General features: G+C 42.8%; 1 protein-coding gene across 5 annotated transcripts; it reads right to left on the bottom strand.

Moving 5' to 3' along the window:
* Positions 1 to 19,530: 19,530 nt before the first annotated feature.
* Positions 19,531 to 46,015, bottom strand: taf1a (TATA-box binding protein associated factor, RNA polymerase I subunit A). Of its 5 annotated transcripts, XM_033025283.1 has the most exons (12): positions 45,956 to 46,015; positions 45,655 to 45,804; positions 39,398 to 39,576; positions 35,612 to 35,781; positions 34,367 to 34,480; positions 32,785 to 32,983; positions 30,848 to 30,975; positions 28,844 to 29,002; positions 26,441 to 26,507; positions 26,177 to 26,300; positions 23,716 to 23,870; positions 19,531 to 20,503 (listed from the first exon to the last, which is right to left on the bottom strand). In XM_033025283.1, exons 3-12 carry the CDS (start codon positions 39,522 to 39,524, stop codon positions 20,388 to 20,390), a joined length of 1,359 nt encoding a protein of 452 aa, XP_032881174.1. In that variant the 5' UTR covers positions 39,525 to 39,576; positions 45,655 to 45,804; positions 45,956 to 46,015; the 3' UTR covers positions 19,531 to 20,387. The 5 variants fall into 5 exon arrangements, with proteins under 5 accessions (XP_032881174.1, XP_032881175.1, XP_032881176.1 ...); XM_033025284.1 differs by lacking the exon at positions 45,956 to 46,015 and having other exon boundaries at positions 45,631 to 45,926; XM_033025285.1 differs by lacking the exon at positions 45,956 to 46,015 and having other exon boundaries at positions 39,398 to 39,558; positions 45,631 to 45,926.
* Between the last annotated feature and the right edge of the window lie 26,074 nt (positions 46,016 to 72,089).

Below are 72,089 nucleotides of genomic sequence, written 5' to 3'. Positions count from 1 at the left end.
AACAGCACCTCATATTCCGCCTGGGTTGATTGCGTCCGGATGGCATGAACGTTGAATTCTCCCAGTTTTGCTAGCCCTTGCTGTCTCCTCCCCTTCCTTAACCCTCGAGCTGTCTCCTCCCATCCCCCCGCCCGCGGGCGCCTCCTCCTCCTCCCTTTTTCCTTCCTTCTCCCCCCCCCCACCCCCCATCAGTCTGAAGAAGGGTTTCGGCCCGAAACGTCGCCTATTTCCTTCGCTCCATAGATGCTGCTGCACCCGCTGAGTTTCTCCAGCATTTTTGTGTACCTTTGCCTACTTTCAATGACTGGTGTACCATGACACCCAGGTCTCGCTGCATCTCCCCTTTTCCTAATCGGCCACCATTTAGATAATAGTCTGCTTTCCTGTTTTTGCCACCAAAATGGATAACCTCACATTTATCCACATTATACTGCATCTGCCAAACATTTGCCCACTCACCCAGCCTGTCCAAGTCACCTTGCAGTCTCCTAGCATCCTCCTCACAGCTAACACTGCCCCCCAGCTTAGTGTCATCCGCAAACTTGGACATATTGCCTTCAATTCCCTCATCCAGATCATTAATATATATTGTAAATAGCTGGGGTCCCAGCATTGAGCCTTGCGGTACCCCACTAGTCACTGCCCGCCATTGTGAAAAGGACCCGTTTACTCCTACTCTTTGCTTCCTGTTTGTCAGCCAGTTCTCTATCCACATCAATACTGAACCCCCAATGCTGAACACCACATCCACTGGTTCTCCCCTATCCACGCTACTAGTTACATCCTCGAAAAATTCTATAAGATTCGTCAGACATGATTTACCTTTTGTAAATCCATGCTGACTTTGTCCAATGATTTCACCACTTTCCAAATGTGCTGCTATCTAATCTTTAATAACTGACTCTAGCAGTTTCCCCACTACCGATGTTAGACTAACTGGTCTGTAATTCCCCATTTTCTCTCTCACTCCCTTCTTAAAAAGTGGGGTTACGTTTGCTACCCGCCAATCCTCAGGAACTACTCCAGAATCTAAAGAGTTTTGAAGGATTATTACTAATGCATCCACTATTTCTGGAGCTACTTCCTTAAGTACTCTGGGATGCAGCCTATCTGGCCCTGGGGATTTATCGGCCTTTAATCCATTCAATTTACCCAACACCACTTCCCGACTAACCTGGATTTCACTCAATTCCTCCAACTCATTTGACCCGCGGTCCCCTGCTATTTCAGGCAGATTATTTATGTCTTCCTTAGTGAAGACGGAACCAAAGTAGTTATTCAATTGGTCCGCCATATCCTTGTTCCCCATGATCAACTCACCTGTTTCTGACTGCAAGGGACCTACATTTGTTTTAACTAATCTCTTTCTTTTCACATATCTATAAAAACTTTTGAAGTCAGTTTTTATGTTCCCTGCCAGTTTTCTTTCATAATCTATTTTCCCTTTCCTAATAAAGCCCTTTGTCCTCCTCTGCTGGTCTCTGAATTTCTCCCAGTCCTCTGGTATGCTGCTTTTTCTGGCTAATTTGTACGCATCATCCTTCGCTTTGATACTATCCCTGATTTCCCTTGTTATCCACGGATGCACTACCTTCCCTGATTTATTCTTTTGCCAAACTGGGATGAACAATTTTTGTAGTTCATCCAAGCAGTCTTTAAATGTCTTCCATTGCATATCCACCGTCAACCCTTTTAGAATTAATTGCCAGTCAATCTTGGCCAATTCACGTCTCATACCCTCAAAGTTACCTTTCTTTAAGTTCAGAATCATTGTTTCTGAATTAACAATGTCACTCTCCATCCTAATGAAGAACTCAACCATATTATGGCCACTCCTGCCCAAGGGGACACGTGTGACAAGACTGCTAACTAACCCTTCCTCATTACTCAATACCCAGTCTAAAATAGCCTGCTCTCTCGTTGGTTCCTCTACATGTTGATTTAGATAACTATCCCGCATACATTCCAAGAAATCCTCTTCCTCAGCACCCCTGCCAATTTGATTCATCCAATCTATATGTAGATTGAAGTCACCCATTATAACTGTTTTGCCTTTGTCGCACGCATTTCTAATTTCCTGTTTGATACCATCTCCAACTTCACTACTACTGTTAGGTGGCCTGTACACAACACCCACCAGCGTTTTCTGCCCCTTAGTGTTTCGCAGCTCTACCCATACCGATTCCACATCCTCCAAACTAATGTCCTTCCTTTCCATTGCGTTAATCTTCTCTCTAACCAGCAACACTACCCCATCTCCTTTTCCTTTCTCTCTATCCCTCCTGAATATTGAATATCCCTGGATGTTCAGCTCCCAGCCTTGGTCACCCTGGAGCCATGTCTCCGTGATCCCAACTATATCATAATCATTAATGGCTATCTGCACGTTCAACTCATCCACCTTATTACGAATACTCCTTGCATTGAGACACAAAGCCTTCAGGCTTGTTTTTACAACGCTCTTACCCCTTATACAATTATTTTGAAAAGTGGCCCTTTTTGATTTTTGCCCTGGTTTTGTCTGCCTGCCACTTTTACTTTTCACCTTGCTACCTATTGCTTCTACCCTCATTTTACACCCCCCTGCCTCTCTGCTCTTGTACCCATCCCCCTGCCACATTAGTTTAAATCCTCCCCGACAGCACTAGCAAACACTCCCCCAAGGACATTGGTTCCATTCCAGCCCAGGTGCAGACCGTCCTGTTTGTACTGGTCCCACCTCCCCCAGAACTGGTTCCAATGTCCTAAAAATTTGAATCCCTCCCCCTTGCACCATTTTTCAAGCCACGTATTCATCTGCAATATCCTCCTATTTCTACTCTGACTGGCCCGTGGTACTGGTAGTAATCCAGAGATAATTACCTTTGAGGTCCTACTTTTAAGTTGATCTCTCCCTAAATTCATCTTGTAGGACCTCATCCCCTTTTTTACCTATATCGTTGGTGCCAATATGCACCACGACAACTGGCTGTTCACCCTCCCCCTCCAGAATGTTCTGCAGCCGTTCAGTGACATCCCTGACCCTTGCACCAGGGAGGCAACATACCATCCTGGAGTCACGTTTGCGGCCGCAGAAACGCCTATCTATTCCCCTGACAATTGAATCCCCTATTACTTTTGCCCTTCCACTCTTATTCCCCCCCTCATGTGCCGCAGAGCCACCCATGGTGCCATGAACTTGGCTGCTGCTGCATTCCCCTGATGAGCCATCTCCCTCAACAGTATCCAAAATGGTATACCTGTTTAGGAGGGAGATGACCGCAGGGGACTCCTGCACTACCTGCCTACTGCTTTGCTGGCTATTGGCTACCCGTTCCCTTTCTGTCCTCTTACCTTTTACCTGCGGTGTGACCAACTCGCTGTACGTGCTATCCACGACTTTCTCAGCATCGTGGATGCTCCAGTATGAATCCAGCCGCAGTTCCAATCGTTCAATGCGGTCTGCCAGGAGCTGCAGCTGTACACACTTCCTGCAAACGTAGTCACCAGGGACACCGACCATATCCCTGATCTCCCACATGTGCAGGCTGAGCAAACCACGGGGCCAATCTCCACTGACATACCTTACTCCCAAATTAACTCTCATATCTCTGCGTCCCTAGACCTGGGAGGTTTTAAGTTGATGATACCCTTCATAATCTACATGTCAGAGGGTGAGACCAGACAGAGTGGTTTATGTTCACCGCAACCAAATGATGAGGAGGTATTTCAGGCGCAGTAAATGGAATATTAACTTAATGTTATAATCCCATAAAACTGAATTTCAAGATGTCAGTCATCCGTGCCGAGTTAAACGTAAAGAAGCATAAACAATACTTCCCATCTCCTATGAGGAATGCTGCTATTTGATGCTATTCCTGCAATCTGCAGTGAGCACTCCCAATGCTTTAGGTTTGACAACCCGAGCCGCAGGAACGGTCTCTCAGAGTCTGTAAGTCAATGAATTGATTATATCATGCAGAGGATGGTTTCAACATCACAACTGAACCAGCATCTTTGTGCCCAGAAATAACCATGTAAGGTTTTATGCTCATTCCCCACATTAGCGGGAACCATGGGTAAATCACCCAGGCAGGCACTATGAAAAGCCGGAAGCGGGAATTTTGCATGACCCGTCCTGTGAGGCAAAATGGAGGAAGACATAAAAGACCATTCCTCCCTTGTGTAGCGAGAATGCACCCTTCGCCACTGATATGCCTCGTATTTTTGCAACTGGTGATTGAGCCTGGATGCAAGCATCTCGATCGTTAGTGTTCCATCGATTCACAATGTCATTAAATACCTTGTGATCGCACATTCATTCTGTGTTGTCATTGATTTGCATGATAATACACCAGTGCTAAATGCGGTTAGGTAAAACTATCACCGGATACTTTGATTTGATTGTACCTTAGTGATTAACATATTCCACCACCAAAGTGTATCACCTAGGACTTGTGCATGCAGTTTATGCATATTCACACACCCTTTAATGCACAGAACACACCTGGTGTCCATTGGCAGTTGATACCATGACTGAACAATTGATAACTCGTGCTAATCCCATCTGCCTCCGTAACTAGAGATGGTATTAGTAAATTCCCCATCTTTGAGCAATAGCATCAGTTTGTGAATGACTGAAGATTTACGGTTGAGAGGTTTAGTGGGGCAACGCGGAATACTGTTCGTCCACCATTGTGACTTTGATAGTTTCAGCTGCGAATAGCAGATGTCTAATCTTTTGTCTCAGAGCCGAATCCCAGACAAATAAATGGATTGATTGTATTCCAATAATCAATAGTTTCAGTTGGTATCAGCTTGATTAAAATTTAACTGGACGGGTTAGAACCCCAATTTATCAAATATAGCTATTTGGCTGATAGGCTAATTTAGTAAAATTCAGTATGTTCAATATCATCCAGATTGGCCATAACACTTATTTGTTAGCTCTGTGCAGTCAAAGCACTGATTGTAGTGATTTGGTAAATAATCTGGACACTGGTTAGCCCATTTTGCAACGCTTCTGAGTGTCTCATTGCCTCATCCAGTTAAATTTCAATTATCTCCGAACCCTGTGAGCAGAAATGATCACATGGAAGTTATTCAGAAATGTCTATACTGCACTTGCGGTTTGAGGCTGTTGACAATGATCAGTCCACATCTCCATAATTGTGAGCCTGCCTTGAAAGGCTACTCCAACCATACCTGTTGTGCAGTATAAACTAATCTTATGTTATCCCAAACCAGGCTAAATATTCAAACCAGTGTAAATATTACCAACTTGTATCCGTGACAGGAGACATCATGATGTGGCTCCCTACCTTCACACCGCCGGATGGGGAACTTCCAGGAGTTGCCTCAATCAGCTTCATCTTTCCACATCCGAATGGGAGGACTTATGCAACCTGACCCAGGAGCTGCCTCAACCATGTGTGCATGATTTTGCACTTCTGCTCCTGGGAGGTAGAGGAGCTCGCGTACGGGGTTGGCGCATCTTCCAGGAAGGCCGTTCTGGGCTGTGACCTAAAAAAACCTTTGTCCTGGTTGTACGGCCTTCAAGCTTTCACCAGCTTCAGTGTATCGTGGTTTGCTGGTGGGTGCGTAGGGGTGCTGCTGCTGGAGATGTGAGGTCTTGCGTGATGACGTGGCTTTCATGAGCCCAACGACCCTTGTCGAGCTTCTTGCCTTGTTTCATCAGGTTGCCCAAATGGCAGTATCCCCCTGATAGCTGTTCACCGCAGGGACACTGAGCGAAATACAGTTCCCTGGTGCTGGGTATTTGGTAGTTGTTATTCACAGCCTTCTCCTACTGCTGGTTGTGTTGTTCCTGCACCCCGAGCTCACTTGTGGTATCTTCAGCCACACCCCTGTCTTCAGAGTCATCCCAGAAGTGACTCCTAATGCTCCCCTCTGTCGAGGGAGATGCATTATGCAGCCCTCGATAAGGTGCTGCCATGGGCGTCCTAGGACCCCATGGTGACTAGAACTCCATATACTGGAGCATGTCACATTGGAGCATCAGCTCCATCAACCGCTCCATGCGGGATATGCGATCATAGTCACTCCCGCCGGCAGTGAGTCTTCACAGCCCGACTCGTCCGAGTCTTCGGGCCTGTTCGACTTCTGCTTGGCCTCCCCGCCAGTCTGTGGCTTCGATTCCGACTGTGCAGGTGCCAGGTCGGAGACTGCTAATCTATAGCGATCCAGGTGCAGCCTACCGCTGCTGACTGCCCGCAATTCCGCGGTCCTCGTCAGTCAGTCTGGATGCGGTCCATTCCTGTAACATTCTCATAAAATAGCACAAAACAACCTTTGAGTTAGGATTTTACCTGCATTTCCTGTTTTAAACCTTCTGCTGCAGGGGCAACGCTCCTCCCGAGCCTGGTCTCTTGGTCTTAGTTGTTGCAGCTGGGGTTCCCTCTGTGGTCCTTGTAGAAAGGTTTCCATGTCCGGTATTTCTCCCCCGGGCCTTACCTCCGCGGTCCCTATAGCAGGGCTTCTCCGCGATGTTTTCCAGTCGGTGTTTTCCAGTCGGCTCGAAAGGCGAATCCACCTCGCTCGCTACCCGCATTCTGCGGTCTCTCGAGCGACTTGGTCCGTGGGCAGGCATCCCCGTGACCGGGGTTCCCTGGAAGTTCATGACTGGGATTCCCCCTAGTCCCGACTTTGCCCTGGACTTTTACATAGAAACATAGAAATTAGGTGCAGGAGTAGGCCATTCGGCCCTTCGAGCCTGCACCGCCATTCAATATGATCATGGCTGATCATCCAACTCAGTATCCCGTACCTGCCTTCTCTCCATACCCTCTGATCCCCTTAGCCACAAGGGCCACATCTAACTCCCTCTTAAATATAGCCAATGAACTGGCCTCGACTACCCTCTGTGGCAGGGAGTTCCAGAGATTCACCACTCTCTGTGTGAAAAAAGTTCTTCTCATCTCGGTTTTAAAGGATTTCCCACTTATCCTTAAGCTGTGACCCCTTGTCCTGGACTTCCCCAACATCGGGAGCAATCTTCCTGCATCTAGCCTGTCCAACCCCTTAAGAATTTTGTAAGTTTCTATAAGATCCCCTCTCAATCTCCTAAATTCTAGAGAGTATAAACCAAGTCTATCCAGTCTTTCTTCATAAGACAGTCCTGACATCCCAGGAATCAGTCTGGTGAACATTCTCTGCACTCCCTCTATGGCAATAATGTCCTTCCTCAGATTTGGAGACCAAAACTGTACGCAATACTCCAGGTGTGGTCTCACCAAGACCCTGTACAACTGCAGTAGAACCTCCCTGCTCCTATACTCAAATCCTTTTGCTATGAAAGCTAACATACCATTCGCTTTCTTCACTGCCTGCTGCACCTGCATGCCCACTTTCAATGACTGGTGTACCATGACACCAAGGTCTCGCTGCATCTCCCCTTTTCCTAGTCGGCCACCATTTAGATAATAGTCTGCTTTCCTGTTTTTGCCACCAAAATGGATAACCTCACATTTATCCACATTATACTGCATCTGCCAAACATTTGCCCACTCACCCAGCCTATCCAAGTCACCTTGCAGTCTCCTAGCATCCTCCTCACAGTTAACACTGCCCCCCAGCTTAGTGTCATCCGCAAACTTGGAGATATTGCCTTCAATTCCCTCATCCAGATCATTAATATATATTGTAAATAGCTGGGGTCCCAGCACTGAGCCTTGCGGTACCCCACTAGTCACTGCCTGCCATTGTGAAAAGGACCCGTTTACTCCTACTCTTTGCTTCCTGTTTGCCAGCCAGTTCTCTATCCACATCAATACTGAACCCCCAATGCCGTGTGCTTTAAGTTTGTAAACTAATCTCTTATGTGGGACCTTGTCGAAAGCCTTCTGGAAGTCCAGATACACCACATCCACTGGTTCTCCCCTATCCACGCTACTAGTTACATCCTCGAAAAATTCTATAAGATTCGTCAGACATGATTTACCTTTTGTAAATCCATGCTGACTTTGTCCAATGATTTCACCACTTTCCAAATGTGCTGCTATCCCATCTTTAATAACTGACTCTAGCAGTTTCCCCACTACCGATGTTAGACTAACTGGTCTGTAATTCCCCGTTTTCTCTCTCCCTCCCTTCTTAAAAAGTGGGGTTACGTTTGCTACCCGCCAATCCTCAGGAACTACTCCAGAATCTAAAGAGTTTTGAAAGATTATTACTAATGCATCCACTATTTCTGGAGCTACTTCCTTAAGTACTCTGGGATGCAGCCTATCTGGCCCTGGGGATTTATCGGCCTTTAATCCATTTAATTTACCCAACACCACTTCCCGGCTAACCTGGATTTCACTCAATTCCTCCAACTCCTTTGACCCGCGGTCCCCTGCTATTTCCGGCAGATTATTTATGTCTTCCTTAGTGAAGACGGAACCAAAGTAGTTATTCAATTGGTCCGCCATATCCTTGTTCCCCATGATCAACTCACCCGTTTCTGACTGCAAGGGACCTACATTTGTTTTAACTAATCTCTTTCTTTTCACATATCTATAAAAACTTTTGCAGTCAGTTTTTATGTTTCCTGCCAGTTTTCTTTCATAATCTACTTTTCCTTTCCTAATTAAGCCCTTTGTCCTCCTCTGCTGGTCTCTGAATTTCTCCCAGTCCTCCGGTATGCTGCTTTTTCTGGCTAATTTGTACGCATCATCCTTCGCTTTGATACTATCCCTGATTTCCCTTGTTATCCACGGATGCACTACCTTCCCTGATTTATTCTTTTGCCAAACTGGGATGAACAATTTTTGTAGTTCATCCATGCAGTCTTTAAATATCTTCCATTGCATATCCACCGTCAACGCTTTTAGAATTAATTGCCAGTCAATCTTGGCCAATTCACGTCTCATACCCTCAAAGTTACCTTTCTTTAAGTTCAGAACCATTGTTTCTGAATTAACAATGTCACTCTCCATCCTAATGAAGAACTCAACCATATTATGGTCACTCTTGCCCAAGGGGGCACGTACAACAAGACTGCTAACTAACCCTTCCTCATTACTCAATACCCAGTCTAAAATAGCCTGCTCTCTCGTTGGTTCCTCTACATGTTGATTTAGATAACTATCCCGCATACATTCCAAAAAATCCTCTTCCTCAGCACCCCTGCCAATTTGATTCACCCAATCTATATGTAGATTGAAGTCACCCATTATAACGGTTTTGCCTTTGTCGCACGCATTTCTAATTTCCTGTTTGATACCATCTCCAACTTCACTACTACTGTTAGGTGGCCTGTACACAACACCCACCAGCGTTTTCTGCCCCTTAGTGTTTCGCAGCTCTACCCATACCGATTCCACATCCTGCAAACTAATGTCCTTCCTTTCCATTGCGTTAATCTCCTCTCTAATCAGCAACGCTACCCCACCTCCTTTTCCTTTCTCTCTATCCCTCCTGAATATTGAATATCCCTGGATGTTCAGCTCCCAGCCTTGGTCACCCTGGAGCCATGTCTCCGTGATCCCAACTATATCATAGTCATTAATAGCTATCTGCACATTCAACTCATCCACCTTATTACGAATGCTCCTTGCATTGAGACACAAAGCCTTCAGGCTTGTTTTTACAACACTCTTACCCCTTATACAATTTTGTTGAAAAGTGGCCCTTTTTGATTTTTGCCCTGGATTTTCCGGCCTGCCACTTTTACTTTTCACCTTGCTACCTATTGCTTCTACCCTCATTTTACACCCCTCTGTCTCTACGCTCACACATTTAAGAAACCCTTTCCCTTTAACTCCATCCTCCACTATCCCATTCGACACCCCACCCCCCTTATTCAGTTTAAAACCACCCGTGTAGCAGTGGCAAACCTGCCTGCCAGAATGGTGGTCCCACACCTGTTAAGATACAATCCGTCCCTTTTGTACAGTTCCACCTTACCCCAAAACAGATCCCAGTGATCTAAGAATCTAAATCCCTGCCCCGTGCACCATTCCTCAGCCACACGTTCAGGTCCCGTATCTCCCTGTTCCTGCTCTCGCCAGCACGAGGAACTGGAAGCAACCCGGAGATAACCACCCTGGAGGTCCTGCTTTTCTGCATTTTTCCGAGCTCTCTAAAGTCGCGCTGCAGAATATTCATCCCCTTCTTTCCGACATCGTTTGTGCCGACATGCACTACCACTTCCGGATGTTCACCTTCGCCCTTGAGGATTTTCTGCACTCTGTCCGTGACATCCTGGATCCTGGCACCAGGAAGGCAGCACACCATCCTCGCATCCCGTCTGTTGCCGCAGAAACCCCTGTCCGTACCTCTCACAATGGAGTCTCCTACTACAATGGCGTTGCCTGCCTTAGGCCTTTTTGGTTTTGGCTCAACAGCCCTATTCGCATCACAAGCCAGTCCGCCGCCCAGTGTAAACACCTCTTCTGTCCCGACAGCTTCTAAGTGGGTGAACCTGTTCACAAGAGGTACAACCCCCGGGGACGTTGGCATTCCATGCTTCCCTCCCGTTCTCACTGTCTCCCACCTTCTCTCTTCCAGTACCTTAGGTGTAACAATCGTACTGTAGGACTTGTCGAGGAACGACTCCGTTTCTCGGACGAACCGGAGGTCATCCACTTGCTTCTCCAGTTCCCCAACACGGCCCTTCAGGAGCTCTACCTGGATGCACTTTTCGCATTTGTAGCAGCCAGAGGCACCAGCGGTGTCCTTGACCTCCCACATACTGCAAGCATCACACTGAATCAGCTTGCCTGACATCTCCTTCTTTCGTCTCTCCCTCTGCAGTGTTTTGCGTAGTCTCCTCTCCGAAGACTCTCGAGCCAAAGACTCGCACTTCACTCACAAGGCCGCTCACTCACTGCCGCTCCCTAAGAGCAGTCTTACTTAAATTGACTGATAAATTGCCTGATTTACCAATTTACAAACCAAATTCCTCAGTTTTCAGCTGTTTTCCCAGCACTGACTCACTTCTCTCCTCCCACTTGGGCTAGAGCCAATCAGTCGTATCTCTTGCTAATCTCCTCCTTCTGCTGCTGTTGTTGCTCCCAAAGCTACAGCAGTTCTGAGTTTTAGCAGGACCTCTAAGTGGCGTTTTCCTGCAAGAAGCTAAAAAACCTGAAAAAGTTTTTTAAAAACTTACTTCAGGTCTGTTGCTGGCAGGAGAATCACGTCTATCCTGCCAGTCGTCACGCAATGCGATAGACGATATGATATTCATGCGTACTGGCGGGGGTCTTCACGTAGTCACTCACGTGACTCTGAAGTAAAATATGAGCCCTGTGCTGCATTAGTTTCCTGAATGATCATAACTGAGATGTCTGCACATTAAACTTCCAATGTGGAAAGTTGGTAAAACAGATAAGGAGGGGGAAAAAGAATAATATTATTCTCAGATTTGCTGATAATTTGGCTTTTTAATTCATCAGATTCATTATTTGCTGTCATAAGTGATAGTAGTAGAATTAGGCCATTCGGCCCAAGTCTACTCCACCATTCAATCATTCTATCTCTCCCACCTAACCCCATTCTCCTGCCTTCTCCCGATAAACTCTGACACTCATACTAATCAAGAATCTATCTATCTATCTCTGCCTTAAATATATCCACTGACTTTGCCTCCACAGCCTTCTGTGGCAAAGAATTCCCCAGATTCACCATCCTCTGACTAAAGAAATTTCTTCTCAACTGCTTCCTGAAAGAACGTCCTTTAATCGTTTAATTGTCTTTCAATTTGTGTGAGCAATTACAGTTGGCGTAGAATTGAACTCTCGATTTTGTGAGATTAATTGTGTTTTGCAACGAGCTTAATTCCCAACTCATGGGATTAATTATGCCCTGGAAAGAGCAGGGCTGTTCTCAGCTGTTGTGATTCACTGCCACTCAGTTCCAGCTCATGGGACTCTTTTATCTGAGGAGTTGGCAGTTTGTAGCTGCTGAGGCAGTGTACACAATTGTTATCTGTAATATCTTTAAAGATGGTCTGTAACTGGTGGCAGGCAAATTTTGACTGGAGAAGTCAAGGGGCGGCATGGTGGCGCAGCAGTAGAGTTGGTGCTCACAGTGCCAGAGACCCGGGTTTGATCCTGACCTCGGGTGCTGTCTGTACGGAGTTTGCACGTTCTCCATGACCACGTGGGTTTTCTCCGGGTCCTCCGGTTTCCTCCCACACTCCAAAGACGTGTGGGTTTGTAAGTTAATTGGCTTCTGAAAATTGTTCCTCATGCAAAAGATAGAACCAGTGTATGGGTGATCGCTGGTCGGCGTGGACTCGGTGGGCTGAAGGGCTTATTTCCGCACTGTATCTCTAAACTAAATTAAACTAAACTAGGTCTCAGGAAGACTCCAGAGTTTCAACAAATCTACATAATTTCTCACAAACCAACTTCAACACGTGTCCTTATGCCTTTCATGTGTTGATATCATAAGGCCAATGCGCTGGCACACCAGCCAGTTTTCCTCTTTGAAAACAAATAATGAAATATTTTATTAGAGGTTCAGTCGGTTCAAAAGTATTAGAGGTTCATTCTGTTAGCCGACTTTTTCAGACCCCATTTACATGTTAACAGTGTTTAAATGTGTAATATCATAGTTATTTCTGGATCTGCAGGACATGCCACATCTTGACACAATTAATTGTTGACTTGTGCCTCATTTGTACTTGGTTTAATGTCAACTTACAGGATGAAATCATGGTTACATATTTCTTCACTGTGTTTGTGAATGCCTTTCACTGCAGTTAACTGGTCAACCTGACCTTGCATCAAATCCATATCAAAAATTGTGCTGGATCAAAGACTCATTTTATCTCATCAATATTTGCATTTGTGTGCACTTGGACATAGACCCAAAGTCTGATTTTTTAAACTTTGTCTGAATTGCTTATAATTGGAGCTTGTCATGAGCTTTGGTTATCAAACACCATCTGCCCACTCACTAAACACTCCATTCCAATGTCAAATGTGCTCAGAAACTCTGCCACATGGAATCGCTGCTGAGCTGAAAGTAAGGGTCGAACATGCACTAATTAAAAAATTTTTTTGATTCATTGTCAAAACAGATTGACCTCGGAAAATCTGCAGAGTGTAGAGGCTACAGATGAGGAAGTTGCCAAGACTGGAAAATTGAAGCCATGATGATGCAAGATTAGATAGGCTGGACTTAGAACTCATTGAACAGAGGAAGCTTGTGGAAAAATGAATTGAGGGGTGTAAAATTGTGAGAGCCTTAGAGAAACTAAGGAAGAACTATTTCCATGAATAATAGAGGACATTGAGTAATTGGTAGAAGCATTTGAGGGAAGAGAAAAGTTGGTAATGGTTGGGCCTAATTAGTGTAAGAATGATGGAAGCTTAAACGCATTGGATTTAAAAACTCCTTTGATGAGTACCTGAAGGATCATGACCTGCAGATAGTGAATTTAAAATTGCGATTAGGTTGAAGAGGTCATTTTTGACATGCATATGTTGAGTCAAAAGGCTTTACTTTACTATATCAAAGAATTTGCATCATTTTATGCAATGTGATGTTTCTCATGTCTAACAGCGTGGTATAGATGTTTGACATTCAAGCTGCCAAAAAATGTGGTCTTCATAGCAGTGTCTACAATGTTCCCTATCTGAAGAAGTGTCTCAACCCGAAATGTCACCCATTCCTTCTCTCCAGAGATGCTGCCTGTCCCGCTGGATGATGGTGTGGTAAATTGGATTAGTAAGTATGCAGATGATACTAAGATAGGTGGTGTTGTGGATAATGAAGTAGATTTTCAAATTCTACAGAGAGATTTAGGCCATTTGGAAGAGTGGGCTGAAATATGGCAGATGGAGTTTAATGCTGATAAGTGTGAGGTGCTACATCTTGGCAGGACAAATCAAAATAGGACGTACATGGTAAATGGTAGCGAATTGAGGAATGCAGTTGAACAGAGGGATCTAGGAATAATTGTGCATAGTTCCCTGAAGGTGGAATCTCATGTAGATAGGGTGGAAAAGAAAGCTTTTGGTGTGCTGGCCTTTATAAATCAGAACATTGAGTATAGAAGTTGGGATGTAATGTTTAAATTGTATAAGGCATTGGTGAGGCCAATTCTGGAATATGGTGTACAATTTTGGTCGCCAATTATAGGAAAGATGTCAACAAAATAGAGAGAGTACAGAGGAGATTTACTAGAATGTTGCCTGGGTTTCAGCACCTAAGTTACAGAGAAAGGTTGAACAAGATAGGTCTTTATTCTTTGGAGCGCAGAAGGTTAAGGGGGGACTTGATAGAGGTCTTTAAAATTATGAGAGGGATAGACAGAGTTGACGTGGATAAGCTTTTTCCATTGAGAGTAGGGAAGATTCAAACAAGAGGACATGATTTGAGAATTAAGGGACAAAAGTTTAGGGGTAACATGAGGGGGAACTTCTTTACTCAGAGTGGTAGCTGTGTGGAATGAGCTTCCAGTGGAAGTGGTGGAGGCAGGTTCGATTTTATCATTTAAAAATAAATTGGATAGGTATATAGACGGGAAAGGAATGGAGAGTTATGGTCTGAGTGCAGGTAGATGGGACTAGGTGAGAGTAAGTGTTCGGCACGGACTAGAAGGTCCGAGATGGCCTGTTTCCGTGCTGTAATTGTTAAAAGATATAAAAAATTCCCCTCCAGAAGTTTTGTAATTTTGTGCAGGAAACAAAAGAATGGGTTATAGTCGCTTCTTGGAGGAGACATTTATCACAGATAGGAGACATTTGGGAAGATCTTGTTCAATTTAGACTTTGAATAATGGAGTCTATGCAGTATTTTAAATTGTATTAGGGAATGCCTAACATTAAGAGAACAGTCATGTATATATAAAAGACTTTCCTCACAACTATCCTTTGAAATTGTTAAACCCAATTCGTCTTCCCATGCTCGCCTAATTATTTCTGACAATGGGATATGTACATTTAAAAGGGTATTGTAGAAATAGGATATTAACTTATTTGTATCTGCTTTTCTGTTCATGCATTCGTCTAATATATCTGGGCCCATAGTGACAATCTTGCGTGTGTATTTTCACATAGTCTCGTATTTGAAGATATCTGAAGAAATGACTACCTTTCAAATGATATTTCACCTGTAATTCTTGAAACGAGAAGAAGGTCCCCTTCTCATAAAGATCTCCCAGCTTTTTAATTCCTAGGCTTTCCCATTGTACAAACGCCTTGTCTAAAGTTTAAACAAGGAATTATTGGCGATTGGTAAGAAGAGAGAGAAATTTCTCAATTTAAGGGTTGATTTCAACTGTTTCCAAATTCGTACGGTGCTATGGATTATCGGGTTTTTCTCAAACATTGATTTCTTCAGATGTATTGTCCCACTTTTTAAGAAAGGCGGCAGAGAGAAAACAGGGAATTATAGACCAATTAGCCTGACATCGGTGGTGGGGAAATTTGGAGTCAATCATAAAAGATGAAATAGCGGCACATTTAGATAGCAGTAACTGGATCGGTCCGAGTCAGCGCGGATTTATGAAAGGGAAATCATGCTTGACACATCTTCTGGAATTTTTTGAGGATGTAACTAGAAAAATGGACAAGGGAGAGCCAGTGGATGTAGTGCACTTGGACTTTCAGAAAGCATTTGATAAGGTCCCACGTAGATTAGTCTGCAAAATTAGAGCACATGATATTGGGGGTCGAGTGCTGACATGGATAGAAAATTGGTTGGCAGACAGGAAACAAAGAATAGGGATTAACGGGTCCCTTTCAGAATGGCTGGCAGTGACTAGTGAGGTACCGCAAGGCTCGGTGCTGGGACCGCAGCTATTTACAATATATATTAATGATTTAGAAGAAGGGATTATAAGTAACATTAGCAAATTTGCAGATGACACAAAGCTGGGTGACAGTGTGAACTGTGAGGAGGATGCTATGAGAATGCAGGGTGACGGACAGGTTGGGTGTGTGGGCAGATGTATGGCAGATGCAGTTTAATGTGGATCAATGTGAGATTATCCACTTTGGCAGCATAAACAGGAAGGCAGATTATTATCTAAATGGTGTGAAGTTGGGAAAAGGGGAAGTACAACGGGATCTGGGGGTCCTTGTTCAGCAGTCACCAGCAGGTACAGCAGGCAGTGAAGAAAGTGAATGGCATGTTGGCCTTCATAACAAGAGGTGTTGAGTATAGGAGCAAAGAGGTCCTGCTGCAGTTGTACAGGGCCCTAGTGAGACCACACCTGGCATATTGTGTGCAGTTTTGGTCCCCAATTTGAGGAAGGACATTCTTGCTATTGAGGGAGTGCAGAGTAGGTTACAAGGTTAATTCCCGTGATGGCAGGGACTGTCATATGCTGAGAGAATGGAGCGGCTGGGCTTGTATACTCTGGAATTTAGAAGGATGAGAGGGAATCTTATTGAAACATATAAGATTATTAAGGGTTTGGACATGCTAGAGGCAGGAAACATGTTCCCGATGTTGGGGGAGTCCAGAACCAGGGGCCACAGTTTAAGAATAAGGGGTAAGCCATTTAGAACGAGACGAGGAAACACTTTTCACACAGAGTTGTGAGTCTGTGGAATTCTCTGCCTCAGAGGGCGATGGAGGCCAGTTCTCTGGATACTTTCAAAAGAGAGCTAGATAGGGCTCTTATAGATAGCGGAGTCAGGGGATATGGGGAGAAGACAGGAACGGGGTACCGATTGTGGATGATCAGCCATGATCACATTGAATGACGGTGCTGGCTCGAAGGGCTGAATGGCCTACTCTTGCACCTATTGTCTATTATCTCTGGTGAAGGAATGGGTGACGTTTTGGGTCGAGATCCTTCTTCGGACTGAGAGTCATGGGGAAAGGGAAACAAGACATATAGATGGTGATGTATAAAGATATACTGTGGAACAAATGAAAGAAATGCAAACAAATAACAATGACAAAGGAAACAGGCCATTGTTAGCTGTGTCCTAGGTGAGAACAAGTAGACAATGACACTCAACAAGACAACTTTGAAGCTGGTACGACTTGGGTGGGGGAGGGATAGAGAGGTCAACGTTCTTATAATGCAGGGTGCTAGAATCTTGAGCAAAAAATGTACTCAGTGGGTCAGGAAATGGGCAGATGTATTGGGTCAGAAGCCTTCAGACTGAAGTAGGGGGAGAAAGCTGGAAAAGTGGGTGAGGTTGTGAAAAGCCTAGGAAATGAAGGGCGAGTACAGGTGAGGGGTTGGGGTGATTGATAGATGAGTGGAGTAAGTGACAAAGGCTAGAGGTGAAAAGCTGAATGTGTCAGAAGGATTGTGGAATGTAAAGCCAGAGGGAGATATATGGGTGTAATGGGACAGGGGGTAATTCTGCTCCTCTCCCCTCTGAACACTCACCTCCCATCCCCCGTGCCATATTTCCCTCTCCCTTCCACCCATATCCCTCCTCTGGCTCTGCATTTCATAAGGTCATAAGGAATGGTAGAATTCGGCCATTTGGCCCATCAAGTCTGCTCCGCCATTCCAATCATGGCTGATCTATCTCTCCCTCCTAACCCCATTCTCCTGCCTTCTCCCCATAACCTCTGACTCCTGTACTAATCAAGTATCTATTTATCTCTGCCTTAAAAATATCCACTGATATATTTCAATGCTCTTCCAAATATGTCATTTGTCTCTTTTCAGCTCTAGCATCTATGCCTGCCCATACCTCTCCAGACACTTCCTAACCATAAGTCTCTCTTAAATCTCCCCTCTTTCATCTTAAACAGATACTTCAGTTTTAGAAATGAATGCATTTCTTAATAATTTGATATTGGTGCCTGCCCAAGTTGTAGTGAAAATGTATACACAAGGAACTGCAGATGCTGGTTTACAAAAGACCACAAAACACTGGAGTAACTGAGCAGGTAAGGCAGCATCCCCGAAAACCTGGATTAGTGACGTTTACATCAACAACACTTCTCACCTATGTTCACTTATATTACCTGCCATGCTTTGTCCTCCCTTCTTGATTTATTCCCTCCCCCCACCACAATCAGTCCGAAGAAGGGTCCCGACCCGAAATTTCACCAATCTATGTTCTCCAGGGATGCTGCCTGGTCTCTTAGATACTCCAGCACTTGGTATATATATTTTTTAACTTGTAGTGAATTATTTTCCGTAAATGAAAGGTCTTGTACCCCGGACTATATGGACCAATTCAGATGCAGTTCAATTAAATACGATTATGGCTTATTGCAAATAACTTGATCATTTTCCGGAATTCTAATTTTTAATGTTAATAATCAATGTTTTTAAAAGTTAGAGATAAGTGAGTGACCAGAAAAACTCACTTTTGAAATCAACTAGTAAGGGTTGAATCAAGTGATGCTCTAATTAGGTATGTTACAATACTTACCTTCAGAGGCGCTGCAATTCTGCCACTGGCCGTGTGCGCGATTTTGGCGCCTTTGAGAGGGGGCGGGGTTAAAACGCGTTTTTTTCCTACCTTGTCCTGGATTATATTTGGTTGGAGTGCAAGCTTTTGCTGAAGAATCGTTCCAATGGCCGTTCTGTGTCTTTTTTAGTCTGATTTTAATCGCCCGACTCGTTCAGCGCTGGAGTCATTTTAAAATCAGCTTCTAAAGCCGTCAACGCCGACAACGGGGACGGATTTCATGTAGGTGACAGGTAAAAGAAAGCTGTTTATTTTTATGTATAAAAGTGGTCCTTACGATGCCTTTAGTTCACATTTTAAGTTGCGAAACGGTGATTTAGTCCCCGTACCAACCAGCAGTGTTTTCCATGCCGATATGGGGGTCTAAATCACTGCAAACCGCAACGTTCCAAATGGTCGCGTTCCAGAAAAACCCACTCGCAAGATTGATTTAAATGGCCATTAATTTACAGGTGTTAAACATTAAATTCCTTCCATTTGGCCTATAAATCCATGACAATGAGATTTAAAAATTATGTTATATTGTGAATTCTTGTGTGAATGTTATTTGGACACTTAGGCTATTTAAAAATGTTAATCTATTCTTAAGAAATTGATAGATGTTTAGATCTAGTAATTGAATTTTGTAATTAGCTACAATTAAGTAACTAACTAATGATATGCTTTAATTTCAAATCATCTAAGTAAGATTGTTTCATATTTGTTTCAGAATGCTTCAATCTATAATAACTGAACATTTCTTTTAGTTCTCTTAATTTTTAAGAAAGTTATGGCCATTTGACTGTCCTCAATCACAGCTTTTGTGTTAAGTCAATGGAAAAGCAATAGGGAACAAGATGCTAATTTCCGAGTATGAAAATGGCCATAACATTTTTAATACTGAAGATATGAAAGTGAATTAGGTGACAAATTAAACTTCTTTTTATGCTTTATCTGATGGGATAAATTGCAGACTTGATTTTTTAAATCTCAAAATTTTGTAACATTGCTACTCTTTCAATGTGACTCCAGGCTTCCACTGGCCCTCACTATATAAAGGAATCATTTATTGAAATCATATTCTATGTCGCTCTTCCAGGGAGATGCTAACTGCATTTCATTGTCTCTGTACTGTACACTGACAATGACAATTAAAGTTGAATCTGAATCCGAATCTGAATCTGAAAAGCAGGCATTTGGTGGGAATGAAGACTGCTCTTTTCAGACAAGCAGTTTTATTAATGATTTTTCTCTCCCAGAGATTCAGTGACAATATTATACAATTTAAGGAGAAATTACAGTACAAATATTTAAATTCCACGACACATTTAATTCTTTCAAATACGTAAAACACAATATTTCCACATATTTAGACCGTTAATATTTGTATACAACGCTGGCACCTTGAAAAATATTGTTCAAAGTTTGTCTCAATGAGTGCCTCAAGTCAGTGCGAAACTTCTCAACGTTCCCGCAGTTGTTAGCTTGTCTTCACCCTTTCTGCACCATCTCACCATGTGTACAAAATCATAAGGAATAGATCAGGTTGATGTACAGAGTCTCTTGCCCAGAGTACGGGCATCGAGGACTAGAGGACATAGCTTCAAGGTGAAGGGAAAAAGATTTAATAGGAATCCGAGTGATAACTTTTTCACACAAAGGGTGGTGGGTGTATGGAACAAGCTGCCAGAGGGGGTAGTTGTGGCTGGGACTAGCCCAACGTTTAAGAGATAGCTAGACAGGTGCATGGATAGGACAGGTTTGGAGTGCAGGCAAGTGGGACTAGTGTAGCTGGGACATTGTTGGCCGGTGTGGGCAAGTTGGGCCATAAACCCGTTTCCACACTGTATCACTCTGTGACTTATTGTCGTCTTTTTCCTCCGATCCTAACTCGGAAAAGAACCTCGGAAAATTGCCCTGAGTCAGTTCCAAGTTTTCTCTTTTTGGCAAAATATGTTGAGCTTTGTTGAAGCTGGATTAAAATGAAATGTACTCTCACGTCTGTCCTTAAATTCACAGAGGCATTGCACAAGTTAGAAAATTATTAGCATTTGCTCAACACACACAGACTTCTTCAGGTCAACATCTGCTCAGCTGCAGTAGGCTGTGATCCTTTACATATTGCCTCATTTTCTTCAGTTTTACTTTCTGAACTTTACGTCCCAGTTGGTAAATGGTGATGAAATATTTGCAGCCTTAATGGGGAGACAAAAAACAGCAGCAAAGCTTAGAAACATTGGGCTGAGTTTAGCCAGTGCTCTTGAAATGTTAGCATGTACTTACTTAGGAATTCAGTGCATGCTCAGATAAATGAGAGGGTACTGCAGTTGCTGACATGCTGCAGCTGCCAGAATGTTTTAATGTTAGACATCGCACTGAGCTCAAAGGCATAGCATGAGCAGGCTGAGATTCCCCACACTTTTGGTAGAGTAGTCTGATTTAATACGTTAGACTTTAGTGACACTGCGCGGAAACAGGATCTTCGGCCAACCGAGTACGCAGCGAACAGCGATCACCCCGTACGCTAGCACTATCCTACACACTAGGGACAAATTACAAATTTTACCAAAGCCAATTAACCTAAAAACCTATACGTCTTTGGAATGTGGGAGGAAACTGGAGCACCCGGCAAAAACTCACGTGGTCACAGGGAGAATGTACAAACTCTGTAGAGACCAACTGTAGTCAGTTTACGTTGCGAATTACCTGGCTTTTGACCCCAAGGACATATAATCGATTGTCACCAGAGTAGGAAAATTTAGGTTGCCTGAAATTTTTTACTGCGTAGCTAAGGGCAATGCCTGTTTTTTCTTTTGGGCTGGCTTCGTACACACAACACCCAGTCAGGATCAAACCCGGGTCTCTGACGTTGTAAGGCTAAAACTCTACCACAGCGCCACAGTACCTGACATATCAGAGGACACTGTTGGAAGATAAACAATAAATTGCAGGAGTCCTGACTGAGATATACAAATCATTGGGTGAGGTACCGCATGATTGGAGGTGTCCAATAATGTGCCTCTATTTAAGAAGGGCTGCAAGGAAAAGCCTGGGAAATATAGACCAGCAATCACCCATACAATAGTTCCATCCAATATGCTAGGGTCAATTTACAGAAGCCAATTAACCTACAAACTTGCATATTTTTGGAATATGGGAAGTAACCGAAGTAAACTTTTTTTTCTAGAATGACATTTGAATACAGTAATTCGTCGTTATAACTGTCCTGGGGGAATGAAGTCATTTTTACCAATTGGCCATGCTAACTATGTAAGGGATTATCATTGTACAAGTAGGAAAAACAAGTAACTGCAGTTGTTGGGTAATACACAAAAGGACACAAAGATCTGGAGTGACGCAGCAGGTCAGGCAGCATCTCTGGACAACATGGATGGGTGGTATTTTGGGTCAAGACCCTTGCTCAGACTCTCGGTCTGGAACTGGGCCTAGAATCCAGGGATATTGAGGCGAGGACGGTCGGTGTCATTGGTCGTGGCCCATGGGGGAGGCTCGAGTACAGGTAAGAGTCGGCGCCTTGAAGCGACCGAGGACACTGTGTGGACGGGCGGTGGTGGGGAATGTCAGTAAGTCCAGCCAGGAAGCAGCCGGGGAGGCGGTGTGGGCCGGGGTTGGCCTGGCGGTGAAGGCCGGTATGTCCGTCACTATAACCAAACTCAGTTATAAAGAGTTCCATAAAAACAAGGGTTTACTGGACTTCTGAAATATCAGGGGATTCAAAATCTTTCCAAAAGCTTCACTGTTGGTGGCTTTTCCATGTGTCAGCGATTACCTAGACCATTTCATTGGCAGGGCTTGTGGGAATGTACTTTCTGGAACGCCTGAGGCTGAGGTGGAGACCAGATAGATATTTATAAAACTATGAAGCATGGATAGGGTAGACAGTCGGAATCCTTTTCCTCGGGCGGAAGAGTCAAGAACTGGAGGCTGGAGGAGGAAAGTTTAAAAGTAATTAGTGGGGCAATTTTTTTTTTTATTACACGGAGTTGTAGGTGCCTGCAAGGCAGTGTCAGGGATGGAGGTAGATACAGATGTGATAATGCCATGAGTTGATAGAAACATTAAGCAGCAGAATAGCATTCATGGAAACTATTTATCTTTCCATGCATGTTGCCCAAGTATTTGTTTGCTTTCTACCTCAGTTACTACCAAATTCCTATTTTGTCCATGCCACTTGCAAAATAAAACCCGGTGTATGTACAAAAACCAACTCTTGCACACCAGAAAGAATATTGTAACCATGGGCTTGGTGATATTTGTCACATGCCGAACCAAAGGGAGGAGAAATGGATAAAACTGGCATCGGATCCAAGACAACAATGATTTCAGTGGGAATACAAGGCAGAATGAGATTAAGCATTCATTAATTTTCCTGTTCAGATATTTTTTAAATTATATCACTGCATTCAAATCTTGTAATAAATATTAATAGTTAAAAAATCTCTCTGCCTGCCAGTGATGTTAAAATACCTAAAATCACACAGCGTTTTCAGCTGGTAACGTTGGAGGCAGTTTCAGGGGCTGTCAACTTTCAAAGGCATTTGAGGGAGTGGGGCCTTCTCAATGCACAGCCAAGAACATGCTGCCAGTCAGTGCCCGACCCCGAATGCTTTAGGCCAGAACGATAAATCCTCTGTAACCAGACTTGGTGAGCACAGATAGAGGGGCTGAATTCTGCAAAACCTGGCCTACTTGATTATTTCTCCTCATCTGCCATTAACCCAATAAATCATACTAAAAACATACTTAAAAGTGAAAACAAAGTGAATTTTTATTAATAAAGCTAGAGGAGGATTTATTGCAAAAGAAAATAGGTGCAAGGGTTCAGTCCAGCTCCGATGAGTTACATCAAACCTTTTGCTACTTTCACTGGAGTACAGTAATCAACTTTAAAAGAAATCATGTTTTTTTTTAATATCTAAAATTTAAACTAGTCTTTAGCTTTCGCTTCATGTTAGGCTGATTAGTTCTCATTCGAGGTGCAGAATTCAGAACTAATCAAGTGGGAAGAAAATCCTGGAGAATTAGTACAATTCGCTTTCACACGTAACACTTTTAAACGTCAAATTAAACAAACTATATACCTAGACGGTAAATGCTGAACAATTTAAAAAAATACCTTCATACCTTGTTGTATTGTTCAAAGTTTCCAATTGTTTGAAGCAGCCCTTTAAAAGCCCACTTGGCTCTGTCAAGCTCTGACTTAAAGGCAGACTTTGAGACAGAGATAGATAGATTCTTGATTAGTACAGGTGTCAGTGGTTATGGGGAGAAGGCAGGAGAATGTGGTTAGGAGGGAGAGATAGATCACCCATGATTGAATGGAGGAGTAGTCTTGATGGGCCAAATGGCCCATTCTGCTCCTATCACTTATGACCTTATGACTTACCTTTGCCCATTAGGATTCCTGCAATCGTTGCTTTCCTGTAAGCATAGTTTTCAGTTTCGTCAAAATCCTTAAGTGCACGATACTTGCTGAAATGAAAGGCAGGCCACCAATCTTGTCGCGGCTCCCACTGCTCCTTGATCCAGTCTGAGTGACCCCTAAAAAGAAATGGGAAAAGGATATAGCCATATTTGAATGTGGTCAACCATTAGAACACAACTTCAGAAAATTTCAGAGATTTTATTCAATAATAGTGAATTGAATAAAGTGAATTGATGGCAACCTCCAGGGTAAACAACAATTGGTTTAAATTACCCTTCGGTAAGCAAACTAATGACTGCAGGTAGATTAAAAAACAGGTACATTGTTATTCTGAAGATTGTTGCCTTATAGCTACAGCGAAGCATGAAGCATACAGGTCTCGAGCTATGAAACACACTTGTCTCAGGTGTTGGTTTGGCTCAGCAGTAGTTTTGTTGCTGACAAAATCAGAAAGACACTTTCACGCCAACCTAGATCCGAGCAGTTGTGAATGAGAACTAGGCATAACTCACGAAAATCTTTTTTTTTGTCAGTAAGAAGCACGGCATAAACAAGATTAACTACCATTTATGTAAATTTGTGTACAATATCGCAAAGCCTTTCATATTGATACATTAACAGGAAAGATTCATTTGATTTTCAATGGTTGGCAGATTCCACTTCTGTACTAAAAGTGCACTTGGCTGAAGTTGCAGCAGCACCAGTCATCTCAAATGTGCAATTTCATTACCCTAAACTAATAAAAATGGCCACAATCATGCTCTTACTTATCCGGTCACATTTAAAACAACTAATTTATTTCCCAGAAACAAGAGGTCTTTCAGATTGAATGGTTGTGTAGTTCATTTAAAATTCCTAATGACATTATTTATTTCCCGTCATCATCAACAATTGTTAAAAGCCAAAGACTACAGCAGCAAATTTCACAAGGATTTCAATATCAGATTATAAAGATACCTTTACCTCCAAAATGGGGTGGGAGATTGCAACCTTCACGTGGTCCGCCCTGTTTCGACAAATGCAATCAACCCGGCGTGCACAATCAAATAAGATCAAATAGAACAAGTTGTCCGACAACTTTAGGCTGTGCACGCCATACGCAAGAAGATCTCCAAAATTATTTCCCTGTATCCAATTCTAGGCCCATGTACATGTTGCCTCTAATACTCCATTTCACCCATTTTAGATATCACAGAGATATCTAATCAACAACATCCAACGATGAAACAGAAACCTACATGTCCAGGTATGCAAGTTTTTTTAAATATAGATCTCAGTGAGAACATGGAATGGGCGATATTGTTACTGTATCACGAAGATAAGAAATAGTAGGATCAGAAGCCAAGGAAGATATGAATATTTTATAGACACTTCTTCATATTATTGCCCAGAAGACAGAACTTGCTCAGCAGGATTTGGTTCAAAGCATTCATGAACTATCTTCAATGTTGCAGCATTTCGCATCATTTAGTATATTAGAAACAAGGCTCTATGTAGCAACTGGAAAGTTTCAGATTTCCATTGAAAGCATAAAATAGTCTTTCAACTGTCTGCCACGCCAGCCGCTCACAGCTTTCAAGGGAAATAACTAAAACGTGAACTTTCATTTGGTAATACATTTATGCTTATGATGAGCGTATGATCTAACATATGGTGAGCGTTTGACGGCACTGGGCCTGTACTCGCTGGAATTTAGAAGAATGAGGGGGATCTCATTGAAACGTACAGAATAGTGAAAGGCTTGGATAGAGTGGGTGTGGAGAGGATGTTTCCACTAGTAGAAGAATCTGGGACCAGAGGTCACAGCCCCAGAATTAAAGGACGTTCCTTTAGGAAGGAGATGAGGAGGAATATCTTTAGTCAGAAGGTGGTGAATCTGTGGAATTCTTTGCCACAGAAGGCAGGGGAAGCTATCAGTGGATATTTTTTAAGGCGGAGATAGATTCTTGATTAGCACGATGTCAGGGGCAAAGGAGAGAAGGCAGGAGAATGGCGTTAGGAAGGAGAGATAGATCAGTCAGAATGTCAGAGTAGAATGGATGGCAGAGTAGACTGGATGGGCCGAATGGCCTAATTCTGCTCCCCACTAATGACCTTAAAATTCAGTAATAATGGTGTTAGAGACTGTAGTAAGATAATGGAAAGAGTGGTTACATACACTCCTTTAAAAAACTCTTGCCTGCAGCTTAAAAAAAGAAATCGAAATGAAGAGTACCAGAGAGAGCTCAGCATTGGTATGGATATCCTGATGACATTTTAGCCAATACTCATACATCAAGGTTTTTACTAAGGTGTACCCCCCCTCCCCCCCCCCCCCCTTCTATCTCTGCAGCAATTTGACAGATCTGACAATACAGTGATTGCATAATAGAAAAATTACAATATAATAGAAAAATGCACAATGTTTTGCAAGGTTACATACTGGGCTATAGCTTTCTTCACTTGCTTATGTAAATGTTTCCATGTGCTACGGTCTCCTTTCCAAGTGGGGAAATCCAGCAAGCAGAAGAGAACACTCAGTGCTTCATTATGGTGACGATTTCTTTCTGAAAAGGACCAATATTTCAAGAAATAGCCTTGACTTTACCGATGTTAACCCAATTATATGCAACATGAAACATCACTGCAGTCTGTAAAAGAACACACACTCTCAGCCACTAAGCGAGTATAAATGGCATCCACTTACTTGACTTCAGGAGCAGCGAAATAAATTCTAACATCAGTTCATGAGAAGGAACCAGATGATATAATATCTGCAAAGGCAACAGCAACATTTAGCAAACCAACCGCAAGTTGGTAACAGGTCACAACAGAACCCAACATGGGGCACGCAATATTCCTCTAATTTTCACTTCTACAATCCATTTTGAAGTTAACCAAAGCTTCTTCAGACACAAAAAGTTAACCCTTCTTCAGACACAAAAATTGAGTTTGAAGAAGTCTCGACCGGAAAGGTCACCCATTCCTTCTCTCCAGAGATGCTGACTATCCCGCTGAGTTACTCCAGCATTTTGTGTCCATCTTCCACACAAAAATGAATGTTATTATTAGAAACAGTCGCAGGTAATCTAGAACGCATGTTTCCACAATGCAAGTTGGATTTAATCCGATCGAAGAAATAGGGAACACCATTTGCATTACGCTGGCACAATTGGTTCTAATTCAATTTTTATCAGGAACTAGAGAACGACATACAAGTTACTTTGAAAACTGACAGAAAAAAAGTTGTCGGAAAAAAAATGTTTCCATGTAGCTTCCCTGTGGTAATCAAACAACATTGCCCCTTAAATAACAGCTATTTTCACCACAGGTGGCCATTGGAATTAATTGCTTCAATTTACACTATATGTGCAGTATTACTCTATTAAATAATATAACATACAGCTTTTAGCATTTTTAGCTTGTGGTAACAAAAGTAAACCTGGCTTGAACTGCTAGCCTTCGAGCACAAGCAGATACAATAGTCAACCTCCAAAACAGACCAAAAAGAAACACAAAGTACTGTAGTAACTCAGTGGGTCAGGCAGCATCTCTGAAGGACATGGTTAGGCGACGTTTTGGGTCAGGACCATTCTTCAGATCTGAAAAGGGAACCCAACCAAAACACAGCCTATCCATGACCTCCAGAGATGCCGTGTGAGTTCCTCCAGCACTTTTGTGGGGTTTTTTTGTAAACCAGAATCTGCAGTTCCTGATGTTTCCAAAAGAGTTCAGAGGAACTATTAAAAATAATCCTAATTGTTGAAATAAAGATTGACAAATAATGCACTGGTATTCTCACACAATGTTTGCAGTCAAGATTGGTCTAGGGTTGACCTAAATCATCAAGTGAAGACCATGCCAATTCACAATCTGAGCAAAATAACCAATATAAACAGTAAGGAACTATAAGTAAATCCCGGTCCTATCTGGCCATTCCCTCGTGGGACATCAGGGGTGGAAGATAGATCAGTCTACACCCCTCCTCATAGATGTTAAGCTTGCTCCTGTTGTCCATTATTAATAGACTTGAGACAGAACACTCCGAAGCCCTGGTGGTCGCAGTTGGAGACTTCAATCAAGCCAACCTCAGGGTCATGCTACCAAAGTACTACCAGCATGTCTCTTGTCCCACCAGGAGGCCAGAGCACCCTCAACCACTGCTACACATCAATAAAAAATACCTACTGTTCAAGAATGTGATCACCTAGCTGTGCTTCTGCTCCCTGCCTACAAACAAAACTTGAAGCAGGAGGAGGCACCAGAGCCCAGTGCTGAACTACTATCTACCTCTTTAGTGACCCTCGCACTATCCTCGATTGGACTTTGCTGGCTTTACCTTGCACTAAACTTTATTCCCTTACCATGTATACACTGTAAATGGCTCGATTGCAATCATATATTGTCTTTCTGTTGACTGGACAGCACGCAACATAAAACTCGATACCTGTTACAATAAACTAAATTAAACCAGAGAGAAATATATAAAATTCTGAGAGGCATGGATAAGGCATCAGAACTTTACCCCAGGGTGGCAATGAGAGGATTTGAGGGCATAATTTTTAAGGTGAGAGGGACAAAGGTTAAAGAAGATGTGCGGGACAAGTTTTGTTTCACATATTGAGTGCTGGGTGTCTGGAATGTGCTGCTGGGAGTGGCCGGGGAGTCAGGTACGATAATGAGGTTTACATGGCTTTTAGGTAGGGGTGGGAATGTGCAAGGAATGGAGGGGTATGAATCATATGCAAGCAGAGATTAGTTTAATTCGGCATCATGTTTAGCAAGGACAATGTGTACCGAAGGACCTATTCCTGTACCGTATTAATCTATGTTCCAGTGGTCAGTAGCTTCGACTGCAAGCAGGACAGGATGGCTATTGCATGGAAGCAAGCTAAAATCAATGTTCAAAAGTTTACAGATAAATGCTACTCATAGACAAGCAGGAGAGAGCAAAAGGTCAGCAAGAATGCACTTGTACACTCAACACAAAGCCTGTGAAAAAAGTAAAACATTGCTTTTGTACCAAAAGAAAACTAGACATAGATGAAATGAATCAGGCCCTGCTGCTACTAATGGAGTGCATTGAAGCACTTGGATACATGAATCTTACCCTCAGTACTTTCATCAGCTTCTTAGGTGGGCTGCCGTGTCTCTTCAGGAATTCATACAAGTACACATGAGCGTTTGGATTTGGAGGGAATCTGCTATCGTAAGCATAATCATTCAGCACCTTCAGAGCTTCCTCAAAACCATCATAGAAGTCAAGCAGCTGAAATAAAAAGTAACACGTTACTGACTGCTGAAAATAATTTAGTTTAGTTTAGAGATACAGCGCGGAAACAGGCCCTGCGGCCCACCGAGTCCGCGCCAGTGCCCGACCAGTGATCGCCGCACATTAACACTATCTTACACACACTAGGGACAATTTACAATTTTACTAAGCCAATTAACCTACAAACCTGTATGTCTTTGGAGTGTGGGGGCGAAACCGGAATTCCCGGAGAAAACCCACCGCGGGTTACAGGGAGAACGTACAAACTATGTACAGACCCATAATCAGGATCAAACCCGGGTCTCCAGCGCTGCAAGGCAGCAACTCTACCATTACGCCACTGTGCCATCACTTACCAATTTTGTAATGTTTACAAAATTGGGCTCATTACCAGAATAATGTACTCTTTCATAAGGGCATAAGTGATAGGAGTAGAATTAGGCCATTTTGATTAAGTAGGTGAGGCAATACTGCTTGATCTTTGTGTCATCAGCATATTAAAATCTAAACATTTGTTTTCCCCATGATCTATTTTGCTAGGTTGTCATTGAGTCCACCAGGAGTCGAATACTGCACAAATGCACTAGTAACCAAAATAAATAAAGCATTTTAAAAAAAGGACTATACTGGATTTTATCTTGCACAAAATGTATTCCCTTTAAATCTTACTATGGTAGACAAACTACATTAATATCATAGACACAGAATGCTGGAGTACCTCAGTGGAGACAAGCAGCATCTTAGCAAAAAAGGAATAGGTGAAGTTTTGGGTCAAGACCATTCTGAAGAATCCATCTCGACCCGAAACATCACCCATTCCTTTTCTCCAGAGATGTTGCCTGACCCAGTGAGTTACTCCAGCATTATGTGTCTATCTTCGCTTTAAACCAGCATCTGCAGTTCCTTCCTACACATAAAAAAAAAACATACGTTGGAAATCTAAAATTAAAACTCTCAGCAGATCTGACAGCCTCTTTAGAAAAAGAGTTCATGTTTCAGGAACAAGTCCGTTCATCAGAAAATCATCATGCGTTGAAACTTATCAGATTGCTTATGTTTTAATGTACCTCAGGAGCACCATCTAGTGGACACATACACACAAAACAAGCGTTTAAAAATTCAGAGCACTTGAGGCAAAAGTTCCCCTCGTCAATTTAACCAGGATTTCCTTTAGGCTGATTTGATAAAAATGCACAAAATTGATATAACAGTAACTTTCTGAAACAGCAGATTTCTCAAGCACTCGGTAAGCCCATTATTATATGGTTGAACTAAGGAACATGCTGGATTTAATGTTTAAGAAGGAACTGCAGATGCTGGAAAATTGAAGGTAGACAAAAATGCTGGAGAAACTCAGCGGGTGCAGCAGCATCTATGGAGCGAAGGAAATAGGCGACGTTTCGGGCTGAAACCCTTAATGCAGTTTTTGAGAATCCAGGTCAGCCCAAATCATCTCACTCGTTACGACCTTCCCTTCAAAATGTCGTCACTATTGTGACCTAGGGAAAGGCAACAGTAAATCTGCACCCAAAGCACCCAGAGTTTACTGTCCTAATACAGAACAATTTACTAATCACATCATTTCAATGTGTAGGAAGCAACTGCAGATGCTGGTTTTCACTGAAGATAGACACAAAATGTTGGAGAAAACTCAGCGGAACAGGCAACATCTCTGGAGAGAAGGAATGAGTGCCGTTTCAGGTCGAGACCCTTCTTCAGACATCATTTCAATGGTTCTATTTAACCCTGATAGAGAGTAACACTGAGAAAACATTTAAATATTTTCATACACCTATTAATTAACAAGATGATTTTTTGAGCCGCAAACATGCTGAAACTTACATTGACGTAGCTGAGTATAAAGGGGTCCCACACGCCAGCATTTTGAACAGCCCCACGCAGACCAAAAGAGGCTTGTCGGAAATACTTGTGCATTTCTTGCTCTGTAGTTGAATCGACTGCGTCATTAGCTTGATTTAGAGCAGAAACAATTATTTCTTGGGGAACAACAAAAGTAGGCAACTCGGAATTACGCTGCAGTGTTAAAACACAAATATCATTCCCCCTATGATCAGACAAAATTCCACGCCAACATTTCACACAGGAAAAGCACGTTGTTATGGAGCGTGGGGAAAATAGTTAACAATGATTATTTATGGAACTACAGTGACAATGGGACAAAGTTGGGAAAAGAAGATATTAGTACAGATAGAAAAAATACAGAGTTGTACAATGGTGACACAGCAGGAAAGCATGGTCAATGTGTTAGGAAGTGGAAAAAATCAGTTAGGACAAGTAAGAAGATATTGAATTGTCCTTGCCATGGTGGATAGCACCCCCACCAACCAAAGTATCTACATGAAGCACTGCCTAAAGTGATGGCATTTATAATTGAGGATCCCCACCATCCAGGCGATGCCCTCATCTCAAGGCAAGACGCACAAAGGTCTGAATTCCTGCACCACCTGGTTCAGGAACAGCTGCTATTCTATATCTATCAGGTTCTTGAACCAACCTGCACAACCCTAATGCTATCCTGGTAAAATAACTCTACAGATCATCTTTTGCACGATTGTGGACTTTTTCCAATTGTATAGGTTTGCATAAAGTCTGGGGTTTTTTTTTGGACTGTTCTTGTAGAATGTGTGTAATGAACGTATAATTTAGGCCTGATTTATTCTTTCGTGCGCTGTCTGAGTCGATGTACCTGCGACGCTGCTGCCAGCAACATTTTCATTGTAGCTGCACCTCACGTACTTGTGAATAAGATGAACTCTACTTGACCTGGTCTGTAACATTGAACAGGATTGGCGCAGTACACTAACACGGCTAATAACCTCCAAACATGGGGTCAGTTCAGTTCCAGTCAGCAATATAAACTATTTACACGAAGAAACATATTAGCGGAAAAGAAAGGTCCTGTTTTGGGAAGGATGTTAAAAATGTAAAATTCTCATTAGACACTCTCACCACATCAGGTGGTAACTAGATCAGCTTTTAAACAATCATTACAGTGTCCATATTTGCCCTCAGATTTGCTTTCCTTGCCAGCAGGTAAGCAAGGACTGCTGACTGCTACATGCATCAGTTTTGTCAGCACCATTCCTGCACCCAAGGAAATAGGACCACTCCTACCTCTAGCTACTTAAGCAATTCCTACCACCAGCGGACTTCATCAGCATTTCCAGGCTTTCCAAACCAAGTCTCATCTCTCCCTCCCCAATCCTACCCCTCCTTGCCTTTACACATTGATGAAAGCCTGGCAGACTGCCAGCAGTCAAACGGGTTACCTGCAGTAACCAAACACGGTTTAGTTTAGAGATACAGCATGGATATGGGTCCTTTGGCCCACCATGTCCATGCCGGCCAACAATCACCCGTACACTAGTTCTATCCTACACACTAGGGACAATTTACAGAAGCCAATTAACCTACAAACTTGCACATCTTTGAGATGTGGGAGGAAACGAGCGCACCCAGGGAAAATCCACGCGGTCACAGAGAGAACATACAAACTCTGCCCAGATAGCACCCGTAGTTAGGATCGAGCTCTGGTGCAGCAGGGCAGCGACTCTACTACTGCGCCCCTGTGCCACCGCAGACACAATGTAATTCAAGCCCTGACATTAAATACAGTTAGATCATATCACAATTTGCTCCACTACCTGGAAAACTTCATGCATTTGGTGCTAATGCAAACTCCAACTACAGGATCCCCTGCGATTCTCATCCGAAACAGAAGAAAGCACAACACTTATGCCCCCATAAATGTCACCTACCCCTTTCATGAAGAGCACGATTCTTTTTAGCCCATGTGTAATAATCGAGCAATGCCCTGTAGCCCTGGATAAGTTTAAGCACATCTTGCTGAGCTGCTGTTTTTGCTCCATATCGCCAAGTTTCAGCTAGTGACAGTTCCCTGTAGGCTTCATCCATCTTGCCACTACACAGCAGGTGGATCGCATGCTCCAAACAAGCCTACGGAACAGAATCAACAGGAGAAATTACGTTGATTTTATGCAGCAGGGTGGGCTCATCGCCCAGCTATGCACCAATTCACTGGATGTCTTAGCGACTCAAAACAGCCACTAAGGTCGGTGCCTTCCAGATCAACACAAGTTCAGTCAATGCTCATGTTACTGGTTACTGCCATTAGGTAAATAAACTTTCAACATAAGTTGAGTGCAGGAGCTAGAGACCAATCATAGACATCTTCTGTGATGGTGGAATTTATGATGAAAAAATGGATCGACCGAGCTTATATTCACTGTAATTTAGAAGGATGAGAGGGTATATTATTGTAACATATAAAATTCATAAGGGATTGGACATGCTAGATGCAGGAAAAATGTTCCCCATGTTGGGGGAGTCCAGAAACAGGGGTCACAGTTTAAGAATAAGGGGTAGGCCATTTAGGACTGAGATGAGGAAAACTACGAACGCACTATGGAACTTCACTCGCCCCCCTGCAGGCTATACATCAGGAGGTGCAACTCCAGAGCCAATAAAATCATGGGAGACCCCTTCCACCCCTGCAACGGACTGTTCCAGCTGCTACGGTCAGGCAAACGCCTCCGTTGCCATGCTGTGAGAACAGAGAGGTTGAGAAGGAGTTTCTTCCCAGAGGCCATTCGGACTGTAAACTCCTATCTCACCAGGGACTTACTTTACTGAACCATTTTCCTTCCGCCCACAATATTTAATATGTAAAAGAATATGTGATTCTGTTTGTAGTTTGTTTGGTTGTTTGTTTGTTTGTCTTTTTGCACAAACTCCGCGAGCATTGCCACTTTTCATTTCACTGCACATCTCGTATGTGTATGTGACGAATAAACTTGACTTGACTTGGACTTGAATTCTCTGCCACAGAAGGCCGTGGAGGTCAATTCACTGGATGTATTCAAGGGAGAGTTAGATATAGCTCTTAGGGCTAACGGAATCAAGGGATATGGGGAGAAAGCAGGAACGGGGGTACTGATTTTGGATGATCAGCCATGATCATATTGATTGGCGGTGCTGGCTCGAAGGGCCGAATGGCCTACTCCTGCACCTATTTTCAATATATAGCACGGAAACAGGCCCTTCAGCCCTACTTGTCCATGCTGACGAAGTTGGCGTCCTGGGCTTGTCCCATTAGCCAGCTTTATACCATATGACTTTAAACCAAGAAAGACTACAGTCCCAACCAAATATGCATACACATTGAGATAGAAGTAATCGGTGACACATGCTAATTTAGAAATACGGATTGCCACGGATATAGTCAGGACATTTAGAAACATTGAAATTAATCACAAAAGCGTTTTTTCTTTGTACAATCAAGAATGATGGTGTATTAATCCACAGTTTTATTGTTGTTACCTTCAGGTAATGGTTCACGCCAACGAGTTTTATTTTTCTAACAAATGACTCAACGTTGTCGGTAGAGCTGTTGGGATGATGCTGTAGTATTGTGGTGCCCAGCCTCCAAATTGCCTAAAGTATCACCAGGGAGCACAATTAATCAGATGCAAACTATCAGAAAAAAGGCTCCCTTTACTGAAGTCTTAATTACAAACATCAAAGCTTTCAAAAATAGTAACAAGGTGTTCAATGCAAGGAAGCAAAAGCCGCAATTCCAAGCTGTAGCTCAATTTATACACTAGGTATAACACTAGCTTACACTCTAGTGGCACATCAATCCCACAAACAAGTTATTTATGAAAACCACAAATTAATACAGCCAGAGATAGTAAGGCTATCAATTCCCTTTAAATAACTGAAAACTTTCCAAAAAAAATTTGATTAAGATAACAAATGGTGTAACCCCCATGGGCTGCATTCCTAGAAACAGTTTTCACTTACGCAAACCACCTCTCCTCACTGTATGCTCTCACATCCGCCTTATGCAGGCGGGGGACAGGGCAAGCGCTGTGTGAGTGAAATTCACACGGTGCAAAGCCAATGTGATACAGACACACACACCGCGATGAACAGGAAGGTTGGCGCTGTAATTAAGACGGCTCGAGCACAGTGTACGGCAAGTCCATTAAAAGGGGATGGGGGGGGAAAGGAGGGAGAAGGAGTGGAAACACCATTTAAGAAGCCAGAGATACACGGCTGTGAAGCTCGGCGGACATTTAACATTACCGGTCGGTTATCCTTGGTTCTGAAAACTACTGCGTACGTTTTCCCCCCCCAATGAGCCAATGAAATTCACCGGTCAGCACCGGCTACAACCTATGAGAACCTTCGACCTCCTGGCGACCCAACTACGGCACGAGAATTCTCGCTACTCTCCATGGCGGCTTCATTCTAGTCGCCACTAACATGGTGAAAAATCCGCGGCGACCATAATGAGGCCGCGACGAGTTCCCAGAATTCAGGAACTCCTCACGACCATGAGGGCGACTCCCCGGAAACTACCTGAGAACATGTGGCGACTGCATAGTCTCCTGCAGTCGCCTAAAAAGTCGCCTAAGTGGGACAGACCCATTAAGGTGATTAGCAAGCAGTTGACATCCAGGAGACACATTTCCAGGTCTACCTCAGAGACAGCACACATTTAAATTGCTGGCAGGCTACTAGGGTGGTTCAATTTTCATAATGTTCCTGGGTGCTCTTTACCTCACAGGCAGAAGATTGACTTCTAGGTGAGGAGTCTTCTAAGGTCTGGAAATAGTTTGTCATCAGTTCTGCTGCCGTCTGCCAGTCATGGTGTAGCACAGCTTTGCAAATCCGCTTCAGGCAGGCATTGGCTGTTCTTCGGAAGCCACTCTCTTTTCCATCTGTGATTCCTGCATATTGGAAATGTGTTTAAAAACGGCAGTGCCTTTTTGAGAGCTTAACACAGAGCTTAAAGCAAGCAACTGAATTTTACTGTTGATACCAATAATTTCTTACATTAGATTCCTACAATAAGCTGATATTTATTGCATTGTTACATTTTTGGGGCTCAGATATTTTTCATGCTTAGCGTCAATGCCGGTTTGCTCACTGGATCATTGCACAGAGATCACACAGAAACACTTTTGCTGCAATAACCTTCCAGTTTTTACAGGAACTGTTCAACTTAAAGCTACAAAATGTAAAATTATATCAAAAAGAATCAGAACTGCGGATTTTGTTTGCTTACAACACTTCCACTTATTGAGCACCATAAAAGCAGTGTAGGAAATTAGAGAATTATCTAGTTAATCCTAAATGATGAAATGTAATTTGGTGATTTTCAACTAAATGCTGGAAATACTGCCAAGTTTTTATCTTGTGCACTTGCACAAGGAACTTTGTGATTTCTAAGTAGTTGGTGAGGAATCAATGACGATATTAACGTATAGGAAGGAACTGCAGATGCTGGTTTACACGGAAGATAAGACAGAATGCTGGAGTAACTCACCGGGTCAGGCAGCATCTCTGGAGAAAAGGAATGGGTGATGTTTTGGGTCGAGATGGGTTCTTCAAAATGGTCTCGACCCGAAACGTTACCTACTCCGTTTCTCCAAGATGCTGCCTGTCCTGCTGAGGTACTCCAGCATTCTGTGTCTATCTATGATATTCATGTACCGTCTCAGGTCTGAACCGTCTTGGTTCGGGTCCCTCTCCCCCCCCCCCCCCCTCCTCCTCCTCCTCTTCTTCCCCCCCCCTCCTCCTCTTCTTCCCCCCCTCCTCCTCTTCTTCCCCCCCTCCTCCTCTTCTTCCCCCCCTCCTCCTCTTCCCCCCCCTCCTCTCTTTCTCTTTCTGCTCCTCTCTGTCTGTCTGTCTCCTCTCTCTCTCTCTCTGCCCTCTCTCTCAACCCCCCTCCCTCTCTCGACCCACCTGCGAGTTGGGGGCTATGCATCAGTGGATAGGGTGGGGATGGGGTAAAAGGAGCCAATGAATAATATTAATATAATATCAAGGGGGATGGTTAGTGTGTGTGTGTGTGTGTGGGGAGTGGTTAGTGTGTGTGTGTGGGGGGAGGTTAGTGTGTGTGTGGGGGGGGGTTAGTGTGTGTGTGGGGGGTGGTTAGTGTGTGTGTGGACTGTGGTTAGTGTGTGTGATGCCGCAGGCCGCTGCCCCCCCACAACCGCTCGTTGAGGGGACTGGACCCAACGGGTCCCACTTGGTCTAGTGTGTGTATGTATGTATATATGTGTGTATGCATGTATATATGTATGCATATATTAGGTATGTTGCAAAGCCTACCTGAAGATCGCTGAAAATCTGTCCCAGCCCGTGTGCGCGATTTTGGCGCCGTTTAGAGGGGGGCGGGTTTAAAACACGATTTCCCCTAGGCTGTTCAAATCGAGGTTTTTCAGCCTAGTTAATTATTAACGAAAAATCGCTGGAAGATTCCGTAGCTGGAGCTATTTTTAGTTTTAAGGGCTTTCTTTACTTGTTATAGTAGGTTAAAAATTAACCTCTAAACCCGAGACCGCCGACAACGGGTCGGATCTCATACAGGGGAAAATGGAAGGTAGGCTGTTTATTTTTACGTTAAAAAGGGCTTCTTAAGCCCTTTCTACAAAATTTAATGTTGCGAGTAGCTAATTTGGATCCCATTATATCCCGCAGTATTTTTCTGGGCATTTGAGGGCACAAATCTACCGCAATGTGAACGTTCTAAACAAGCGCGTTCACAGGATCCCACTAGAAAGCTGATTTAAATGGACTTTAATTTACAGCAATTGAACATTAAATTCCTTCCATTTGGCCTATAAATTAATGTAAATGAGATTTAAAAATCATGTTTTATTGTGAATTATTTGTGAATATTATTTGGACACTTTGGCTATTTAAAAATGTTAATCATTTATTAAGAAATGGATAGATGTTTAGATCTAGTAATTGAAGTTTGAAATTAGCTACAATTGGGTAACTAACTAATTATATGCTTTAATTTCAGGTCATCCAAGTAAGATTATTTTATATTTGTTTCAGAATGCTTCAATCTATGATAACTGAAAATGTCATTCAGTTCCCTTAATTTTTAAGAAAGGTATGGGCTTTTGACTGTCCACGATCACAGCGTTTTTGTTATGTCCATAGAAAATCAATAGGGAACAAGATGCTAATTTCCGAGTATGAAAATGGCTATAATTTTTTTAATACTTGAGATATGAAAGTGAATTAGGTGTCAAATTAAACTTCTTTTTATGCTTTATCTGATGGGATAAATTGCAGACTTGATTTTTTAAATCTTAAAATTTTGTAACATAGCTACATATATGTGTGTGTGTGTGTGTGTATATATATATGTATATATGTGTGTGTATATATAAGCACATGCACATATATTTTCACCAACACACACACAGACTTGCACAAACAAAGAGTGAATCAAATTATAAAGCAGCAAAATATTAATAGATTACTGTAGGTATGTTGCAAAGCGTACCTGAAGCGTCTTTGAAAATCTGCCGTTGTGGGTGTGCGCGATTTTGGCGCCGTTTAGAGGGGGCGGGTTTAAAACGCGATTTTCTCTAGGCTGTTCAAATCGAAAATGTTCAGCCTAGTTAATTATTAACGAAAAATCGCTGGAAGACCCCGTCGCAAAAGCTATTATTAGGTTTAAAGGCCTTGAATAATAGTTATAGTAGTTTAAAAATCAGTCTCTAAACCCGCGAACACCAGCAACCGCAGGGTCTCATAAAGCAGACAGCTGAAGTTAGGTTGTATATTTTTACATTAAAAAGGGCTTCTAAAGATCCCTTTATACAAAGTTTAATATTGCGAGTAGCTCAATTTGGGCCCATTATATCGCGCAGTATTTTTCTGGGCATTTGAGGCACAAATCTACCGCAATGTGAACGTTCTAAACCAGCGCGTTCCACAGGGACCCACTGGAAAGCTGATTTAAATGGGCATTTATTTACAGCAATTGAACACTAAATTCCTTCCATTTGGCCTATAAATTAATGTAAATGAGATTTTAAAATCATGTTTTATTGTGAATTATTTGTGAATATTATTTGGACATTTAGGCTATTTAAAAATGTTAATCATTTATTAAGAAATGGATAGATGTTTAGATCTAGTAATTGAAGTCTGAAATTAGCTACAATTAGGTAACTAACTAATTATATGCTTTAATTTCAGGTCATCCAAGTAAGATTATTTTATATTTGTTTCAGAATGCTTCAATCTATGATAACTGAAAATTTCATTCAGTTCTCTTAATTTTTAAGAAAGTTATGGGCTTTTGACTGTTCACGATCACAGCTTTTTTGTTATGTCCATAGAAAATCAATAGGGAACAAGATGCTCATTTCCCAGTATGAAAATGGCCATAACTTTTTAAATACTTGAGATATGAAAGTGAATTAGGTGTCAAATTAAACTTATTTTTATGCTTTATCTGATGGGATAAATTACAGACTTGATTTTTAAAATCTCAAAATTTTGTAACATTGCTAATTACTGAGATGGTCATACTTTGAAACCGAAGAACACTTGCAGGCAGATGCAAATATATTTCTGGACGGGAACTGTTGGTATAAGCTTGCTCCAATGCAAGATAATAATCCCTTTCTGCTACAAACTCTTCAATCTCATCATCCATCTTCTGCTCATCAACGAAGCGAAGCTAAGATAACCTGGAAGTTGGACGTTACCTGTAATTAGTAGGTACTCAATGTTAGGTCATAAACCAAGTAATGATCAGCAAAAGGCACGATTGGACTCTGAATTGTTCCCAATTCACCAACCCAATGGAATCAGTTGCATGAAAATATACAGACAGTAACAAAACATTTTTTTCATATAGATTAATCTAAGGATCTAACACCGTTTTGGAAGAGGAAAAAATACACCAAACGCTCATAGCTATTTACACGCAGCTTAATGTTAAAACAAGTTAATGCGTATCACTGAAACCTCAATATCTACACTACACCTACATCTTACAAATATGAAGTGATACTACTTCGGCATGCTTGGTTGTGGGCTGAGAAACACTCCCTACATCCAATACGAAGCAAGACGCAGAACTACTCAATAAATTAGCAGCCAAGCTGCCCCACCAGCATTACTTGGTTACATGCTGCATGTTTAGTTTAGAGAAACATCATGGAAACAGGCCCTTTGGCCCACCGAGTCCATGCCGACCATCAATTACCTGTTCGCACTAGTTCTGTTCTCCCACTTTCTCATCCACTCCCTATTTACTAGGGGCAATTTTATAGAGGCCTATAACCTCCAAACCATACATCTTTGAGATGTGGAAGGAGACCAGAGCGCCCGGAGGAAACACACGTGGTCACAGGGAGAACGTGCAAACTCCACGCGTACAGCACCTGAGGTCGGGATCGAAACCTTGTCTCTGGCGCTGGGAGACAGAAGCTCTACCACAGTGGCACTTCACAGTGCTGCCTCAGTGCATGCTAAATGCCATCAGATCCTGCCCTGATGGGAGAACAGCAACCAGTAACTTTGCATATCCAAGGTACACAAAAAAGCTGGAGAAACTCAGCGGGTGCAGCAGCATCTATGGAGCGAAGGAAAAAGGCAACGTTTCGGGCCGAAACGTTGCCTTTTTCCTTCGCTCCATAGATGCTGCTGCACCCGCTGAGTTTCTCCAGCTTTTTTGTGTACCTTCGATTTTCCCGCATCTGCAGTTCCTTCTTAAATACTTTGCTTATCCATACTCTCCCATACCAACGCCTACCCACAAGCCCAAGTTCAACTGAGAGTTTTCTCCAATAATCCCCCAGACTTTGTAACTTTCATGAATTACCAGAGACTCAATCAAATAAATCCGAGTCTCATGGACAAGCGAAAGAAAGAAAAACTATCCTAACCCAGTCTAATCAGGACGCGACTTATTGCGGTCAACTCTCCAACAGTCTCCCCAGTTCCGGGGCAACTATGGACTGATAATACAAAGCCAGAGCTGCCAAGTTTTGTCAGAGCATTTCAGTATTCTAGTACCTGAAAATCAGTATTTTGCTGAGGAAATCAGTATTTTTACGCGGTGCCATTTTGCTGAAAAAAAGTTTTTATGTGCGGTCATACCCATGTCATACCAATTGACATGTCTTCTACACACCTTACTTGACAGTGCATTCATTGCCATCTCTATGTATACTTATATATGAACGGCTGCTTCCTGCTTTTAGCACCAGATGATGATGTAGAAGCCATTTTTGGAAGCCTCCCTCCCTCCTTCCTCTCTTTCCCTCCCTCTCCCTCCCTCTCGCCTTCCCTCCCCTTTCCCTCCCTCTCTCCTTCCTTTTTTTCTCCCTCCCTCTCTTATTTCCTCCCTCCTTCCCCGAACAGTCTGTGACCCATAGCGCTGCGGACATAGCGCTATGCGTAAAGCCCATAGCGCTATGTGTAAAGGCAATATTGCTCCAGCTGGTGGTGCTAAAATTAGAACCCATAGCGCTGTTCGTTTAAATTCCCACAGCTAAACTGACAGCACTGTTTATACCCATAGCAGGACAGGCTGATCAAAGCGTACAAAAATATTCATCCAGATCTTGAAATTTAAAATACTAATAGATTTAATCTGCTATAATTTTTATAGTTAAGGGCCTATCCCACTTTCACGACCTAATTCACGACCTTTTGTACTTGTGGACATTTTTCATCGGCCTAGAAAAACGCCCCGACCTACTTGATGCCACGAGTACCTACGACTAGCATCACGACCTACCTACGACCTCCTACGACCATACTGCTGAGTATGAGTCAAGGGCAAACTCGGCAGAGGTCGTCAATTAGGTCGTGAAAGTGGGACAGCCCCTTTACGGTATGACTTTTTATATCCTTGCATTTTTTAAGCAGATAGATGAAACAGGAAGTCGGGCCGATTTTTAAAAAATCCGTATTTTACAAAGCAAATCCGTACATTCGTATTCTTATCGCATTTCCGTACAAAATACCGAAAATCCGTACTACTTGGCAACTCTGCAAAGCTGTTACTGCTGAGTATTTGGATGCAACTGGCAAATAAATACCGACATAAGTCTGGGTTCTGAGCTTGCAAAGAGAGATAAAAGGCACCAAAATATTTTCTTGGTTGTTTAGGGTGAAAACCGAATGTGAAGAGAAAAATAAAAACTGCTCTCCAGACGAGGCAGTTTTGTTCCCCTGTCTTTCCAGGTTCCCTGAGAGAGTATTAGAAGAGGCAAGAACCAAACTGAAGAGCTGGAGCACCTGGTGGAACACAGCAGGGAAGCTCATCAACTGCACTCCAAATACAGATCAGTTTCATCAGCTGAACTACTTCAAATGTTATTTATTATAGTGGATGGTACAATCTTTCAAAAGCAAGATATTATACCGAGGATTCATTAGTTCTCTCGGCTGAATGCAAATAGGAGCACAGCACCAGCAGGGAAGTTGCCCAGAGCTCTCACTTAAATTGTTTTCTCTGTTGCTAGCCGGGCAACCTACGCAGCTTTTTAGGTTGCCAAATGAGTTTAGGTGGTCATCTAAGACGGCTTGCATGGCGCGCGCGATAATGTACTCGGACGAAGCGTGTAGTTACCAGTCAGAATTATTCACATATTATTTCTGCTTCAAATAAAGTCACAAACTAAACATATTCACCAATCAAGACATGATATATGCCACAATGACATGCAGCAAAATTACAATACAATATTTCAACTCTTTTTACACGTTGCAATGAATGCAATTTCTATTATTTCTTTCCACTTCCAAACAACAATGTGGTTGGATTATTCAGCGTATGATCAACCTCGGTGAGACCAAGCGCAGGCTTGGCGATCGCTTCGCAAAAAACCTCCACTCAGTTCGCAATAACCAACCTGATCTCCCGGTGGCTCAGCACTTCAACTCCTCCTCTCATTCCGAATCCGACCTTTCTGTCCTGGGCCACCTCCATGGCCAGAGTGAGGCCCAGCGCAAATTGGAGGAACAGCACCTCATATTTCGCTTGGGTAGTTTACACCCCAACAGTATGAACATTCGCTTCTCCAATTTCAGGTAGCCCTTGCTTTCTCCCTCCTTCCCCTCCCATTCCCAGCTCTCCCAAAGCCTACTGTCAAAACAAAGCTACAAAGTCAACAGAGGAACAACAGATACTGGTTTACACTGTAGACACAAAAAGACATTCAAGCCTGTTTGTTGCACTGAAGAAAGACATAAAAAGCTGGAGTAACTCAGCGGGTCAGGCAGCATCTCTGGAGAAAAGGAATAGGTGACGTTTCAGATCGAGTCCCTTCATTAGGCAGGGATGTCTTGACCTGAAATGTCAATTTACAATATACATCAATGATTTAAATGAAGGGATTCAAAGTAACATTAGCAAATTTGCAGATGACACAAAGCTGGGTGGCAGTGTGAACTGTGAGGAGGATGCTATGAAAATGCAGGGTGACTTGGACAGGTTGGGTGAGTGGGCAGATGCAGTTTAATGTGGATAAATGTGAGGTTATCCACTGGAAGCAAAAACATGACGGCAGATTATTATCTAAATGGTGTCAAGTTGTTAAAGGGGAAGTACAATGGGATCTAGGGGTCCTTGTTCATCAGTCTATGAAAGTAAGCATGCAGGTACAGCAGGCAGTAAAGAAAGCAAATGGCATGTTGGCCTTTATAACAAGAGGAGTTGAGTATAGGAGCAAAGAGGTCCTTCTGCAGTTGTGTAGGGCCATAGTGAGACCACACCTGGAGTATTGTGTGCAGTTTTGGTCCCCTAATTTGAGGAAGGCCATTCTTGCTATTGAGGGAGTGCAGCATAGGTTTACAAGGTTAATTCCCAGATGGATGAGCGGGAATCTTATTGAAACATATAAGATTATTAAGAGATTGGACATGCTAGAGGCAGGAAACATGTTCCTGATGTTGGGGGTCCAGAACCAGGGCCCACAGTTTAAGAATAAGGGGTAAGCCATTTAGAACGGAGATGAGGAAACACCTTTTATCACAGAGAGTTGTGAGTCTATGGAATTATCTGCCTCAGAGGGCGGTGGAGGCCGGTTCTCTGGATACTTTCAAGAGAGAGCTAGATAGGGCTCTTAAAGGAAGCGGAGTCAGGGGATGTGGAGAGAAGGCAGGAACGAGGTACTGATTGGGGGTGATCAGCCATGATCACATTGAATGGCGGTGCTGGCACAAAGGGCCGAATGGCCTACTCCTGCACCTATTGTCCATTGTCTGCCTAATCGCTGAGTTACTCCCGCTTTTTATGTCTTTCTTCAGTGCAACAAACAGGTTTGAAGGTCTCATAGACGAAGTGAGCACAAACACGCTGTGGAAAAAGGTTGGTGGTTGTACTTAAATGTCTTCACTGAGCCGATAAATGCTATAAATCATTAGCTAGGTTGGGCAGTATTGCCTGGCGTTTTGTTTTTGGTAATATATTTCACAAGGTTAAAAAAAGTTGAAGGAAATTGATCAGTATTTTGATCAGCTGAGCAAGTGGGCTGAAGAATGACTAATGGAGTTTAATGCAGATATGTGTGAGGTACTGCTTTTTGGAAAATTAAACCAAGGTTTAAACCAAGGAAAATTAAACCCCAGTAAATGACAGGGCTTTGGGGAGTGTTGTAGAGCAGAGGGTTTCAGAATTATAGGTACATAGTTCTCTGAAATTGGCATCACAGGTAGAAAGGGGTGGCCAAGAATGTTACAGTAATTTACCCTTCATTAGTTAGAGTATTGAGTATAAACGTTGGGATGTTATGTTACAGTTGTACAAGACCACATTTGGAGTCATGTGTTCGGTGTTGGTCATCCTGCTATAGGAAGAATGTTGTTAAACTGAAAAGAGTACAGATAAACATTTACAAGGATGCAGCCAGGAATTGAGGGGCTGAGCTACAGGGAGAGGTTGGGCAGGCTATGACTATATTGTGAAGTGCAGGCGGATGAGGAGTAATCTAATAGAGGCGTATTAGATCATGATGGGGACAGGTACGGTAAATGCAGAGCTTTTTACCCAGGGTCGGGGGGAATAAAGAATCAGAGGACGTTGGTTTAAGATGAGTGAGTAAAAATGTAAATAGAGGGTGGTGAGTTTATGGAACGACCTGGCAGAGGAGGAATTTGATGCAGATACTATGACGTTTAAAATATTTGGACAAGTACATGGATAGGAAAGGTTTAGAGGGGTATAGGCCAAAAGCAGGCAGGTGGGGCTGGTGTAGATGGGGCATCTTGGTCAGCATGGGCAAGTTGGGCCAGTTACCGTGTTGTATGACTCTACAACACTAGGTTATGTGGAGCCAAAACACCAAGACTGACCAGACTGTTTCCATACCTTCCACCACCTCAGATCATCCTTATATATCCAGTACAATAACGGGAATACCCCGTGAATTTTTCTCCATTTAAATTTTTTCATTGCAAAACGCTATTTTAAAAGCAGAGATTGACAGATTATTGATTAGTAACAGTGTGAAGGGTTAAGGGGAGAAGGCAGGAGAATGGGGTAGAGGGAAAAATAGATCCGCTATGATTGAATGACGGAGTAAAAATCGATGGGCCAAATCTCATATGACTTGTTAAGTTACGAAGTCATAATCATTCGACTTTCAAAGGAATCAGTCAATTTATATAACAAAGACAGACACTAAATGCTGGAGTAACTCCGCTGAGATATTGCACCGTTTTTGTGTCTACCTTTGGTAATAACCAGCAACTGTAGTCCCTTTTTGATTATATTTAAATATAGCAAGTTCTCGAGGAACTTATACCGCGTTTAGACTCCGTCCTGTTACCCCTGGTGTTGTGCAGAGGGTGAGGGAGAGCTGCAGAGATCCCTCGTGTCCTGATGTCCAAGTCTCCAGTCTCCTGTCCCGTCTGCGGCAGCTCCCGGGCCACGTTCCAACATGCAGACTGAAACTGCTTCCGGAGTCACTGCGTGTACCCTAAATATTACTATTAAAAAAACACTTCAAATCCTATACTTTGTCCATTGAACAACGGCAATGGTAACTCAAGCATGCATTCTCTGGTTTACTCTTCCTCCGCTACCCCACACAGAATACAAGGAGCTTGGAATTGCAGTTTATTTAATACTTCCTGATAGTGAATTTCTGCAGCACAGTCGCCACCTCCTGTTTAGTGCTGGCACGACTTGCATCATTCAGCTCACAAAGGGGTTAGTACAAAGATTAGACCTGCCAAGTGCTGGGGGTAGGGGTGGTATTTTAAATTAATTCTCACAGAACCCCAACTAAACACGTGGAATTCTACGTTTGTTTTCAAGAGCGAACACTGTACATTTCACTCAACATTAAAAAGGAAATACACTAATACAGTGTAGGAAGAAACTGCAGATGTTGATTTAAACCGAAGATAGACTCAAAAAGCTGCAGTAACTCAGCGGATCACAGCATCACTGGAGAAATGGAATAGGTGATATTTCGGGTCGAGACCCTTCTTCAGACCAAAGATCCTATAGGATCTTTGCTTCAGACTGCACGTGTTCGCGATGAAATCGGCACCCTAAGCATCGATCCAATGAAATACTTTTGAAGTATAGTGGCAAAGATCCTACAGGCTCTTTGATTGCAACACTAACAAATATATCAGATAATTTGCGCACATTGAAAAGACAATATTGTATATCCGATGGTACATTACTCCACTAGTAACACCCCTTCCCTTTGCCGCTTTCATATCCTCCCCATCAGCTCTTTGTTGGATAAATTCAACTATATTTACTTACCGTTTCCAATCCCCCGCTTCTATCTCGCAGCCACCCCCTTCCCTCTCTCTCAGTGCACTCTCCCATAAGGTCACTTCCCATCTCGTACATTCTTAACCAATCACAACCACCTCCAAGTCTTTGACTTCTGCCCATAAGAAAACTTTCTCACAACTCAATTCGAAGACACGTTCGATCTTCCAAAAATCAACCCACAAATGCTGTTCTATCATGCCCTCAACTTTTTGTTTCACCCACGTGAAATATCTAAATTCTCAAATCATGGTCCATTCTTCTTAAAGTGACTTCTATTTCCCTTTCCTCGAATTCAAGTGATGCACATTTTCACCCTCTCACCCTTATTTAACCCATCCTTACTGTTGCAACCAAAGTGTGTTACACTGGAAGTAATATGGGGGGTTGCACGTAAGGTTGTCGGGTCAAAGGGCGTGACGCACGGAGTAGCTCAATCCGTCTGGAGGACATGGTAGCTTCCGGCATACGCTGAACACACGAAACGCGTGCTTTCTTACCTGTTAAAAAACGCCGAAATGGTCAATTTTTGCACTGTATATAATTGTGGAAGATGTCTGAGCGCTCTGAACCAAATGCTCTGGCATCTTTGCTCTGAACCCGAGCACCAAAGTGTAAGCGGCCGAAGGAACGCATCCCTCGGGACAGCCCCCACTCTCCCCCTGGGGTCAGCACTGTCCGGCCATGGCCGCCCTCCGCCCCGTCTCCCCCTGTGGGCCGCACAGTCATGGGCTGTGGGTCGGCAGCGCCCACACACGGGGCCGGGTGGAGCGGGGCTGCGGCTCCGGGCAGCGGACACCCGGGGACGAAAACTCGGCAACGTCCCCGTCAGCTGCAGCAGAGTTGGGGGCAGTCTGGTCCCTCCGCCCACCCACAGTCACTGACTGCACTGCAGCGGCACCCATACCCCCTGCCCGACCACCCATCCACCCCCCACTCCCCCCCACCCTCCCTCAACCACCCCGCACACCCCTGACCACCACCCACTCCCCCCCCGACCACACACCACCCCAACCCCCCACCTCAACCGCCCCCCACTCTCCCCAACCACCCCCACCCCCCCGACCACCACCCACTCCCCCCCGACCACGCCCCACCCCCCCCACCTTAACCAGCCCCCATCTCCCCCCCCCCCCCCCCCTCGACCACCCGGCAACGTCCCCATCAGCTGCAGCAGAGTTGGGGATGGTCTGGTCCCTCCGCCCACCCAGAGTCACTGACCGCGCTGCACTGACACCCTGACCTCCTCCCCACCCTCGACCTCCTCCCCCCCCCCCACTCCCGACCTCTTCCTCCTCGCCCCCGACCTCCTCCCCCCCCACCTACGACCTCGCCCCTCCACCTCTTCCTCCTATCCCCCCGACCTCCTACCCCCCCCCCACCCCGACCTCCTCCCCCCCCAACCCGACCTCCTCCCCCCCCCCACTCCCGACCTCTTCCTCCTCCCCCCCCCACCCCGACCTTCTCCCCCCGCCCCAACGTCCTCCCCCCCCCCACGGGGATAGATGGCCCGGGGTCCACGAGTGTGGAACCAGTCAGCATGGAGTCCGGATGCTGGGACAGAAGAAGGGCTCGCTGTGCTGGCAGCCATTGAAAATGCTTACTGCAGTTCACTGCTTGTACTCCAGTTGGCGTTGCGTGGAAACAGTACGGGTCACGGGTTATGACCTCGACTGCCGTGAAACCTCTGGTTGATGACCAGCCTCAGTTTTTTTTCCTATAACAATGATTTAGTTTAGTTTCGGCCTGTTTCTCTAGACTAAACTAAACCCTCTGGGTGAAATGACATTTTCTTCGATCTCCACTAATCTTGCTATGAATTACATCCAATTGATGCATGCTGTGTTTTAACCCATATGCTAAATTAAATGAGCTGTTTCTGCCCACTCCATCCAGGTCCCTTCATTGATCATCTTTATCTTCACTATTCCAAAGCAACTAAGCCCAACTCAACCAATCATTCCTCATAATTAATTTAATCGACACTTTGCAACAACTTCAGAATTCTCCTCTCCAGTCTCTCTGAAGCAGTCACTCCTTATCTACATATGGCGATCAGAACTGTATGCAGTGTTCAAGCTGGGGCCTAGTAAACAATTATGTTAATTTTATTCCATCAAATAGTGTTTTCTAGTTCATCCTTACTAAACTACTTTTCAGCACAGTAAAATTACAAATGCCACAATTTGGAACCGTTACTCTTTTTCGTCTCTGTTCTTCATAGAATATACAACATTGAGCAGTACAGGACTGGTCCTTTGGCCCACAATGTCTGGCAGAACACGATACCAATCTTGTATGCCTACATGTGATCTCTAACCCTCCATTTCCTGCACATCCATATGCCTATCTGAAAGCCCCTTAAATACCACCATCTGCTTCCTTCATCACCCTTGGCAGCACGTTTCAGGCAACCTTCACTCTGTGTAAAATGTTGCCCCATGCATCTCCTTTAAAGTTTCCTCTTCTGACAAAGCTGTGGCTTCCATTCTTTGACATTTTCATCGTGGGATAAATATTCTGACAGTCAACTATTTATTCTGCTCATAAATTGATAAACTTCTGCCAGGTCTCCACTCAACCTCTGGTGCTCCAGACAGAGAACACAATCCAAGTTTGTCCTACCTCTCCTTATATGTAATATTCTCAAATCAGGACAACATTCTGGTAAACCTCTTCTGCACCCTCTATAAAGCCTCCATAATCTTCTTGTAATGAGAACTGCGCACAATACTCCAAATGCGGCCCAGCCGAAGTCCTATAAAGCTGTAACATGTCTTCCTGACTCTTATAAGGAATCTCCCAATTGTTGAAGGGAAGCATAACATACGCCTTCTTTACCACTCCTGTTCTAGAGTTATGTTAAATCTAACTGAGTTATGATCAACCAGCACAAAATGTTTTCCCTCTGATACTCCGCCCATCTAAAATTAAAACCAGGATCGCACCCCCCATGCAGATTAGATTTTCAGTGTCCTCAATACCTTTTCCATTGACTGTACCCCAACTAACACTGGACTATTGAAATCTCTCATTGTCATTACCTTAATAATTTTACACTTTTCAGAAATTTGTATGTTCATTTGCTCTTCAATTTCCTTTGGATGATTTGGAAGGCTACACTACACCACCAACGCTGTGATTGCACCATTATTGCCCTTTAGTTCAACTCGGGTTTATTTGATTATTCTTCCAACATTAATATCCCTTCTTAAAATTGCGATTGTTTCTCAAACTCAATATCGTAATCTTTTCTTTAATTGTCTCTATCTTGTATAAACTTTAAGGTGCCATTCCTGCCCCTCTTTAAGCAGTTTCCATAATATTTATATAATGTATTACCATGAGTGTCAATGTCTACAGTTCACTTGCTTTATTTACTTCTGGTATTTAGCTTTTTAATCTTCCAGCATGGTCTCCTGTTTCCCATTTTAATTTGCCTTGCCTACTAAATTATTGTTCAGTATTTCACTCTTCTGGTAAACCAGTTTAAAATCTCACCCACCAGCAAATTTAGCTGCAATGAGGTTGGTTCTGGCCTTGTTGAGGTGCCACCCATCTGGCCTGCATAGGTCCCACCTTCATAACATTTCTCCAGCTACTTTTTTACCTGTACGTTCCTTTTGTTTCTGTACTTATTGGTACCCAGTTTTCTCCATTGGGAGTAATCCAGAGATTATTACTTTTGAGGTACTGCTTTCTTACCTTTCCCTCACTCTGTAAATGTTGCTTGCAAGGACCTCAATGCTGGACCTCATTGCATTTTCTACCTAAGTCATGATTTCTATGTAAACAATGACCTCTGGTGGTTTCTCCCTGGGGCAGAATTTAACTGCTCAGTTACATCATTAACCTTGGTTCCACATACCATCTGCAACCACACCAAAGACTGCCTGCTCCTCAAATGAAAAAAAAATTCTTATAATTGTTGCTTTATTGAACTTTCTACACACACCTGACCTCATGTTTGCTGCGGTCTTATGTACAGCTGCACTCCTCACGAGATCCTTTCTCTTAACCAGAACTGAATATCGGTTAGCAGGACAAACACCCCTGGAGGATTCCCTAACCAGTAGCCTCATCTTTTTTGACTGTGTGGCAGTCACCCATTCCTTCTCTATTTTTGTGTAGGAAGGAACTGCAGAATGCTGGTTTTGAACCAAAGAGAGACCCAAAGAGAGACACAACAGCATCTCTGGAGAAAAGGAATTGGTGACATTTCAGGTAGTCTGAAGAAGGGTCTCGATTCGAAATGTTACCTATTCCTTTTCTCCAGAGATGCTGTCTGACCCACTGAGTTACTCCAGTTTTTTGTTTCTTTATTCTCTTTAGTTGCAAGTAGACTACCTCCTGAAACATGCTATCCACAAGGTGCTCAGCCTCATGGATGCACCACAGTGATGTCAACAGGTGCTTAATTCCATAACCTGGATTGCAAGCTCGTTCCAGCTTACAACATTTCCTGTTCTGTGATGATCCTGTGCCAAGCAAGTGTCCTAGTATTTCCAAGAGGCATAGGGTGTACAATGTGCAGATTTGAGGTCACCTTGCTTAACAGATAAAACCCCAAAAAACTTAAATTACTATTACTATTATGTTACCAGTTACTTTACTTACTCTAATGAAACATTTTATTAAATTCCCAACTCTATAATTAGGATAATAACATGTTGAAACTCACTTAGCCTCTGTTTCTCTCATTGAACTCACAAACTTGAGATAGACACAAAAAGCTGAAGTAACTCAGCGGGACAGGCAGCATCTGTGGAGAGCAGGAATGGGTGACGTTTCAGGTCGAGACCCTAACCTGCCTGTTTTGCTGCAAACATCTGGCTGAATATGAGAACATCCTGATCTCTATATGAACAACACAGCATGGTTCACATGAACTTTATAATTCTGACTTGTAGAAGTTTATACTGTGTTGCAATTATTTTTGGAATTGCAAGAAATAACTGAAATGTAGAATTTTAAATTCCATCTGCTACATTATTTAAATTATAGTGGTGTTGTGTGATTATAGATACACCAGATGCCAAAGCATGCTTAATTAATGTAAAATCTAGATTTCATTTAACAGTTAGAATTTAATAGTTATTAATAACATAATTTTGCAATACTAAACTGAAGTAGTTTAATCAAAATCTGAAAAACACTTGAAACTGTTCATAATTATTTATGGCACATTAAAGGAAATGTGTTGCATTCATAGGAAATGACTTTTCGGATTGCCTAAAGTAGAGACATACCATTATGTTGCAGGGCATGAGTCAAAGAAACTGTGGTGAAATGTACTGTCAGTAATGCAGCATGTCACACCAATCTGCAAAATGTACCAAATACACCATGTACTGATAGTGCACGATTTGTCAACTGGTGAATGTTTGCATTTCTCCTAATTACTTTAAATAGTAATTAAGAATAAAGCATTAACTCAAATTAGAATGTGTCACCAGTGTTCAGGTAAAACATTTCTGATCCATTACGTATTTCTGTCTATCTTAAATGTGATACTTTTCTAGTATTTCCAAGTCCATGGCAAACTTTAAAGGTAAAATATACATTTTATTTAAGGGATAACATAATGTTATTAATTTAAGATAATAATTATTAGGTTGTAAATCATAGTCAGAGCATTCATTCATTAGTGGATATCTGAAACATTTTGTTAAACTTTGTAATAAAGTGCATAAGATTAAATACGGTTTACACTTTTACAGTTTAATGATGGACAGCAAATATAATCTTGCCATGAAATGTGGTTATGGGTGATCGTTCTCTTTAGTTGATTTAGAAAACATTTGGTGCTAAATTAGATCATTGCTGGAGATGGCTGTGGGGTCTGCAAACCATAATTAAGGTGCATTTTTTCAATGCAGTGTAGATTGCATGGTGTCACAGACCTGCATGCCCATTAACATCATTTATATGTGCGGCCAACACTAACTGGTTTTTTTCATTAGCATCAACAGAAGGTTCAAATCATACCTTGCTAAAACTAGTAAAAAAAAATAGCCTTTACATTTGAAAGGGACATGCACTGTGCCTATTGGAGCAGCTATTGACATTTGGGGTAGTACTGATCCATAAAGAGTAGTCTTCACTGAGCAAATGACTGAAAACAGACCTCAAGGGTTCAAAATACTTTCAAAGCATGGGCAGTGGAAGCATGAAGAGGTATTCTGTATACATGCACAGGGTACTAGAATCTGTGGGACACACACAGAGAAGGCAGTGGAAATAGATAACTGAAAATAGACACAAAGCATCTCTGGAGAAAAGGAATAGGTCTGAGGAAAGATCTCAGCCCGAAAAATTAACCTATTCCTGTTCTCCAGAGATGCTGCCTGACCCACTGAGTAACTCCAGCATTTTGTCTCTATCTTGGGTGTAAACCAGCATCTGCAGTGTCTTCCTACTCATAGATAGCTGAAATGTTTATTGGTGGATTAGCAGCCCAGTGATCTAGGTGTCACATTGTAAGTAGCACCAATTACTCTACATGACTTTATTGGAATGCTGCCAAAATTAAAAATACTCAATAAATACATTCAGTGTACCAAGAACCTCTGCCTTATATCACTCGTAAACTTGTTAGCTGCTCCTTACACACTCTGTACCTTTACAGGCCTCACATTCACGTCTGGCAGTTAACGACACACTAGTGATGAGCGTTTGGCACCACTGGGCCTATAATTGCTGGAGTTTAGAAAGACGAGTGGAGACCTCATTGAAACTTACCGAATAATGAAAGGCCTGGATAGAGTGGATGTGGAGAGGATGTTTCCACAAGTGGGAGAGTCTAGGACCAGAGGCCATAGCCTCAGAATGTTTTTTAGAAGGGGGGTGAGGAGGAATCTTTAGCAAGGGGATGAGGAGGAATGCCTTTAGTAAGACGGTGGTGAATCTGTGGAATTCATTCCCACATGCAGCTGTGGAAGCCAAGTCATTGGATATTTTTATCACAGAGACAGATAGATTCTTAATTAGTAAGGGTGTCAGGGGTTACGGGGAGAAGGCAGGTGAATGGAGTTGAGAGGGACAGATAGATCAGCCATGATTGAATGGCAGAGTAGACTTGATGGACCAAATGGTCTAATTCTGCTCCTAGAACTTATGAACTAGCATCTATTGAACCATAAAAACTGCATTTCCCATAGTTTATATGACATTATCAAACCTCTTCCCTTTCTGGTGCAGGATCATGCAAATTGAAGGTATCAAGGCCTAATAACTACCAAGAATATATTGCTAAAATCTCCAACACCAGTCTTAATAGGGTTGTGTACATAACACCGCAATCTCTACTAAAGTTACTTTCACAAACACTAGTCTGAAGTTGAACTTGTTAATGTAGTTGTCATGTGTTTTAGCAATGCCCTCCTTAGTGAATTGCTGTCACCTCGAAAATTACCCGCTGGAAAAAAGATTCAGATAAAAGCTCTACTGTCCTTTGTTCCATCAGCTAAATGTTTGGTCTGCTCTGCGCATCCTCAACTCATTCTCACTGTCATGTTAGATTCCAGGAGTAACCAAATGTGGGTGCATTGGATTTGTGTACATCTCAAAGGCATGAAACAAATATTCAAGTACTTCCACAAAACTGCATGCAAATCTTTGGAAGTTGAAAATGGAAAGCATCATAATATGCTGAATTACAGCAAATGGTGCAGCAAGATTAGGCTCATCTAATTGATAATTTCCTTGAAATACATTGTAGTTATGCATAACTAAAGAAGGGTGAGAGGATTATCCTTGAAACTGGATGGTTAAGAGAGGGAAGAGACTGGAGAGTGTGGTCAAAAATGGCAGCAATGATGTCAAACCAGCATGTTCTCCAGTGGCTGCATAATTGAGGCAAGACTTGAGAGATACAGAGAGGAAACAGGCCATTTGGCCCACTGGGTCACTGCAATCACCCCATGTACTAACATTATCCTACACACTAGGGACTATTTACAATTTGTAGAAGCCAGTTAAACTACGTGTATGTTTTTGGAGTGTGGGAGGAAACGGGAGCACCCGTAGAAAAAGCAAGCGGTCACAGAGAGAACATCCAAACTCCATACAGACAGCACCCATAGTCAGGATCGAACCCGGGTTCTGGCACTGCCAGGCAGCAACTCCACCGCTGCACTACCGTGCCAACCTTCGTGGGAGATGAGGTGTAGTTCCTTTAAACCCTTTATTACAATGATACACTTTTCATCATTTGTTTGTGTGAACATAAACAACACCAGTGTAAACTGGTTAAAAATCCACATCTGTCCTGTGGAGCATTCTTGGTTCTATTAGGTTAAAGGAAAATACATTTTAGACCAAATTTGCCATTTTGGTGGCAGCCACCAATGAGTCCTTTAAGGATTGACTGAGCCACTGAACCCACAGTAAAAATGGACAGAACAGGCCAAGGGCAACCTAGTACATTTGTGAACAAGCCTTGGAATGTATATTATGTACTCCCTATTAATATATTCAGAATATACTGTTTATAACCATATAACCATATAACAATTACAGCACGGAAACAGGTCATCTCAACCCTTCTAGTCCGTGCCGAACACATAATCTCCCCTAGTCCCATCTACCTGCGCTCAGACCATAACCCTCCATTCCTTTCCCGTCCATATAACTATCCAATTTATTTTTAAATGATAAAAACGAACCTGCCTCCACCACCTTCCCTGGAAGCTCATTCCACACAGCCACCACTCTCTGAGTAAAGAAGTTCCCCCTCATGTTACCCCTAAACTTCTGTCCCTTAATTCTCAAGTCATGTCCCCTTGTTTGAATCTTCCCTACTCTCAGTGGGAAAAGCTTATCCACGTCAACTCTGTCTATCCCTCTCATCATTTTAAAGACCTCTATCAAGTCCCCCCTTAACCTTCTGCGCTCCAAAGAATAAAGCCCTAACTTGTTCAACCTTTCTCTGTAACTTAGTTGCTGAAACCCAGGCAACATTCTAGTAAATCTCCTCTGTACTCTCTCTATTTTGTTGACATCCTTCCTATAATTAGGCGACCAAAATTGTACCCCATACTCCAGAATTGGCCTCACCAATGCCTTGTACAATTTTAACATTACATCCCAACTTCTATACTCAATGCTCTGATTTATAAAGGCCAGCACACCAAAAGCTTTCTTTACCACCCTATCTACATGAGATTCCACTTTCAGGGAACTGTGCACAGTTATTCCCAGATCCCTCTGTTCACCTGCATTCTTCAATTCCCTACCATTTACCATGTACGTCCTATTTTGATTTGTCCTGCCAAGATGTAGCACCTCACACTTATCAGCATTAAACTCCATCTGCCATCTTTCAGCCCACTCTTCCAACTGGCATAAATCTCTCTGTAGACTTTGAAAATCTACTTCATTATCCACAACCCCACCTATCTTAGTATCATCTGCATACTTACTAATCCAATTTACCACACCATCATCCAGATCATTGATGTACATGACAAACAACAGTGGACCCAACACAGATCCCTGTGGCACCCCACTAGTCACTGGCCTCTAACCTGACAAACAACCATCCACCATTACTCTCTGGCATCTCCCATTCAGCCACTGTTGAATCCATCTTGCTACTCCACCATTAATACCCAACCATTGAACCTTCTTAACCAACCTTCCATGAGGAACCTTGTCAAAGGCCTTACTGAAGTCCATATATACAACATCCACTGCTTTACCCTCATCAATTTCCAGAGTAACCTCTTCAAAAAATTCAAGAAGATTAGTCAAACATGACCTTCCAGGCACAAATCCATGTTGACTGTTCCTAATCAGACCCTGTTTATCCAGATGCTTATATATATTATCTCTAAGTATCCTTTCCATTAATTTGCCCACCACTGACGTCAAACTAACAGGTCTATAATTGCTAGGTTTACTCTTAGACCCCTTTTTAAACAATGGAACAACATGCGCAGTACGCCAATCCTCCGGCACTATTCCCGTTTCTAATGACATCTCCCTCATCTCTTTTGGCTCTGCAGATAGCTGTCCACTCTGACTCTCTAATGGACCAATTTTATCCCTCGTTATCCTTTTGCTATTAATATAGCTGTGGAAACCCTTTGGGTTTACTTTCACCTTTGCCAAAGCAACCTCATATCTTCTTTTAGCTTTTCTAATTTCTTTCTTAAGATTCTTTTTACATTCTTTATACTCCTCAAGCACCTCATTTACTCCATGCTGCCTATAATTATTGTAGATCTCCCTCTTTTTCCGAACCAAGTGTCCAATTTCCCTTGAAAACCATGGCTCTTTCCGATTTTTACTATTTCCTTTCAACCGAACAGGGACATAAAGATTCTGTACTCTTAAAATGTCACCTTTAAATGTACTCCATTTCTCTTCCACATCTTTCCCATAAAACAAAATGTCCCAATTTACTCCTTTTAAATCCTTTCGCATCTCCTCAAAGTTAGCCTTTCTCCAATCAAAAATCACAACCCTAGGTCCGGTTCTGACCCTCTCCATAATTATATTGAAACTAATGGTTTGTTTCAGATGATAACACATTTCCTGAATACAATACAGTATAAACTTACATTTATTTGACATCCTTAGTATACAGGAATCAGCACTGAATCCATGCTTCACATCTCAGTTTCATGTTAAATAATCAACACATTTATATTACACATGTCTCCCATAGAGAAAGGCTTGACTATTTTTGTTCCATCGCAAGATTGTTTCCTCCGAGGAATACATTCAACATTATGACTTTCATCATAACATAACATTGTAGCTCCCAGAATCATTACATTTGCTCCCTTTGAACCTGATCTAATACATCAATGTCAGTTTGAAAGAAAGTTCTCCTAAATTTCATTCAATATTCTGAAAGTGACTTTCCAAGTAGAATAACAAAGGATTAAACTGACCAGCCTTGACTTATAATCAAGGGCATTTAAGGTGTATTCAAGCACCGCAGCGAGACTCCTGACGGGCACCCAAAAAAGGGACCACATCATCCCGATTCTGGCCTCTCTCCACTGGCTCCCTGTGCGGTTACGAATAAATTTCAAGATCCTTCTTTATGTTTACAAAGCCCTTAACGGTCTTGCCCCCACCTACATCAAAAGTCTGCTTATCCACCACACCACCTCCAGGTCCCTCAGATCAGCCGACTTGGGGTTACTGAACATCCCGCAGTCTAGGCATAAGCTCAGGGGCGACCGTGCCTTTGCGGTTGCAGCTCCTAGACTGTGGAACAGCATCCCTCTTCCCATCAGAACTGCCCCCTCCATCGACTCTTTTAAGTCGAGACTTAAAACTCATCTTTACTCTCAAGCCTTTCTTGACGTCCTCTGAGGGAGGGCTATATGTATGTATTTATGTATGTACTTAATCTATGAACCACTGTTGTATAACGTTAGTACCTCCACCAATGTAAAGCACTTTGGTCAACGAGTGTTGTTTTTTAAATGTGCTATAGAAATAAAAGTGACTTGACTTGACTTGATTGACCTTTATCACAGGCCCCCCTTGTGTTCAAGTATAAAGTACAAAATCCACACGCACTATTTCTGAAAATCATTTATTGGTTTTAGACACATGTAATTTCAAAGAATATCTTTTCCCTTTAAATAGTTTGGGCTGCTGTACACATTTTCCAAATATATTCCACCTCTGAAATCCCAGATATTGTTTATCATCTAATCACAAAATTGGTTAAAAGAAACATGAAAGTAATATCACAAGGCAAAAATGGATGGTAATGGAATCAGTGAGGAAGCAGAAGATGGATGTAGAGGAATTATAGATCAGAGGAACAAAATGAGAGAAATTCTGTTAAAGTTTTTTTTCTGTGGTTTTCATCTAGTTTGTTTTTATCGCTTATGTGATTCCCATGGTGTTTTCATGATTCTAGTTAAATTAGTATATAATCATTAATTAGCAAAATATTCATGGACTCGTTAATTAAAAGCACAGATTTAAAACTAGAAAGCAAATGTAAGCAACTGTAATGGGAAAATATAGTTGCTTCTATGGGCATCTTAAACCAGCACGCATTATAAAATCTGGCTTATTAAAAAATGTATGGCTTATTTCTGCTTGACTTCCCAGAAAGGTATGGCTACATCACTACATCCAGTTATCTGAAGAATAATCCTCAAACTGATTTGCATCTAGCTAAAGTCGAATTCCGAGTATCGCATGAAAATAAATTATATCATTACTTATGTCTATGGATCTTTAAATCAGAACTGCCAGCGCAAGATCAAACATCATGTTTTTCTAGTGGTGACTTGACCCAACATTTCTACCTGAAACTACAACGTTCCAACTGCACTTGACCAATCTAATATTATTATCAAATCAGTTGGTTACCGAACACCTCTATCCTTCACAGGTGGGGTGCCAGCTCTCTGTCTCCTTCTGATACCTCATTCCAAAATATGACCCCTTTGGCCATTGTTTGCCAATCCTCAATCAGCCCCATAACATCACACCCTCGATTCCCAGCAGCATTCTTATAAACTGTCTTCGCACTCTTTCCAGCTTAATTACTACTTTCCTACAGCAGGGTAACTACAACTGTATACAATATTCCAGCTGCAATTTCACCAACCTCTTGTACAATTGCAATGTGACATCCAATTTCTATACTCAATACCTGTGATGGACCAGGCAACGTCTAACATGTCTACAGATGGATTGCTGACAAAAATGGCCAGGTCTGATGCAGACAGAAACTAAGAATGAACGACCTAAGATTGAAGGATTCAATATTAAGTCTGACAAAAGTTGAAATGTTGGTCCTAAAATTTGAGCTGCATTATAACAAGGTAGGAGGAAATGTATAGGTCAGGGAGGGAGTAGGTTGTAGGATTAAAGTGGTAGACAGCTGGATATTCAGGATCACTCTAACCATTCTCAGTTGAAAATTCATCAATCTGAAACTTTAAATTTGTTTCTGAAATGTCCGCAACTTATCTGTGTATTTCTTGCTGAATAGCTTGAGTATAGAAGTTGGGATGTAATGTTAAAATTGTACAAGGCATTGGTGAGGCCAATTCTGGAGTATGGTGTACAATTTTGGTCGCCTAATTATAGGAAGGATGTCAACAAAATAGAGAGAGTACAGAGGAGATTTACTAGAATGTTGCCTGGGTTTCAGCAACTAAGTTACAGAGAAAGGTTGAACAAGTTAGGGCTTTATTCTTTGGAGCGCAGAAGGTTAAGGGGGGACTTGATAGAGGTCTTTAAAATGATGAGAGGGATAGACAGAGTTGACGTGGATAAGCTTTTCCCACTGAGAGTAGGGAAGATTCAAACAAGGGGACATGACTTGAGAATTAAGGGACAGAAGTTTAGGGGTAACATGAGGGGGAATTTCTTTACTCAGAGAGTGGTGGCTGTGTGGAATGAGCTTCCAGTGAAGGTGGTGGAGGCAGGTTCGTTTTTATCATTTAAAAATAAATTGGATAGTTATATGGACGGGAAAGGAATGGAGGGTTATGGTCTATGCGCAGGTATATGGGACTAGGGCAGAATACGTGTTCGGCACGGACTAGAAGGGTCGAGATGCCCTGTTTCCATGCTGTAATTGTTATATAGTTATATGGTTATATGGTTATTTCCTTGTCATAAATCATTTGTTTTAATATTTAAACAAAGTCTCCTCCTGTATGCCTTTTAAGGATTAGTTTATAGATATTTTATAGTTTATAGATACTGCATGGAAACTGGCCCTTTGGCTATTGAGTTCATGCCAACCATTGATCACCTATTCACAGTAGTTCCATGTTATCCCACTTCTCACCCACTCGCTGCATGTTAGTGGCTAATTAACCCACATACCTGCATGTCTCTGGGAGCAGCCTTGTTGAGGTGAAGAGACTTGGGAGGTAAAGTATGAGTCTTTGGCTCAAGAGTCTTCGGCTAGGAGGCTACATTTATTCGGTTGTGTGTTTAATTTAAGTTAGATATTTAAACTTATTGGCATGATGGCAGGAATATTACTGCAGTGCATTTGCTGCAGGATGTGGGAAGCCAGGGGCACCGCTGGTGTCACTAACCACTACATTTGTGGGAACTGTGTCCAGATGCAGCTCCTCAAGGACCGAGTTAGAGAACTGGAGCAGCAGCTGGATGACCTGCGGTCCATCCGGGATGACGAATGCTTCCTGGACAGGACCTACAGTCAGGTCGTCACTCTAAGAGTACAAGAGGTGCGACGGTTACAGACGGAAGGAAGGGGATGAAACCAGTGCTGGAGACATCGGTGGAAGTGCACCTTGAAAACAGGTACACCCTCGGGGCAGACGACGCTTCCATTCCAAGTGGCGGACAGATCTGTGACTCAATACCTCCCGCTGAGGCTTGACCGGTGAGACCGACGTCAGGCAGCCATAGTGGTGGGGACTCCATTGTCAGAGGTGCGGAGAGGAGATTCTGTGGCGACAGACGAGACTCAAGGAAGGTTTGTTGCCTCCCTGGTGCCAGGGTCCAAGATGTCTCAGACCGACTTAAGAACATCCTTGTGAGGGAAGGTGAACAGCCGGAAGTAGTTGTGCATGTAGGCGTATGCAATGTAAGTATAGAGAACTAGGTAGGAGGCTGAAAAGCAGGACTTTTAGGGTGGTTATCTCTGGGTTGCTTCCAGTACTTTGTGCTAGTGAGTGTAGGAACAGGTAAATAGGGGATCTGAATGTGTGGTTGAGTTGGTGTACAGGGCAGGGATTTAGATTTCTATCTAGACCACTGGGATCTCTTCTGGGGCAGGGGTGACCTGTACAAAAGGGACGGGTTGCACCTTAATTGCAAGGGGACCGACATTCTGGCCGTCAGGTTTGCTAGTGCTACACGGGTGGTTTAAACTAAACAGTGGGGGGGTTGGAGTGAACAACGTGGAAGCGTATGCGTGCAGTTAACGGGAAAGAGAGTGTAGGAAAGGTCATGTTTAAACTAACAGGTCAGGGGGATGGGACCCAATGCAAGGAGACAGGGGGACATAAAAGGAGGACTGAAGCAAAAGGTAGAAGGGAGATAAGAAAAACCAAACCTGAAAGCTTTGTGCCTTAATGCGAGGAGCATTCGTAATAAGGTGGATGAATTGAATGTTCAATTCGTAGTTAAGGAATATGCTTCTTCTCCTTGCGTACGGCGTGCACAGCCTAAAGTTGTGGGACAACTTGTACTATTTGATCATATTTGATTGTGCACGCCGGGTTGATTACATTGGTCGAAACAGGGCGGACCATGTGAAGGTTGCAATCTTCCACCCCCAGGGGTATTCGATATTCAGGAAGGATAGACAGAAAGGAAGAGGAGGTGGGTTGGCATTGCTGGTTAAAGAGGAGTTTAATGCAGTAGCAAAGAGAAACATTAGCTTGGATGCTGTAGAATCGGTATGGGTGGAACTGCGAAATAGCAAATGGCAGAAAACGTTTGTTGGAGTTGTATACAGGCCACCAATCAGCATTAGGGAGGTTGGGGATAGCATCAAGCAGGAAATTAGGGATGTGTGTAGCAAAGGTACAGCAGTTATCATGGGTGGCTTTAATCTACATAAAGATTGGGCCAACCAAATTGGTAGCAGCGCTGAGGAGGAGGATTTCCTGGAATGTATACGGGATAGTTTTTTAAACCAATATGTAGAAGAATCGACTAGAGGACAGGCCATCCAAGGCTGGGTATTGTGTAATGAGGAAGGATTAGTTAGCGATCTTGTTGTGCAAAGCCCCTTGGGCAACAGTGACCATAATATGGTGGAATTCTGCATTAGGATGGAAAGTGACACAGTTAATTAATAGACTAGCTTCCTGAACTTAAGGAAAGGTGACTTCGAAGGTCTGAGACGGGAATTGGCGAGGATAGGCTGGCAAATTATACTTAAAGGGTTGATGGTGGAGATGCAATGGCAAAGATTTAAGACCACACAGATGAACTCCAGAAATTGTTCATCCCTGCCTGGCAAAAATATAAAACGGGGAAGGCGGCTCAACCATGGCTAACGAGGGAAATCAAGGATAGTGTTAAATCCAAGGAAAAGGCATATAAATTGGCCAGAGGTAGCAGCAAACCGGAGGACTGAGATAAATTTAGAACACAACAGAGGAATATAAAAACTGACTCTAAAAGCTTCTTTAGATATGTAAAAAGGAAAATATTAGTGGACAAATGTAGGTCCCTTACAATCAGAGACAGGTGAATTTATAATGGGAAACAAGGAAATGGCTGAACAGTTAAACGAGTACTTTGGTTCTGTCTTCACTAAGGAAGACACAAATAATCTCCCAGAAATACTAGGGGACCGAGGATCTAGTGGGAGGGAGGAACTGAAGGGAATCCACATTAGTCAGGAAATAGTGTTTGGTAAATTGTTGGGACTGAAGGCAGATACATTCCCAGGACCTGATGGTCTGCATCTCAGAGAACTCAAGGAGGTGGTTTAGAAATCGTGGATGCATTGGTGATCATTTTCCAATGTTCTCGCAACACTGGATCAGTTCCTGTGGACTGGAGGGTAGCCAATATGACCTTGCTTTTTAAGAAAGGAGGGAGAGGGAATATGGGAAATTATTGACCAGTTAGCCTTACATTGGTCGTGGGAAAGATGCTTGAGTCGATTGTTAAAGATGTTATAGCAGCGCATTTGGAAATCAGTGACAGGATCGGTCAAAGTCAGCATGGATCCATGAAGGGGAAATCATGCTTGACTAATCTTCTGGAAATATTTGAGGATGTAACGAGTAGAATGGGTAAGGAAGAGCCAGTGAAATTATGTATCTGGACTTTCAAAATGCCTTTGACAAGGTCCCACACAAGAGATTAGTGTGCAAAATTAGAGCACATTATTGGGGGTAGGGTATTGACATGGATAGAGTACTGGTTGGCAGACAGGAAGCAAAGAATAGGAGTGAACAGGTCCTTTTCAGAATGGCAGGCAGTGGCGAGTGGAGTGCCGCAAGGCTCGGTGTTGGGGCCGTAACTGATACACTAGTTTGCAGATGACACAAAGCTGGGTGGCAGTGTGAGCTGCGATGAGGATGCTATGAGGCTACAGGGTGACTTGGATAGGTTGTGGATGGGCAAATGCATGGCAGATGCAGTATAATGTGGATAAATGTGAGGTTATCCACTTTGATGGCAAGAACACAAAGGAAGATTATTATCTGAATGGTGTCAGATTAGGAAAAGGTAGGTGCAAGGAGACCTGGGTGTGCTTGTACATCAGTCACTGAAAGTAAGCATGCAGCTACAGCAGGCAGTGAAAAAAGCTCATGGCATGTTAGCCTTCAATGCGAGAGGATTTGAGTTTAGGAGCAAGGAGGTCCTACTATAGTTGTACAAGACGCTGGTGAGATCACACCTGGAGTACTGTGTGCAATTTTGGTCTCCTAATTTGAGGAAGGACATTATTGCTATTGAGGGAGTGCAGCGTAGGTTCACCAGGTTAATTCTCAGGATGGCGGGACTGACATATGATGAAAGAATGGGTCGATGGCTCGTATTCACTGGATCTTATAGAAACATATAACATTTTCAAAGGATTGGACAGGCTAGATGCAGGAACGTTTTTCCCGATGTTAGGGGAATCCAGAACCAGGGGTCACAGTTTAAGAATAAGGGGTAGGCCATTTAGGACTGAGATGAGGAAAAACATCTTCACCCAGAGAATTGTGAATCTGTGGAATTCTCTGCCACAGAAGGCAGTGGAGGCCAATTCACTGGATGTTTCAAGAGAGAGTTACATTTAGCGCTTAGTGCTAAAGGAATTAAGGGAAATGGGGAAAAAGCAGGAACAGGGTACTGGTTTTAGATGATCAGCCATGAACATATTAAACGGCGGTGCTGGCTCCAAGGGCTGAATGGCCTACTCCTGCGCCTATTTTTCTATGTTTCTATGTAGGAGGAAACCAAAGAACCTGAAGGAAACCCATGTGGTCACAGGGAGAACGTGCAAACTCCACACAGATAACACCCGAGGTCAGGACCAATCCCTGATGGCTGGTGCTGTGATTCACCAGGTCTACCAGCTGCACCACTGTGTTGCTCTAAACGTGATAGATCTTTCTGATGTCTTGAGATTTATTTGTTCTGCTTTACAACGTTTGAGATTTTTCCTTTGCAGCGTAGCCAGAGTACTGTGCAGTCTCAAGATTATGTCCTCTGACATGGGAGACTGATTTCACTTTGTGTTGGTCCAGACTGTAATTCCATGGTGGTCGTCGTGGACTCATCGACACATGGCTCCGCTGTTCCCACTTCTTCTAGCTCAAGTATAAAACATCTTCCTCTGGTACAAAGTACTGGAGTCTTTTTGGCAACCAGCCTGAGCCTCTGCTGGTAACACAAGAGTGGAAGAGAAAGAAAATCATTGAAATAGGAATGTTTTCAGAATTGCAATCTTTAGTTTCCCTATACATGGCTGTAACTCATTTAAACTATGTATTTACATTTATTGATGCATAACCAATCCAAGTGCAGATACCGATACATTTACAGCAGGACAATGACTGATTAGCCCAGTAGCGGTCTTAAACAGAATTTAATTTAGTATTCAAATCAGCTTAAAATTTTCTTTCTCACTGGCTGACTTGCTGTTTAAAATACCAAGAAGCCATTGAATAGCTGAATACACAAAATGTCCCAAGGAATTACTCGATGCAATTAGCTTCAGCCATCTAGCTGTGGCATAATTGAAATTAAGTCAATTTCTTTGCATCTCGCAGCCAGTCTCTACAAAAGTGACTTTAATGACTTGAACAGAATATTTTAATTTCCAATTTTTTTATGCTAATGTGTGACTACTGCCTAACCGCAGTGAGTAGCAAGCACTTGATCCCTTGCTTTTGGATTTAATGCTGCATGCAACTTAATGGCCGAGGAAATCAGGAAAAATGGATGAGTGGATGAAGTGGTACATGCACCGACTTCATGTATTACTCCATCCCTTTCAATCTGATATTATAAAACTACTTTAATGTTACATTTCTCACATTAAGGCTGTTTCATTGAATGCAAATCACTGAATATTAATCACTGAAGGTTCAACAAGCAATTAGTAACCTAAACAATGCTGGAGTAACTCAGCGGGTCAGCCTGAAGAAGGGCCTTGACCCGAAACGTCACCTATTCCTTTTTCTCCAGAGATGCTGCCTGACCCACTGAGTTGCTTCAGCTTTTTGTGTCTATCTTCGGTGTAAACCAGCATCTGCAGTTCCTTCCGACACATTTAGTTAGGTAAATTAGGAAGCGTAGAGGAACTCACCAGGATGTTGTCAGGATTAGAAGACGTTAGTTATGGGGAGAGATTGAATAGACTGAGCTATTTTATTCTCTGAAGTGAAAGATATCTAACGTCATAAGAGGCATAGAAACAGAAATCAGAATAGTTTTTCCTTGGCAGGGATATAAAAAAGAAGAGTACCTAGTGATAAGGTAAGATTGATAGGCACACCAATAAGTAGGTACATCCTTTCATGCCTCTAGATTCCCTCTCCACTAACTTTCAGTCTCAAGAATGGTCTCGACCCGTAATGTCACCTATTCCTTTTCTCCAGAAAAGAGGCCTGACTCTCTGAGTTACTCCTGCATTTTGTGTCTATCTTTGGTTTAAACCAGCACCTATAGTTCCTTCCTGCACACTGAGGAAGTTTATCTGAGTTTACAACAAGATCTAGATCAGTTGGAAAAGGGGGCCAAGAAATGGCAGATGGAATTATACTTTTGGCAAGTGTGAGGTGTTGTTCTTTGGTATGTCAAATCAGGGTAAGACTTACACAGTAATCGGTAGAGCCCTGGAGAGTGTTGCAGAATATAGAAAATTGGGAGTACAGGTGCATGGTTCCCTAAAAATGGTGAGTCAGGTGGACACAAGCAATGGTTAGCAACCATGAGATCCAGCAGGCCTTGATGGACCAAGTACAAGAGTTCAGCAAAACAGTCACCTCGTCTCTGCTTGGAATACAAGCTTGCATTTGGTCTCACTGTGGTGAAAAAGGCGTTTGGCACACTTGCGTTCATTGAAAAAGGTATTGAGTAAGGCACCCGGACGTGGCGCCGATAAACAAGAAGCCGAAGCAAAGAAGTCGAAGCCAAAGAACGGAATGGAAACGAGGCCGAAACGACAATAAACCGAAAGAGTCCGAAGACGAAATGCCTAAAGGCAGTCGGTCCTTTGGCCTGTAGGCGACGCCGTCTTTCAGGTAGGTGGCGTTTCGACAGAGCGGCCATTCGGTAAGTTTGCTTTTAGGTGATGCAGCTTTTCGGTTCCTTGGGTTTTAGGCGTCCCGCCCTTTCGGTTAGTTTGCATTTAGGCGTCCCATCCTTTCGGTTAATAGGCGTTTTGTCATCGGACTCTTTCGGTTTATTGTCGTTTCGGCCTCGTTTCCATTCCGTTCTCTGGCTTCGACTTCTTTGCTTCGGCCTCTCGTCCGTCGGCGCCACGTCCGCACACGATTGAGTAAATATCATGACTGGGATAAGGCTGGGATATCATGGTACACATATCTAAAAGGCATAGGTGAGACCATACTGAAGGACTGTGGACAATTCTCATAATTCAGCTATAGGATGGATAAGTTGGAAAGGGCACAGAAGAGATTCACCAGGAAGTCACATGGACAAGCAGAGAATGCAAGGGAATAGTTCACGTGCAGGGAAAAGAGATTAGTTCATATGGGCATCTTGTTTGGTTGGCACAGACATTGTGGGCTGAAGGGCCTGTTCCTGTGGTGTACTTTTCTATGTTCTATGGGCTTGTGAGTTTGAGTTACATGCCGTACAGCTCTATGACTATATAGAACGCTGGTGAGAATGTATAGGGAATACTGTTTGCAGGTCTTGTCCCACTATCTATGAAGGTTGCAATTGTAATCGAGAGAGTATAATGAATGTTCATTGGACTTCATATGACTAATGAATGCAGTTTTGCTATATAATGACAGAGTGGGTTCAGAAGAATGAGAGATAATCTCAATGAAATTAAAAAAAAATAAGGTGCTGAAAGGATTTATGCAGAGTTGATGTTTGCTTTGGTTGGCGTTCTTTGAATCAGTACATAATAGAGCATAAATGTCTTCACCTGTGGAGGCTTAGCTCCAGAAGACAGAAATTGATAGATCTTATGAGGTTTTGTTTTTAGTTTAGTTTAGTTTAGAGCTGCAGTGCGTAAACAGGCTTTTTAGCCCAACGAGTCCGCGCCGACCAGCGATCCCCGCATATTAATGCTCCCGTACACACACTAGGGACAATTTACACTAATACCAAGCCATTTAACCTACAAATCTGTATGTCTTTGGAGTGTGGGAGAAAACTGAAGATCTCGGAGAAAACCCATGCGGTCATGGGAAGAATGTACTGTAAGGCAGCAATTCTGCGCCACAGTGCCGAAAAGTTACTACAGAAGGTAAAAGTGTTGGAGGAGGCATAACGAATCACCTTTTTCTGCTTCTATTTCTTAAGCTCTGGTTTTCTTAATTCATGTTATGGGCAGTTCTATCCATTGGTTTCCATGTATTTCCTTTAGCCCAGCTAGCATTAAATCTCTAGCTTCTGGGATGCCATACCTATCGCTTGTTGACAGTCTCAGTAAAGGCTCTCCATCCATCCCATGAAAATATTCCATGATTCTCACGTGGCATTTATGCATGCTTTGCATTCTTGAAGGGGAAAGGAACACACGTAACAAGGCAAAGAACGGAAAACGATGGAGACTCTCTGAATATTTAATCCATTAGCAGGGTGTGTTAATATTGGCCAAATTAGAGGTATTATAAAATGGAGGATCTTTGCATTTGCAGGGCCTGCTTGGTCTCTTTCTGTGAAAGTTACAAGATGGAGTCACGGCTCCAAGGAGTCTGGATCCCAGATGGAAGTTGATGAGATGAGGTCCAGATGACCTAACTTTGTTAATATGTATGAAGGTTTGCAAAGGGAGATAAGAAGGTCTGCAAATGCATAGTGGAGATTGGTTATAAAAGAGGGTGTGAAAAGGTATTGTAAATAATGTTGCAGAGTGTTGTACTGCTGTTTGATGATTGGCTGACGTGTGAGGCCTTGTTTGAATTGTTTATACTACCTGAGAAAATGTTGCATTACTAAGTCCTTCCAGAAGCTTCTGTAGAAACATTGTAATGGGGTACTTTGTAATTGGGTTAGGGAACTGTCAGTAACTGTATAATGTAATCAATATGTGTGATTGGCTTGTAGGGGCTGCCCCCCCATATAGTTCTGCCCCAAGGGTCCGATGACCTATAAAAAGTGATCCCCTCATCGGTCTTCTGGAGGTGCACTTGGGATCGTGTGACCTGCTGGAAGTGTCTGCTTGCACGAGGCTGAAGGGCTTGAACGAGCAGAGACAAGGATCGGACCCGCGGTGGTTAGGAATGGTAGGGAGTTTGTTTGTATTTGGGTAGAATAAAGATGAGTTGAACCAGTGCTTGACTCGGTATTTTACTGAACTAGACAAGGGAGGTAAGTAAGCTTTAGGAGCATAATTATAGGTGCAGGGAGCGAACTCCAGATATGGCTGGCATTGCAAAGAAGCCATTAGTAGTGAGGAGAAGGTGGTTGGTGATGCAATGTAATATTATTTCATCAGTATCCAGCTGAGATCATAGGATCATAGTCATAGAGCATAAAGCAGGCCCTTCGTCCCAACTTGCTCATACCGACCAAGATGCCCCATCTGCTTGTCCCACCTGCCCGCCTTCATACTTTCATAAGTTTTAGGAGCAGAATTAGGCCACTCGGCCCATTAAGTCTACTCCGCCATTCAATCATGGCTGATCTATCTTTCCCTCTGTAGACACAAAGTGCTGGAGTAACTCAGTGGGTGAGGCAGCATCTATGGAGAGAAGGAATGGGCGATGTTGCAGGTCGAGACCAGACTCGTTCTTACACATATCTTTCCCTCTCATCCCCATTCTCCTGCCTTTGCCCATAACCCCTGACGCCCATACTAATCAAAAATATTTCAATTTCCGCCTTAAAAATATCCATAGCCGTCTGTGGTAATGAATTCCACAGATTCACCCCCCTCTGACTAAAGAAATTAATTCTCCTCTCCTTTCTACAGGTACGCCATTTTATTCTGAGGCTACAGCCTCTGGTCCTGGACTCTCCCACTAATGGAAACATCCTCTCCACATTCATTCTATCCAGGCTTTTCACTATTTGGTAAGTTTCAATGAGGTCCCTCCTCATCCTTCTAAACTCCAGTGAGTACAGGCCTATTGCCTTCAAATGCTTTTGGCCCATATCCCTTTCCTATCTATGTAACAGTTCAAATGTATTTTAAATCTTGTTATACTATCTGTCTCAACAACCTCCTTGGGTAGCTAATTTCATATACCCACTACCTACTCTGTGAAAAGGTTGCCCCTCAGGTTCCTAATAAATCTTTCCCCTCTCACCTTAAACTTACGAACACCTCCGCTCAGTCCGCAATAACCAACCTGACCTCCCGGTGGCTCAGCACTTCAACTCCCCCTCCCATTCCCAATCCGACCTCTCTGTCCTGGGTCTCCTCCATTGCCAGAGTGAGCAACAGCGGAAATTGGAGGAACAGCACCTCATATTCCGTCTGGGGACCTTGCGTCCGGATGGTATTAACATTGAATTCTCCCAATTTTGCTAGTCCTTGCTGTCTCCTCCCCTTCCTCAACCCTCTAGCTGTCTCCTCCCACCCTCCCATCCGCCCGACCTCGGGCTCCTCCTCCTCCCCTTTTCCTTCCTTCTCCCCCCCCCCCCCCCCCCCCCCACCCCCCATCAGTCTGAAGAAGGGTTTTGGCCCGAAACATCGCCTATTTCCTTCGCTCCATAGATGCTGCTGCACCCGCTGAGTTTCTCCAGCAATTTTGTGTACCTTCGATCTTCCAGCATCTGCAGTCCCTTTAAACTTATGCTCTTTTGTTCTCGATTCCCCTACTCTGGGTAAAAGACTGTCATTCACCTAATCCATCCCCTTCATGATCACCATCTTGAAAGGATGTATACATGGAAAGATCACAGCACAGTGCTCGCCTGCAAAGTACGGCAACTAATCTACAACATTTGCAAATCTCTCTAATGTGATGATGCAATAATTAACAACATTTTCCAAGTTAAGTTCTCGCCACAGTTTATGTGAAGAAAGCAAATTGAAGAACCCTTCGCAAAAACAGAATTGACGAAGCATCATTTATTAACAGGTTTCCCTGCCAACCGTTTACATCCCATCTATTATCTTGGTTTCAGGAACATGTTCCAAGAATATGGGGAAACCTATGCCTCCAGTAAAAGTCCCAAAGTCCTATTAATACTGATCTTCCTCATCCACAACCATATTAAAATTGAGAACAAGACTTTTATGGAAAGCATATAGAACTCTGTGACTTTCACACTCAGCCTGAAAGCACAGCTTGCCATCTGGTTTCTAACACAATATAATTAATGCTCCTCCAATTTCACTACAGTTAATATTCTCCATCATAATGCATTGCTAGTTATTTTGACAGTGGCTGTCCAGAAGCTAACAAGTTTTATTAAATTTATGACTCCCTTTCCGTACGTCACTCAAAATAGGCACATTTTGAAAATGTTGCTCTTGCGCTAACTAAATAATTAATAAAAAGGTTGAAACTAATCTAATAGCTGGTCTTGAATTTAATGTGGACTGCATGAGATTTCCTGACAGACATGACTGTTGTGGACTCCAATTATTTTTGTATGTACTCGCATACCCTGAAGATTTAAGAAATAATTAAAGGTCTTCCAGATGATAATCATAACAAACCCTATATTTCTCTCATTCATTACTGTTGGGAGGAATTATGAACTGTGAAATAAAGTGTTTTTTTAACTAGGGAGAGCTTCATATTGGGGGGCTGTGATCTGTTGTGGAGTCGGTTGGAGAACAATGGCACAGGAATCGCTGGATGATGCAGGCATAAAATTATTGTTTTGTTACAATCTGAAGTTATAGTTGGATGTGGGAAAGCAGAATCTGCATGGCAGATTTAAATATAAACGCATGGCATGTTATCAGCTGCCTTCCGTATGGTGATGTACGGTAGGTGTTATTTAATCTTGAGAAATTGCAGAAATGCAATGGAGTTTGTAGTTTCAAAACTGGAACCTATAAATATCCTCTGATTAAGTGATAATAGAACCAGTTGTATAACTGGCTTCAGTTGCACTATCATTACTAACACTGGGATTCTATGCCACCTGATAATGGGAGTAAGAAAAGTAAATTTGATGTTGATCACTAGTGTTTGACCAATTCAAATAACCTGCAAAGGTATCTAAAACCGGTCATCATAGTGACTACAGGAACATTTCTCCTGCACTTTTTTAAAGAAAGGTCAGAAGTTAAGATCCCATTATGATCGACATAGCTGATTTTCTCACATATTCCACTGCCAGAATCTGCTGGAACACAAATTTCTTTAGCGATTCGAGCAAAGAACTGCAGATGCTGCAAATCTGAATAAAAAAGAGGACGTACTGAAGCAC

Source organism: Amblyraja radiata, chromosome 8 (genome assembly GCF_010909765.2).
Source record: "Amblyraja radiata isolate CabotCenter1 chromosome 8, sAmbRad1.1.pri, whole genome shotgun sequence".
NCBI classification, from domain to species: Eukaryota; Metazoa; Chordata; class Chondrichthyes; order Rajiformes; family Rajidae; genus Amblyraja; species Amblyraja radiata.
The sequence above is the reverse complement of the archived record's forward strand: the minus strand, read 5'-3'. Positions and strand labels throughout refer to the sequence as shown.

Bases quoted from the DNA above. Each gene is read 5' to 3' on its own strand.
- taf1a (XM_033025283.1), bottom strand. From the start codon at position 39,524: ATGGATGATGAGATTGAAGAGTTTGTAGCAGAAAGGGATTATTATCTT. The intron at 30,976-32,784 runs GTAGGTGACATT...CTCTAAATCAAG, and splicing joins TCGTGCTCTTCATGAAAGGG to CTAATGACGCAGTCGATTCA. The intron at 26,508-28,843 runs GTAAGATTCATG...TTGCCTTTGCAG, and splicing joins AGCTGATGAAAGTACTGAGG to ATATTATATCATCTGGTTCC.